Source organism: Schistocerca cancellata, chromosome 8 (genome assembly GCF_023864275.1).
Source record: "Schistocerca cancellata isolate TAMUIC-IGC-003103 chromosome 8, iqSchCanc2.1, whole genome shotgun sequence".
In the NCBI taxonomy this organism is placed as follows: domain Eukaryota; kingdom Metazoa; phylum Arthropoda; class Insecta; order Orthoptera; family Acrididae; genus Schistocerca; species Schistocerca cancellata.
The window spans coordinates 488374692-488446780 of NC_064633.1; positions in this window are offsets into that span (position 1 = coordinate 488374692).

The window sequence follows — 72089 nt, forward strand, 5'->3', positions numbered from 1 at the left end:
CATGAAGTGTCCAGTAACAAAGATGATGATTCAGATTTTGGATGTCCTTACGTTAAGGTTAAGATTGATCAGTGGGAAGGGAACTGTTTGATTGATACAGGTAGTCCAATTTGTGGTATATCTGAACAATGTAGAGACAAGATTAAATAAAGTAAGAATTTTGTGGAAATGCCCATAGTATGTGTAAAGGTAAGAGGAGCTACAGATAAGCAAAACAAATTGGTAAAATCTCAGGTATGTTTAACATTAAGCATAGAGGACAAGATATACGAACTTGGATGCATAATGATACCTTACCTAGAAGAAAATATTCACTATGTCTGTAGATTTTTAAGACTATCTAATTGTGTTTTGTTCGCCATGAATGTAATATATAAGAGCATGTTGGGTAAGAAAGGAGGAAAGAGGACAGAACAGTATTATAAGGTACTCAAAGGTATTTTATTCAGGAAACATAAGACTGACTCAGAGGAATGGATATTATGTTGGGCGGAACAGTGTGTTGATACTTTAATTACTTATAAACATGAGAGTTTTGGTCATTGTGGATCAACCAAATGCATACAAATAATTCAGGAAAACATCTATTTTTATAACATAGGTAGGAGAATCAAGAAGAAGATTGCCAGCTGTGACAGATGTCAAAGGGTGAAGGTAAGTAACCAAACAAGTAGAGGACAAATACAAAACATACTGGCTAATAGTAAGCTTGATCTTGTGTCTGTGGATATTTATGGATTTTTACCTAACTCTAAGAATTGATTTTGTTATGTTCTTGTGGTGGTCGATGTATTTTCGAAGTTCATAAAGCTGTTTCCTCTTAAGAAAGCTACAAGTAAGCAAATCATCTCTAAGTTGAAAAACACATATTTTCATTAGGTTGGTATTCGTAAAACAATTTTTCTGATAGTGGTTCTCAGTTTATATCACAAGCTTGGAAAGATTTTGTTGATCACACAAAAGTAGGACATATTCTAACTTCGGTGTAACATCCTTCGAGTAGCTCTGCAGAAAGATATACTAGAGAGATTGGAAGACTGCTTAGAACATATTGTAGAAAGAATCATACCAGTGCCCGGGCACACAGTTTTAATCTGCCAGGAAGTTTCATATCAGCGCACACTCCGCTGCAGAGTGAAAATCTCATTCTGGAAACATCCCCCAGGCTGTGGCTAAGCCATGTCTCCACTATATCCTTTCTTTCAGGAGTGCTAGTTCTGCAAGGTTCGCAGGAGAGCTTCTGTAAAGTTTGGAAGGTAGGAGACGAGATACTGGCAGAAGTAAAGCTGTGAGTACCAGGCGTGAGTCATGCTTCGGTAGCTCAGTTGGTAGAGCACTTGCCCGCGAAAGGCAAAGGACCCGAGTTCGAGTCTCTGTCGGGCACACAGTTTTAATCTGCCAGGAAGTTTCAATGTAATGATTGTTTTTTTTAATGTGGAAAATGTAAAGATGGTGTGTTATTTAATAATGTGACAAACAAAGAAATTCAAGAAACGTACAGGACATCTTTATCAATTACTCAGTTCAACAGGAACCCACAACATTACAAAAATTACAGCCTCAATAATGTAGCCCTAGACACAGTAACTAGAGCCAACAACAAGAAGAGAAAATGAACATAAGTAAAAAGTTCTTCTTTCGTTATAGCTTACACCTCTTGAAGATTTCGAAACTTTTATAGACAGAGAATTTTAATAGTGATGCATGGGAGAGTAATATTACAAGCATGAGCCACAGTTTAAAATAAGTGAGCAAATCATATATTACAATCAGACTTTATTGAACATAATCACAGGGCTAATAAACCAAACATCCAAAGAAACACAAATAAGAGTAATTTTTCTGATTAACAAATTAGGCCTAGATATTCATGTTAATAAACATCTAAAAGCAAGAAATTACTTTCATTGTTTTAATCCTATGTAGCATTTCTATATTTTTAATCTCTGTTGCTATACTGAAATGCCTATTACAGAGTACCCTGGGCTATGACCATGATGCATTATCATCAACTGGTTCAAGGTACAGCTTTCCTCCCACTTCAATAAATGGTTAACATAACCTAAAATAATAAAATGGCAGGAAAATTCACAGCATGATTATTAAGATAATTGTCTATCATAACGTAAATGGTTAATAATTATGACAGACAATTATATTAGTATATACACTCCTGGAAATGGAAAAAAGAACACATTGACACCGGTGTGTCAGACCCACCATATTTGCTCCGGACACTGCGAGAGAGCTGTACAAGCAATGATCACACGCACGGCACAGCGGACACACCAGGAACCATGGTGTTGGCCGTCGAATGGTGCTAGCTGCGCAGCATTTGTGCACCGCCGCCGTCAGTGTCAGCCAGTTTGCCGTGGCATACGGAGCTCCATCGCAGTCTTTAACACTGGTAGCATGCCGCGACAGTGTGGACGTGAACCGTATGTGCAGTTGACGGACTTTGAGTGAGGGCGTATAGTGGGCATGCGGGAGGCCGGGTGGACGTACCGCCGAATTGCTCAACACGTGGGGTGTGAGGTCTCCACAGTACATCGATGTTGTCGCCAGTGGTCGGCGGAAGGTGCACGTGCCCGTCGACCTGGGACCGGACCGCAGCGACGCACGGATGCACGCCAAGACCGTAGGATCCTACGCAGTGCCGTAGGGGACCGCACCGCCACTTCCCAGCAAATTAGGGACACTGTTGCTCCTGGGGTATCGGCGAGGACCATTCGCAACCATCTCCATGAAGCTGGGCTACGGTCCCGCACACCTTTAGGCCGTCTTCCGCTCACGCCCCAACATCGTGCAGCCCGCCTCCAGTGGTGTCGCGACAGGCGTGAATGGAGGGACGAATGGAGACGTGTCGTCTTCAGCGATGAGAGTCGCTTCTGCCTTGGTGTCAATGGTGGTCGTATGCGTGTTTGGCGCCATGCAGGTGAGCGCCACAATCAGGACTGCATACGACCGAGGCACACAGGGCCAACACCCGGCATCATGGTGTGGGGAGCGATCTCCTACACTGGCCGTACACCACTGGTGATCGTCGAGGGGACACTGAATAGTGCACGGTACATCCAAACCGTCATCGAACCCATCGTTCTACCATTCCTAGACCGGCAAGGGAACTTGCTGTTCCAACAGGACAATGCACGTCCGCATGTATCCCGTGCCACCCAACGTGCTCTAGAAGGTGTAAGTCAACTACCCTGGCCAGCAAGATCTCCGGATCTGTCCCCCATTGAGCATGTTTGGGACTGGATGAAGCGTCGTCTCACGCGGTCTGCACGTCCAGCACGAACGCTGGTCCAACTGAGGCGACAGGTGGAAATGGCATGGCAAGCCGTTCCACAGGACTACATCCAGCATCTCTACGATCGTCTCCATGGGAGAATAGCAGCCTGCATTGCTGCGAAAGGTGGATATACACTGTACTAGTGCCGACATTGTGCATGCTCTGTTGCCTGTGTCTATTTGTCTGTGGTTCTGTCAGTGTGATCATGTGATGTATCTGACCCCAGGAATGTGTCAATAAAGTTTCCCCTTCCTGGGACAATGAATTCATGTTGTTCTTATTTCAATTTCCAGGAGTGTATTTATAAATGGTTAATGGTTAATAACGCATGGTGCATGCATTATCACTAAGCGTGTTGTCCATGTGTAGAATGGGGAAGGTGCGCGATCTATCTGAGTTTGACCAAAAGCAGATTGTGATGGCCTGGAGTCTTGGCATGAGAATTTTAGGAACTGCATGACTTGTTGGGTGTTTAAGGAGTGCTGTGGTGATTGTCTTTAGGATGTGGTGAAATCAAATCCAAATGTCATGGAGTTGGGTGGCCACCATCATTACACATTCCAGACATCATAGGCTGGGCAGACTGGTAAAACAGGACAGGCAGTGAACTGTGGCAGAACTAATATCAGACTTTAATGCTGGGTAGAGTACAAATGTGTCCAAATCCACAGTGCACCAAACACCTCTAATGATGGGCTTCTGCACCCGACCACCCATGCATGTGCCAATGTTGACACCATGATATTGGCAACTATGACTGAAATTGGCAACCATCAGTACTGGACACTGGCACAGTGACAGAACATTGCATGGTCTAATGAATCCCTATACCTTCGTCACCATGCCGATGAGAGGACGTGAATCTGTCATCTTCCATGGGAACAGCTTCTTGACAACTGTACTGTGGGATGGAGACAAGCTGGTGGTGGCTCCATTATGCTCTGGGAATTATTCACATAGGCATCCATGGGCTTAATGGAGCTTGTGCAAGGGGCAAGATGGCCAAGGAGTATTGTACATTGATCGCAGACCATGTACACCCCTTCATGATGATAATGTTTCTCAGTGGCTGTGGTATTTTTCAACAAGACAATGCGCCATGTGACAGTTCCAGATTTGTTATGGAGTGGTTCAAGGAACAGTAGCAAGTTCCAATTGAGTGGTGGCCCCCCTACTCGCCAGATCTGAACTCAATTGAACACATGTCAGATATGACTGAATGTGGCATCAGAGCTCATTAACCCCTTCAGGGGATTTACAGGAATTAGTAGATGTGGTGCCAACTCCCTGAAGTAACCTACCCAGGCCTCACTGCTGCCATGGCATGATGCACTGCTGCCAAAGGTGAACATAATGGCTATTAGGTAGGTGGTTATAACTTTCTGACTGATCAGTGTACATAGAGCTGGAATCCTATTGCGTAAAGAAACAAAGAACTTACTTTTGGATGACACAAATGATGATATACAGGGTGAACATTAATAAAACCAACAAACTGCAGGAACACATTCCTGACTGGAAATGGGGGAAAAAATCCTATCAACACATGTCTGGAAACGCATCGTCACCATGGTAGGTAGCACTGACAAATGAAAGTTCCTGTGATAATGTGTCCCGTGTTCCTTGTGTGTTACAGCCTCTGTGTTTGATGTATCATACTGTAATTAGCAGAATGGGCTGATCCTCGTATCAGGAAAAACTGAGATGGTGTTTATGTACAGCCAAACAGATGGAACTCGAAAGGCAGTACAGCTTTCAGACACATGAATGTGCAGGAAGATGCCACACTGTGCATACACCAGATTTGGAGGACTGGGTTCCTCAGGATACTGACATGGACCCTATCACAAGCTCCAGGCAAATGGACTGCTGACCTGCATAAATCAAAGTATGATTATGTGTACCCTGCATGACAACTGCTACTGTCCGTCACCTGCAATGAATACAAGGATTATCAGCAGTGGATTTTCCTCTATGAGAAGGATTTTGTTGATGGATTTTTCACCAGACCATCACAATGCTCAGGGTTCTATCATCAGTTCTCTTTACTGATGAAGCAACGGTCCATGTGGCTGCCCCCGTTGGAGGTTTGAGTCCTCCCTTGGGCATGGGTGTGTGTGTGTTGTCCATAGCATAAGTTAGTTTACGTTAGATTAAGTAGTTTGGTCCCATAAGACCTTACCACAAATTTTTGATGAAGCAACTTTACCAGAACTGACATTTGTTGTTTTTGCATAATCATTCTGTGGACTACAGACAATCATTGGGGAATTGTTCAGGCATCTCGTCAGCATTGGTTCAGCATCAATGTGAGGGCATTATTGGCAACCACATACTTGCACCGATTATTATACCACAGCACTCCGATGGAGGAATGTTCCTGGACTTCCGGTGGAATAGTCTACCTGGGCTGCTTGAAAATGTGCCTTTGGCAATAAGACAGGTTATGCGGTTTCTGCATGATAGAGCACCACCCAACTTCCACATTAAAATTTGCTGACACCTCAACAACATACACTCCTGGAAATGGAAAAAAGAACACATTGACACCGGTGTGTCAGACCCACCATACTTGCTCCGGACACTGCGAGAGGGCTGTACAAGCAATGATCACATGCATGGCACAGCGGACACACCAGGAACCGCGGTGTTGGCCGTCGAATGGCGCTAGCTGCGCAGCATTTGTGCACCGCCGCCGTCAGTGTCAGCCAGTTTGCCGTGGCATACGGAGCTCCATCGCAGTCTTTAACACTGGTAGCATGCCGCGACAGCGTGGACGTGAACCGTATGTGCAGTTGATGGACTTTGAGTGAGGGCGTATAGTGGGCATGCGGGAGGCCGGGTGAACGTACCGCCGAATTGCTCAACACGTGGGGCGTGAGGTCTCCACAGTACATCGATGTTGTCGCCAGTGGTCGGCGGAAGGTGCACGTGCCCGTCGACCTGGGACCGGACCGCAGCGATGCACGGATGCACGCCAAGACCGTAGGATCCTACGCAGTGCCGTAGGGGACCGCACCGCCACTTCCCAGCAAATTAGGGACACTGTTGCTCCTGGGGTATCGGCGAGGACCATTCGCAACCGTCTCCATGAAGCTGGGCTACGGCCCCGCACACCGTTAGGCCGTCTTCCGCTCACGCCCCAACATCGTGCAGCCCGCCTCCAGTGGTGTCGCGACAGGCGTGAATGGAGGGACGAATGGAGACGTGTCGTCTTCAGCGATGAGAGTCGCTTCTGCCTTGGTGCCAATGATGGTCGTATGCGTGTTTGGCGCCGTGCAGGTGAGCGCCTCAATCAGGACTGCATACGACTGAGGCACACAGGGTCAACACCCGGCATCATGGTGTGGGGAGCGATCTCCTACACTGGCCCTACACCACTGGTGATCGTCGAGGGGACACTGAATAGTGCACGGTACATCCAAACTGTCATCGAACCCATCGTTCTACCATTCCTAGACCGGCAAGGGAACTTGCTGTTCCAACAGGACAATGCACGTCCGCATGTATCCCGTGCCACCCAACGTGCTCTAGAAGGTGTAAGTCAACTACCCTGGCCAGCAAGATCTCTGGATCTGTCCCCCATTGAGCATGTTTGGGACTGGATGAAGCATCGTCTCACGCGGTCTGCACGTCCAGCACGAATGCTGGTCCAACTGAGGCGCCAGGTGGAAATGGCATGGCAAGCCGTTCCACAGGACTACATCCAGCATCTCTACGATCGTCTCCATGGGAGAATAGCAGCCTGCATTGCTGCGAAAGGTGGATATACACTGTACTAGTGCCGACATTGTGCCTGCTCTGTTGCCTGTGTCTATGTGCCTGTGGTTCTGTCAGTGTGATCATGTGATGTATCTGACCCCAGGAATGTGTCAATAAAGTTTCCCCTTCCTGGGACAATGAATTCATGGTGTTCTTATTTCAATTTCCAGGAGTGTATTAAGACATGGAGGGCTTGTAGCATGGCCTGCTAGATCACCTGATTTAAACCCCCTGGATTTTTACCTCTTGGGGGCATGTGAAAAGCACTGTGTACGCTGAACCAGCTCCTGATGTGCATCCCTTCAGCAGTATGTGCATGAAATCTGTGGCACTCTACATCTACATGTACACCTATATTCTGCAAACCACCATGATGTGCATGGCAGAGGGTACATCCCAATGTGAGAGTTATTATGGTTTCTTTGTGTTCCATTCATGTATAGAGAATGTGAAGAATGATTATTTGAATGCCTCTGTGTGTGCAGTAATTATTCTAATCTTACACAATCCCTGTGTGAATGATACATAGGGGGTTATAGTATATTCCTTGAGTAATCATATAAAGCTGGTTTTTGAGCTTTGTTAACAGACTTTCTCAAGTCTGCTATATTAGTTCCTTCAGTATTTCTGTGACACTCTCCCATGAATTAAACAAACCTGTGAACATTCATACTGCTCTTCTCCATATACATTCAATATACCCTGTTAGTCCTATGTCATATGAGTCCCACACACTTGAGCAATATTCCAGGATTGGCCACACAAGTGATTTTTAAGCAATCTCTTTTGTAGACAGATTGCAGTTCCCCAATATTCTACCAATAAACCAAAGTCTATGGTATTTCCACACATTTACTGATTTCAACAGCGACTCATTGATGTTATATTCATAGGATACCACGTCTTTTTGTTTCGTGAAGTGCAAAATTTCACATCTCAGAAAATTTAGAGCAAGTTGCCAATATCTGCAGCATGTTGAAGTCTTACGAAGATCTTACTGAATATTTATGTATCTTCTCTCAGGTAGTACTTCATTGTAGATAACTGCACCATCTGCAAAAAGCTTGATTTTACTATTAATATTGTCTCAAAGGTCTTTAATATACAATATGAACAGCAAGAGTCCCAACACACTTCCGTGAGGCACACCTGAAGTTACTTCTACACCTGATGAAGATTCTCCATCCGAGATTACATGCTGTGTCTTCTCTACGAAAAAGTCCTCAATCCAGCCACAAATTTCAGTTGATGCCCTGTATGATTGTACTTTTGACAATAAGCGTAGGTGCGGTACTGAGTCAAATGCTTTTCAGGAATCAAGAAACACTGCACCTACCTGGTTGCCTTAATCCAAAGCTTTCAGTAGGTCATGCGAGAAAAGTGGTAGTTGGGTTTCACATGATCAATGTTTTTTGAGCTCAGAATACCTTCTAAGATTCTACAACAAGTTGATGTCAAGGATATTGGATGGTAGTTTTATGGGTCCCTTCTACTACCCTTCATGTAGATGGGTGTGACCTGTGTCTGTCTCCAAGAACTGGGCATGGTTTTTTGTTTGAGGGATCTATGGTAGATTATATTGAGAAGAGCAACTAACTCAGTCACAAATTCTGTATAGAATCTGTCAGGGACTCCTTTGGGGGCTGGAGCTTCGTTCAATTTTAATGGTTTCAGCTGTTTCTCAACACCATTGACACTCATACTTATTTCATTCATCTTTTCAGTTGTACAAGGATTAAATTGGGGCAGTTCTCGTGGGTTTTCCTTTGTAAATGAACATTTGAAAGTGGAGTTAAGAAATTGGGCTTTTGCTTTGCTGCTTGCAATTTCAGTTCCTGTCTCATTTGCCAGGGACTGGAAACTAACTTTGGTTCCAGTCACAGCCTGTACATATGACCAGAATTTCTTTGCTTTTTGTGAAATGTCATTTGACAATATTCTGCTACAGTAGTCATTGAAGGCATCATAAATTGCTCTCAAGACAGCCAAACATGTTCTATTCAGCATCTTTCTATCTATAGCTCTATGCTTTGTTTTACACCTTTTATGCAGTAATTTCTGTTTCTTTAGAAGTTTCTTTACAGTTACTGTATACCATGGAGCCTCCCTCCTATTATGAACAGTTCCACTGCATGCATGTCTATCCAGCATGTGGTCAACTATTCCTTTAAACTTGATTCAGTGTTCCTCTATATGCTCCTGACCTGTGCTGAAAATTTCAAGTTCCTCGTTGAGATACAACATTACTGATTTTTTTTATCTAGTTTACTGAACATATATATCTTTTTGCTTGTTTTAGTTGCCATTTGTACTTTGATAATTATTGTTGCCACAACCGCATCATGGTCACTGATACCAGTTTCGATGTGAACATCCTCAAAGAGGTCAGGTCTATTTGTTGCCATTAGATCCTATATATTTCCACTATTCTTATATATCTATATATTTCTTAACTTTCCGTTCTAGGTGTTGCATTGAGTAAAGTTTCACAAGATGACTTACCATGTCCACTACTAACAAAAATATAATTTCCCCAATAAACTGTCGGATGGTCATACTCTCCACCAATGATAACAGTACGGCTGAGGAACTTATGTACCAGTGAACTGAGGTTTCTCTGAAGTTTTGATTACATCACAAGATGAATCTGGTGTGTGGTAGAAGAAACCAATTATCATTTTATGCCCAACCCTGATACCGAGTCTTGCCCAAACAATTTCACATGCAGCTTCAATTTTTATCTCAGTGGATTTGAGTTTTTTGTCACAGTAGCAACAAATACACCATCTCTATTTCCCATTTGCCTATCCTTTTCTTATACACTTAAATTTTCCTAAAAAATTTCACTGCTATCAATTTCAGTTCCCAGCCAGCTTTCTGTACCTAGTATTATGTAAGCTTCACTGCTTTTCATGAACACTTCAAACTCTGGCACTTTGTTGTGAATGCTTCAGCAGTTTACCACTATAATTTTAATACTCTCACCTGTGGGAGGCATTTGTTTTGATATTACACTGACACTTCTGGATTTCCTACAGCTATCACCATCTGGATCGGATGGAAAGTCATCTAATTTAAAAAAAACCTTGTATACATGTCAGATAGTCAGCTACCTGAATGGCAGCATCTGATGTGTAGTGCACACCTGACCCATTTAGGGGGACCCTACAGTTCTCAACTGTACAGCGCAAGTCCAGGAAGTCACAGCCTAACTTGTCACCTAACGTTCAAAATCTCTGGTTTGGTCCTTCCACTTGACTCAGGACCAAAAGGCCATGATCAGTTCTGGGGACAATGCTGCAAATTGTGAACTTTGTTGAAACTCCAGGCACAATGCTGGTCTTCTGAACTTTCTCTACCAATTGCAGGACTGACCGAAGTATGATCTCATAACCCAAATGTCAGGCATAATTTGTTCCAATATGTGCTACAATCTGCAGTTGGTTGGACCTTGTTCCCTCACCAGCTGCTGGAGTAGCCTCTTCAACGTGTTGAACAAGGCCTCCAAGCCTACGCATTGAGTACACATGGGGTCCTCTGCTGTCCCTTGTTGTGATTTTTCCAAAGGGGTACCATTATTCCTCATACATTTGAACTGCCAACAGTTAATATGGCCCTACACTTTTGCACTTGCTTCCTGTTGACAACAGACAAAACAGGTTTCTTCAGAACAGGTGAAGTGAGCCACACACAGATGAAGTGGGCCTCACAGTGTCATTTTCAGTTTCTGTAAAAGACAGCACCTCAAACTTGTTGGTTAGGGGATTGGTACAACACCCTGAAAATTGACACAAAGAAAGCAAAAGTATTGGCACTAGGAGGAAATAAAGAAATAAAAATTATGCTGAATGGAGAAATGTTAGAACAGGTGCAAAATTTTAAGTATCTTGGAAGCAGGATAGACACTGACTGGAAGTGCAACACAGAAATTAAAACAAGGATAGCAATGGAAAAAAGAGGCATTTTATAAGAAAAGGAGACCATAGACATAAATTAAAGGCAACTTTTCTGGTGTAGTCTGGACAGAGAACTCAGGAAACGACTCATAAATGTCTTGTATGGAGTGTTCTTCTGTATGGCACTGAAACATGGACTTTGAGGAAGAAAGACAGAAAGGCTGGTGGCTTTTGAGATGTGGACATGGCGGAGTATGGAAAGAATAAGTTGGATGGACAGAGTAAAAAATGAAGAGGTACTGAGCAGAGTGGGAGAGAAAAGACAGTTACTAGATGTAATAAAAAGAAGAAAAAGAAATTGGATTGGGCATATATTAAGAAAGAATGACAGTCTGATAAAAACAGTTTTAGAAAGTTATGTAGAAGGGAAAAGGAAGCAAGGAAGGAAGAGATTTCAGACACTGGATGACATGATGGATGGTACAACATACAATAACATTAAGAAGGAACCAATGGATTGCAGAAAATGGAGAGGCAAAGGACCTGCTAATATAGCAGGAAACTGATGGTGATGACAACACCCTGAGTCCTTCCTGGTCCCTGTCCATCCAGTACAGGATGCCTAGCTGTACCATAACATGCCACTCACAGTCAAGTGGATGGGTAATGACAGATCCTGAACTTTCTGCAGAGGAGACAGGAGAGGACATTACTTGAGGTACAGGTATCACAGGCTCACGACTATTGGGAGTTCTTCCAACTCACACTATTTGAAGAGAGGCCAGAACATGCATCCTGTTACAAGTGTTATATAATGTAACTCATTCAGTGTATATAGTATTCTCTATAATGATGGGAATTACAAAAAATGCTGAATGAATCGAACAGGGTACCAGTTCTGATAAATCTGTGATGCAATGTGTGAACATGTTACACTGCATCATATAGAGGCCACTTCGAACATCTGTTGTGACATGGATGTGATGCAGCTCTTTATTGTGTTCTGGGACAATTTTTTTTTGTTGCACACAAACCATCCATTTCTGGATACATGTTCATAGGACGTTTTTTCCTCCAGATCCAGTCAGGGGTCCATCCCTGCAGTTTGTCAGTTTTACTGATATTCACCCTGTATGTAGGAAATTGAAATAACTGCTTCTTGCTCCTGTAACAACAGCTGGCTGCACTCAAATCTTTGTAGGAAACCTTTGGTGTGAAAAAGACTGTTGTTAGAGAGTAAAGGCAGAGCTACAAGATTGTATCGAGATACGTGCCAGCTCGAGGTACAGGACTCTCTCCTACTCCCGTGAGCAACAAACATTAAAATTCTTGAAAACTATTACACTCACTGTTATGTCACTACTATAGGTCAAAAGCAAAAGCAGATAGAACACTGTTTTGTGATATCACATACATTGCTGGTTTTAATGAAACTGTTATCAATCATCCTGTTACAAGTGTTATATAATGTAACTCATTCAGTGTATATAGTATTCTCTATAATGATGGGAATTACAAAAAAATGCCGAATGAATCGAACAGGGTACCAGTTCTGATAAAAGTGTGTCATTCCATCAATAGAGAAGGAAGCTGACAAAGAAAATCTAGTGAAAGAAGTAATTGGGCAAGATTCCTATCCACCAGATAACATCTCCATTATACAGTGGGTGGCTATTTATATTTACATTAATTATATTGGGAGTACTGGTGAAAATCCTTCCTTAATGTTTCAAAAAATGAAATAGGAATGGGAAAAATTATTTTGTCACACTGATTGTGCACTTTCACATGCCATACTAGGTCTTGTAGAGTACACTCATAAAAAGTTCACAGTTTTTTAACTGGCAATTTTAAAAACTATTTTAAATCATCACATTATTGTAAGAGACTCTTTAGAACACATGTAGATACAGCATTTTCTTCTCCTTAAGAAGAATTAAAAAATGGTTCAAATGGCTCTGAGCACTATGGGACCCAACTGCTGTGGTCATAAGTCCCCTAGAACTTAGAACTACTTAAACCTAACTAACCTAAGGACATCACACACATCCATGCCCGAGGCAGGATTTGAACCTGCGACCGTAGCGGTCGTGTGGTTCCAGACTGTAGCGCCTTTAACCGCTCGGCCACTCCGGCCGGCTAAGGAGAATTAAAAGAAGAGGAAAACAAAACTGTGAATAAAGCCATAAAGTACATACTCTAACTGAAACATGGAAATTACTTTATCTTCATGTGCATGCACATCACATAATATCTTACTGAAATCGTGTAATATCTTACGGAAGATTTTGGCAGTAAGTTACAACACAGTAGCCATCCTTAAAAATGTCTTTCTTGATGTTCATGACATTAGGTAATTCAGTAAACACAGAAAATGGAACATCTGTTGGCACATTAGCTTTACTGATAGGCTGCACGTAGAGGTATGGTTTTTTGTTGAAGGTCTTTTGGTGTGCCATGCACACCCAATAGAAAAACCCCTGCAATAGATAACCAATTTTTGCAGTGTACCAAAAGTACATAAAATGATGACATAAATTAAATTTATATTTTTAATTAAAAGTAATGCTTCTAAATGAAATCCATTCTGTGAAATCCTTAATTCTATTGTTTGACTGGTGCTTTGCACTCTGATTTAAAAAAAAGAAGACTTGGAGATGTAATGAAGCCCAGTATGACAATGTTACAAAGTTAATTATGATAAAAATAACTTCTTACAATATGAAGGCAAATAAGCTATTAACTGCATATCTGATAGCATCTGTCAACACTGTGTTATAACATCCCTAAAGGAAATTTAGCATGTTGTGTTGTTAAACAGAAATCTAATGTTCTACAGTTGCACCAAAAAAGAAACACACATAATTTTAATTTACAGTTGTTGAAATTGTTGAGTTAACTTATCCCTTATTGTCAAAAGAAAAATCCTGGACTTATAGAAGGTTGTTACACAGGCATTCAAGCCTTCCTTCTTGAAGAGAGCAAGAAAGATTGGACTTCTCATTCATTGATTAACTTCTGCATTCTTGAACAATGATGGTTTATGCCAAGGCAACACTTCTGTTTGTCACTAAATATAAACCACATGCAGTTGTCAGCCATGTTGTGGCTCAGTCTGGCTAAATGGAAAAGAAAGAAAAGAGGAAGTACATGTTTCTATCTATGGAAATCAGATATACCTCCTAACCTCCTTCTCCTCTCCATCTCTGCCCATCTCCTCCTCTCCCTCTCTGTCCATCACCTCTTCCCTCACTCTCCATCCATCGTCTCCTCCCTCTCTCACCATCTCCTCCTGCCTCCTCTCTCTGTGTTCATTACCTCCTCCATCCTTTCCCTGTCCATCTTCTCCTCCCCCTTCTCTCCCAATCTTCTCTTCTGTCCTCTCTCTGACCTTGGGCATTGTTTATTGCTATTGAAAATTCAGATTCTGCAGTAGTATTCCAGTCATAACCTGATAAACCCTAAATACAACTTTCCTGTTTGCTAACATTATTTCACCATCATATGTTTGACATGTATATTAAAAACATATAGGCTTTAAAAATATACAGCCTATATCTGACTGAATGTTCATAAGAGTTTTTGAAGTAAACCAGTCAAGAATGTTTAGAGAGTTGTGGTAGTAATGTTTCCTCCTTAGATATTACATATTTATTTATATATTATATGTATTTAAAAATATGTATGTAAAAAACATGCATGTATTCAAATGCAATCTTGTGTTAAAAATTTGAAGCAATCAGTGAAGAACTTTTGGAGATTTAAGATTTAAAACACATGAACATTTATATTTTTGTACAGGTTTCCACATACAAGGGTAGGAACTTAAATAGTAGCAACTATTTATTCACAACTGATACAAAAGAGTTAGATGTTTGCACCTGTTACTGTCCTTCAAAGTAGTCACCAGCATTGTGTAGAACCTGTTGCCAGTGATGTGGAAGTCATAGGATACTGTTAGCAGAGCCTATTCTGTTGATGGTGCGAATGGAGTGGTCTACTGCCTGTCAAATCTCTGGAACAGTTCTGAAGCGAATTCCACGAAGTGATTCCTTCATCTTCAGAATCAAATCAAAGTCACAAAGAATTAAGTTCGGGGAGTATGGTGGATGGTACAGTACTTCCCAGTCCCATTGACCGAACAGAGCAACCATAGCTTGCACTGTATGCGCCCGCGCATTGTCGTACAAAATGATGGGTAGGTTGCGCAGGAAGTGTCGCCACTTCTTTCTCAAAGCTGGTCGCAGATGATGCTCCAAAAATGAGCAATAATATGACTTAAGTCTTGTGACTTTGATTTGATTCTGAAGATGAAGGAACCACTACGTGGCATTCGCTTCAGAACTGTTCCAGATATTCGACAGACTGCTCCATTCGCACCATCAACAGAACAGGCTCTGCTAATGGTATACTACGACTTCCACATCACTGGCAACGGGTTCTACACAATGCTGTGACTACTTTGAAGGACAGTAACAGGTGCAAACATGTAGCTCTTTTATATCAGTTGTGAATAAATTGATGACACTATTTAAGTTCCAGCCCTCGTAATTATTACATATATATTTATATATTTGTATACTTACAAGGTGGTGCACAAAATATCCAAGAACTTCATGATAAAAATCAGAAAACTCTATTTACATTTTAGTGATCACCGTCACCTTCAAAGCAGACAGCTCAGGCATGTACACAACAATCCCAGTGTTGTTCCCACTTTTGGGAGCATTCCTGGAAGTCTGCAGGGTGAAGGGTGTTCAGGATCTGTTGTAATTCCACTTGGTTGTCTTCAATCAAATCAAAAAATTGACATTAAATGAAATTTTTGTCATTGGGAACAGGGAAATGTTGGATGGGACTAGGTTTGGTGAGTAGTCAGGGTGGGGACTGTTGGCATGTTGTTTTTGGTCAGGAATTCTTTGACAATGAGCAATATGTGCATGGGTGCACTGTCATGGTGCACCAAACCGTCTTACTTTTTACACAACTCTGGCCATTTGTGCTGAACACTTTCCCTCAGTCACCTGAAAGCCTCTCAGTAAAACTGCCCATTGAACAGTCTGACCAGGTGGAACAAACTCCTTATGCACTATTCCGCAAACGTCAGTTGTTGGGAACTTGTCGATCTTTTATTGGCCTTGGAGAAAATGGCATTTCATTGTGATGATGGCTGCTTCATTTCAAGGTCATGACCACAGAACCAAGATTCACCACCTGTTATGACTATGGATAAGAATTCTAGACATTCTGGAACTCATTGTTGCAGCTCAGTGAATGTCTGAATCTTGAGGTTTTATTGGTCAATGCTGAGAAGACAAAGGACAAAGCTTGTTGCAATTCATCTCATATTGAGTTCATTGGCTGGAATTCATTGACATGTACCGTAAGACAGCCCATGTATATTACAAATATCGTAAATTGTCTGCCTTTTGTTTTTGTGGATCAGATCCACACTTTCATGATCATTTCCAGTGTTACACATGTTGATGGATGGCCAGAATATTTGACATCTTAAACAGATTTGCGGCCTTCCTTGAAGCACTTGAACCCCCAAATGTTCTTGTCTTACTCAGAGCACTCTCACCAAATGCCTCTGACAGGACACGATGGGTTTCAGCTGCAGTTTTCTTCAACTTGAAACAGAATTTGATGCAAATTCGTTGCTCATTCATGTTATTCATTTCACAGTTTGCAGAAACACTGACACTTGTCCTGATGCACACCATTCCACCTCACAACTGCATGTGCCAAAGATGACACAACTTGTGCCGCATTAGCTAAGACATTTACCTCAATACATCTGTCATACTGCTATTCGTTTGACCAGTACAATGAAATTCTCAGATATTTTGGGTAACACCTTGTATATGGCACTCCTGTAGATGCACATATTTGAAGGAAACATCATGTAAAAATTTCAAAGCAGTTGGTGAAGAACTTTAGGAGAAACACAATTTTGAACAACCATTTACACTTTCAGTGAATGTCTGAATCTCGAGGTTTTATTGGTCAATGCTGAGAAGACAAAGGACAAAGCTGGTTGCAATTCATCTCATATTTATATAGGTGTAAATATATGTTAAAAAACAAAGTAGCTGTGACTTACCAAATGAGAAAGCGCTGGTAGATAGACACAATAAAAAACACACAAACACACACTCAAATTTCAAGCTTTCGCAACCCACTGTTGCTTCATCAGGAAAGAGGGAAGGAGAGGGAAAGACGAAAGGATGTGGGTTTTAAGGAGGAGGGTAAGGAGTCATTCCAATCCCGGGAGTGGAAAGACTTACCTTAGGGGGAAAAGGTATACACTCACACACACACACACACACACATATTGCAACGGAACATATTAAAGGCTGTACTGTACCGAAGTATGCGATACCCTCCAAATTCAACCAGCTTAATGAGTATTTATGATTATAGAAAAGTTATTGTGTGTGTTAACAATGATTGCATAACATGTCTGCATGAACAGTCAACCCATTAAATTATACTGAATAACTGACCCACACAAAAGTTTATATCACTTGATCACTGATACAGCAAATGTCATCATGTAAAAACACTAAGTTCATCTTAAATAATTAATATGAAGTATGAAAAATAGTGGCCAACTTAGGTATTTTGGATCTCCTTAAATAAAAATCACCCAGTGAAACCTATTTGTTCACTAGGAGCGTTTTCACTCAGTATTCACGAAATCAATCCTATTTTAGACGAAAACCAATGTAATTCTTAATAATTTATGTTATTTACTTATTTATGCAAATTAGAGAAGTCAATTGACAAGCTTCTAAAAAACGGCCTTTTTGTAACAAAGAATTATTCTGTCAAGTCAACAAATCTGTCTGTCATTTTAATAACATGTTAAATTATGTCACTCGATGCAAATTAATAACTTTTCTGCACAAATTATGATAACAGATGTACATGTGACTTGTAAACTATATCTCTTTTTAGTAGTTCTTTGACAATGTTATAAATACAAGCAGCAAGAACGGTCGGGAGGCAGTCGGAATGTCACTTTGGTACATGTGTTTGTGTGTTATTGTTTGAGGTGGATAAACAATGCAAAGAACATGTAACAGAAATACTACTTTGTGTTGTGTCATGGTCTTTGGTGGACAGTGGAATTAAGATGGCCACCAGAGTAATAAATATTTGAAGTTTACATATTTGTTGGTTTTGCTCGTTCTTTATCATCAAAAGCACATAAAAAACACGGGACCTCATGTTTTTAACCCTAGACAACCAGATTTAGAGCCAGCATCAGCACCGAGAGAGAATGCAGCGATCCAGCAAGTAGCAGCGATTACCACAACACAATGCATTTTAATGGCGCCAACCTAACATCAAGTGCTAACAAGCTTCGTAAATGGGAGTGAAATAGTGCGATTATAGCAATTAGCAATATCTACGAGTAGGCGACCATTACAAAAGTGGGGGCTCGTCCGGGATCTTTAAGTGCATCGATGATAATAGTGCAGCGATAAATTTCGTAAGTGCTTATCATTCCAAAAAAGTTTATTTGTGCAGTGTGGCAACAGTGAAAATATGTCAAAATTAAATAAATTGTGTTTGTGCGACTACCAAAAACCATCATCACACCGCTCGGAAGATTAACGTCTGGATTATGTCAATGGAATCCATCAATCAAGACTTCAGCTTCGATAAAACCGAATAGAAGTGAAGAAAGCCAACAGGAACACCGATCACGATATCATAGTATAGCTACATAAAGCAAGGTATTTTGTTGTTGTTGTCATTTAAAATAATTAATAGTTAACATGTCTCTACCTGAGAGTGATGAGATCGTAGGAAATGTAAAAATTGAACCAGGGGATGGTGAACAATTAAACTTAACAGAGTGGCTAGCAGGGTTTGCAACTCAAATAAGCTCGCAACTTAAACAATCCAGTGAACAAGTAAGTTTGGATTTTAAACAATCTAGTGAACAAGTACGTTTGGATTTTAAACAATCGAGTGAACAAGTAAGTTTGAAACTTAAAGAAAACACAGATAGACTGGATAAGTTAAGTTTGGATTTTGATCTATTAAGTACTCATCTCAATGAGAAGTGTGAGGAAATTAAAACTACCCTCAGTAAGGACACTAGAGAACAGTTGATACACTTCAGAAAAGAATTTCAAGTTAAAGTTGAAAGTTTAAATGAAAACATACAAGCTAACACAGACAGCATTGCTGTCGTCTACAACAGAGTAGATACTGAAGTTGAAAGATTAGATCAGAGAATAGACAAAACTTCAGAAAACCTTAAACAAGAATACAACCTGTATACCGCTAATGTAGATACAAAAGTAGAAAATATACACACTAAATATAAACAATTGGAGGACGCATTGATGTCCAAACAAACGATTTACAATCAAAATACAATGTATGGGCACATCCAAGTGAAATGCTTTCCTGGTGAAAATCTGCACCCTATTGACTTTATTCACCAATGTAAGGATATGTTTGTTGTAGGAATGTCAGATAACATAAAAATTAAGTTAGTAAAACGGTTTCTAGAAGGGGAGGCCCTATCCTGGGCAAATAAGAATAATGATTCTTGGAATACTTTTGAAGAGTTTGAAGCTAAGTTTATTTGCAAATTTTGGTCACAATCCATACAAGCCAGATTAAAGTCAGAATTTCTAAATAGACCAGTGTATAGAGGGAAAGTAGGGGGAATGCAAAAATTTTGCAGAGATCAATTGAAAAAGCTTGCTCACTTGAATAACTCTTTTGATATTATGACACAAATTGATGTTTTAAAAAGAAGGTTACCAGAGAGACTGCAGTGGGAATTGGTCCATGGATCAGACGATTCAATGGAAGAGTTCCTGAAATTTGTAGATAGATTAGATAGGGCCTTGGAAAGAGAAAATAACCAAAGTTTTGGCTCTGGCAACAACCAGTATGGGGGGTGGAACAGGAATGTAAATAGAGATTATTATGGGAGGGGAGACTTTGAAAATTCTGGAAATAATGCTCCAAATAGGGGAGATAGGAGATATGAAAATGATTTCAGAAACAATACACAGGAGGGAGGATGGAGGAGAGGTAACAGGAATGATAGAAATAGGTATTGGGGAAGAGAACAAGATAGAAGGGGGTTTGTTGAAATTAGTGAACAAAACGACAACTACAAACGGACAGACCGAGGGAACCAGCCGGGAAACGGTGGACAGTCCCACTAGATGTCCGTAGTTTTGGGGCTAGACAATATTATGACAGGACAACACATAACCGAAACTGGAAAAGGAGAAGATACAATGTAAAGAGTAAATACCATGAAAATACTGATGTTGTTAGAATGAATAAATTAGAATTTAATAAAAGGTTTTGGGATACTATGAGTAAAAGTGATACAGTTAATAAAAACAGTGTTCAAGTACAGGTAGTTAGTGAAAGTGCGGAAGTTGAAGGTATTGCAGAGTTCCATAGTTGGGCTGAAAAAGATACTGGTGTTAATAACAAGTCAGACACACCACAAATAGAATCTATTTTGGGGGGTTTATTTGATAAGCAGGGGGATGACGAAGTGTTTAATGGAGCCAAAGACTCAATTGCTGAGATTCAGATACATAAGGGGGAAACTGAAGATGGGGTTGTTGTGGAGGAGGAGGAAGAAGTAATAGAGGGACATTTAAGTAATGATCCTAAATCAAGTGATGTTATTGATGAGAGTGTGGAGGAACAAATAAAAGTATTTGTAGAATTGAAAAGTGATTATGTGGGAAAGGTAAGTGATGTGACAAACATGGGTAATAATGAGGTTAATTTAAGTGAAATGCAGAGTAGGGAATGTGTATCTGAGGACAAGCTATTGCCTATTGGGAACTATGAAACACTAATCTATGAGAATGGTAATAATAATAATATTAAAGAAAATATAAAGGGATGGAATGTAAATGTGTGTTTTCAAGAAAAAGGGGAAAAGTTTTTAGAAGTTTTGTGGAACAACTATGGAAACTGTATAAACAAAGATGCCTTTTGGAAAGAATTAGCAAAGGTAAGTGCAACCTTGTATCCTACATGGTGGACAAGAATCCATAGTGGACTTTATAAAAAAGGGGGTGAAAACAGTAGTTTGTTAAGTGACAACACAGTGTTAAAAGGGACAGGTGAAAACAAAGGTTTATGTTTAAATCTCAATGCTTTGCAAACAGAGAGGGATGTGTAGGAAAGAGACATTGGACTTAGGAACTAAAGAAATTGAAAATGATCTATTGTTTGAAAATACTGAAATAGACAAAGATGTTGAGCTAGGTTGTCCATATGTTAAAGTAAACATTGACATTTGTCCATTTGAAATAAAAGAAAGCCCACATCCTAATGCGTATAGACTTATCTTTCCCAGATCAAGAAGGTTATTTGGATTAAGGAACATCACTGAATTGAAACCATATAAACATGGATTAAGCACATTTCCCTGTTTGAATACAGTTACTTACCCATTTTCCATAAAGCATGTTATTACTAAAGATTTTTACTGGGTGTGTCAAATAGCAACTACCACTCATCCTACAGATCCTGGAAAAGTTCCAGATCTCTGAGAGAATGTTGTTATGTTTTATTGTAACTATTGAATATTGAATTTTGAGACATCATCTTTACTTGCAACGGGCAAGAAGGTGACAAACATTTATTACTTTCTTTTTGTATTGTTGAATATGGGACATACTTGCACCAAATAAAAGACAATGTAAAAATTGTTGTGCAAGACCCATCATTTTGTTACTATTGTGTTCTTAGGCATAAGATTTGTGTACAATTTTCTACAGCTAATCAGATGTTCACCAAGTTTGATGTTTGTGTTATGTTGTGACCAGTTTAAGTGTCCAATGTTGGTATTCATATGTTCTTGTACTATCTTGACTGTGTCTCAATGGGAGACAATATTTGAAAAACTCTTCCTTTTTTGCAAATGCATATTATATTCATACATGTGACTTCCCTAGTGTTTGTGTTTATATATCATGTCCATACTTATAATTCTGTTCTTTGTTTTCATTTCTTTTATGTGGCTCAAAACGAACAGACAGTTGCAATATTTTCCTATGGACATATGACCTGTCCATCTATGTAATATATTTATGTTCCTTCTATTATCTTGATTAATCTGTGACTCAATGAGAACTGACTTTGAAATAATTTACATATATTTTTTATATATCTTAAAATCGCATGTGATATATTTGTCTCTGTTTTTGATCACTTCCCATGTGGCTCACTGGGAGCAAAGATTAACAGTTTTTTACTTTCATATATTACTAAATATTTTTATTATGCTGTCATACTGAGAGCCATAACACAAAGTGCATTTGAAACAACAAAGTCATTTTGAAACGGTGTAACGGTCATTGCATACATACACATTATGCATAGTAAAACAAAAAAATTATTGAAGTAGTACTTTTCCAAATTTTAACAATTTGACACATTTGTCCTAGTCGGCTAATATCATTAACATTCTTATATGATATTACCCGAGGGGGGTATTGTAACGGAACATATTAAAGGCTTTACTTTACCGAAGTATGCGATACCCTCCAAATTCAACCAGTTTAATGAGTATTTATGATTATAGAAAAGTTATTGTGTATGTTAACAATGATTGCATAATATGTCTGCATAAACAGTCAACCCATTAAATTATACTGAATAACTGACCCACACAAAAGTTTATATCACTTGATCACTGATACAGCAAATGTCATCATGTAAAAACACTAAGTTCATCTTAAATAATTAATATGAAGTATGAAAAATAGTGGCCAACTTAGGTATTTTGGATCTCCTTAAATAAAAATCACCCAGTGAAACCTATTTGTTCACTAGGAGCGTTTTCACTCAGTATTCACGAAATCAATCCTATTTTAGACGAAAACCAATGTAATTCTTAATAATTTATGTTATTTACTTATTTATGCAAATTAGAGAAGTCAATTGGCAAGCTTCTAAAAAACCGCCTTTTTGTAACAAAGAATTATTCTGTCAAGTCAACAAATCTGTCTGTCATTTTAATAACATGTTAAACTATGTCACTCGATGCAAATTAATAACTTTTCTGCACAAATTATGATAACAGATGTACATGTGACTTGTAAACTATATCTCTTTTTAGTAGTTCTTTGACAATGTTATAAATACAAGCAGCAAGAACGGTCGGGAGGCAGTCGGAATGTCACTTTGGTAAATGTGTTTGTGTGTTATTGTTTGAGGTGGATAAACAATGCAAAGAACATGTAACGGAAATACTACTTTGTGTTGTGTCATGGTCTTTGGTGGACAGTGGAATTAAGATGGCCACCAGAGTAATAAATATTTGAAGTTTACATATTTGTTGGTTTCGCTCTTTCTTTATCATCAAAAGCACATAAAAAACACGGGACCTCATGTTTTTAACCCTAGACAACCAGATTTAGAGCCAGCATCAGCACCGAGAGAGAATGCAGCGATCCAGCAAGTAGCAGCAATTACCACAACACAATGCATTTTAATGGCGCCAACCTAACATCAAGTGCTAACAAGCTCCGTAAATGGGAGTGAAATAGTGTGATTATAGCAATTAGCAATATCTACGACTAGGTGACCATTACAATATCCATCCGCACACATACAGACACAGGCAGACATGGTGTAAATATATGTTTGTTCAAAATATAAAATCTTCAAATTTTTTGCACTGATTGCTTTGAAATTGTGATGCAACATGGCATTCAAGCATGCACATGTTTTTGTATACCTACTGGAGGGCAATACAGTGTAAATGTGCATGACATGTTGTTAGCAAAAAATCATGTCAATTTGTTCAAAATCGTAATTCTCTGAAAGCTCTTCACTAATTCCTTTGAAATTTTGACACATTGGTGCATTCAAATATGCACTTGACTATAGGGTGAATATTAATAAAACCACTAAACTGCAGGGGCAGAATCCTGAATGAAAATGGAGGAAGAAAGGTCTTATGAACATGTGTCAGGAAATGCATTATTGCCGTGGTAGATGGTACTGACAAATGACAGTTCCTCTGACCATGTGCCATGTGATCTTTGTGTGTTTCAGGCTATGTGATTTACGCAGCATACTGTAAGCAGCAGAACGGTCTTGTTGGGAACAAGCTGAGATAGTGGCTGTATACAGCCAACCAGATGGAAACGGTTGAGAGGCAGCATGAATATACCGAAACAAGTACCACATCACACAACATTTGAAGATCCTTTTGGGTGTTTGTGTGACAATGGGCCCTTTTCTACAGGATATTAAGATGAACCCTAATACAAGCTCCAGGGAAGTGGCCTGCCAACATGATGTAAACCCAAGTACAATTATGTGTATCCTTCATAACAATCACTGCTATCCCTACCACTTTGAACATATTTTGTGACCAAGCAAGGTGGCACAGGGGTTAGCTCAATGGACTCGCATTCTGGAGGATGATGCTTAAAACCCCTGTCGGTCATCCTGATTTAGGTTTTCTGTGATTTCCCTAATTTGCTTCAGGCAAATGCTGGGATGGTTTCTTTAAAAGGGCACAGCTGACTTTCTTCCCCATCCTTCCCTAATCCAATGGGATGGATGACCTTGCTGTTTGGTCCCCTCCCGCAAATCAGCCAACCAACAATCTGTTGTGATGTGGATGCGATGCAGCCCTGTACTGTGTTACAGGAAGATTTGTTGTCATTACACACACACTGTCCATTTCTGGACACATTTTCATGGGACCTATTTTCCTCTATTTCCAGTCAGGATTCCATTCCTGAAGTTTGTCAGTTTTATTAATGTTCACCCTACATACATGGTGTTTCCATAAGAGTATGCAAAAATTTAACAGGACATAGAGGATGCTCCACTGAACAGTGTGAAGTGGGGAACCTGGGGTTGGAAAAGCCAGCTTAAGGAGATGACAGGAATAGAATCACATTACCGTGTACTTTTTTATTTACATTACCATCACTGACACAATGAACATATCACTTGCATTGTACCTTACAAAATATTCTGAAACTGATGGCAATCAACCTCAATGCAAGCATGAGATTGGCAAAACAAGATTTTGATGCCTCCTGACAAATATCCCTGGTGTGTTTCAAATCACATCACAGGCAGCTACAATTCAAGCAACTAATTCCATCTCTGTAACCACTTATGTCTCTATATAAATGACTTCAGATATCCCCATAGGATATCATCAAGGGGATTCAGGTCAGATGACCTTGCAGGCCATGGAATAGGACCTTCCCATCCAATCCAGTGACCAGGAAATACTGTACCAGTACTGCTCCATCATATTGTACGTTATGTCTCTGAATAGCATTGAGTAATGAATGGGTCTTTCATTGATTCATAGCACATTCTGTTGTGGGACAATATAAATACGATACAACAGAGTCACCTTATGGACAAACAAAGTAAAAAAGAACTTTCATCATGACATCCTGGTAATCAGTCTCTTCCTGTGCTTGTTTCTCTGCAGAAAATAAAAAAATTACATGTAAATAAACAGCACAGTACACATAAACTTTTACCCATGTTAGTTGTAAACAAGATGGAAATCAGTAATGTTAGACAAAGCAGTAGACAAGTTTACTTTCATATCCCCTTAAGCTGGCTCCTCCAACCCAGTTACCCTACCTACACCATTTCATTCAAAATATGCATGGGTTTACATTACATTTTTATTTATATAGATTAATAATTTAGTGTGGTTCAATGACATAATGCAAGTCTTTCAATTGGGTGCCACTTGAGTGACTTGCATGACCCTAACCTAGCCTAGTAACTCTCCGGAGGGTTGGGAGCTAAATGTGTTGTTCCTGGTGAACCTCCACACCATAGAGAGGTGAAAGCAGACTAAAAAACTTCCATAATTTTTCTGAGATTCGACACATGCAAGTATTTTACCACTAGACCACCAGGCTTGATGTAGTTGGAATGTTAAGGGCATCCATCATAAGGGATGCCCTAACATGTTCAGCCATGTTAGACAATAATATCTTTGCTTACATTTGCAACTTTTTATGGTGATTCTCTCATCTGGTGATTGTCCTGAGTCACCCAGAATCTTTCAAATGCATAATTTCTTTTTTTTTTCATTGCTGTGAACAGCTTCATATAGTTTATTTTCAATGGCCCATGTTGCAACATTTTTATCTATTTATTCACTTTTTTGTTAGGTTCTGCAGGATTATGTGAGCTGGGGCAACTTGATCATGTAATGAATTCAAGATAATGCAATGTTGATTGTAAAATATATTAATAACAGTATTTTAAAAAATTAATAAAATATGAAAAAAATTGTGGGGTTATATGCAAATAAATGGTACATTACAGAGAAAAGTTCTCAGCTACTGTAAAAAACTCATGTAGAAAATAGAAGGAGTGTGCCCCAAGGAAACTTTTCAGCTTGGGTTTGAGTACTTGGAGTTTATCTCTCAATGTTTTTCAGTTTTGCTGGAAGCCTATTGAAAATGAAACCTGCTGAATAGTGCACAGGTTTCTGTGCAATGCTTAAGGAAGTGTTATCCATGTGCATAGTGTTTTTCCATATGGTTCTCACTGAATGATATTTTCATTTTCTTCTGAATAACTACTGTGAACAGCAAATTCCATGATGGGATATGTATATATAAATGGATGACACAGCTAGAATTCCAATATACCTGAACAACGACCTGCATAAAGTATGCAAACCAACACAACTGATCAGTGTGACCATCCTCTCATGAGCTAAGAATGTTTTTGATGAGTGCACAGAGCTGGCCCATAACATAATACCATATGAAATAAAAGAATGAAAGCAAGTGTGTTTTAGCATCAGAGAATGTGAAGATCATTCTTACAGTGAAGCTAGCATCTTCAGTTTCTACACATCTTTAATATGATACTTCTTCCAAGAAAGAATTTCATTTACTCTCAGTCCTAAGAATTTGAAATGATTGACTTCACTGACTGTCTGACCAAGACAGAACAGTAATATTTCACTTTTACAAGAGTTCCATGTTAGAAACTGTGTTCATTCCATCACAGTTAAGACTGAACCATGGACCTATGACCTCACTGTTGGTGGGGAGGCTTGAATGCCTCAGCGATACAGATAGCTGTGCAGTAAGTGCAACCAAAACAGAGGGGTATCTATTGTGAGGACAGAAAAATGTGTGGCTCCTGAAAAGGGGCAGCAGCCTATTCAGTAGTTTCAGGGGCAACAGTCTGGATGATTGATGAATCTGGCCTCGCAACATCAACCAAAATGTCCTTGCTGTGCTGGTATTGCAAATGACTGAAAGCAAGGGGAAATTACAGCTGTAATTTTTCCCGAGCACATGCAGCTTTATTGCATGGTTACATGATGATGACATCCTCTTGGGTAAAATATTCCAGATGTAAAATAGTCCTCCATTTGGACCTCCAGACGGGGACTACTCAGGAAGACGTTATTATCAGCAGAAACAAAACTGGCTTCTACAGACTGGAGTGTGGAATGTTAGATCCCTTAATCAGGCAGGTACATTAGAAAATTTAAAAATGGAAATGGATAGGTTAAAGTTAGATATAGTGGGAATTAGTGAAGTTCGGCAGCAGGAGGAACAAGAGTTCTAGTCAGGTGAATACAGGGTTATAAATACAAAATGAAGTAATGGTAATGCAGGAGTAAATTTAATATCGAATTAAAAAAATTGGAACCTAGATAAGCTACTAATAACAGTGTAGTGAATGCATTATTGCAGCCAAGATAGACATAAAGCCCAAGCCTGCCACAGTATTACATGTTTATTTGCCAACTAGCTCTGCAGATGATGAAGAGATTGAAGAAATGTATGATGTGATAAAAGAAATTCTTCAAAATAGTTAAGGGAGGTGAAAATTTAATAGTCGTGGGGGACAGGAATTTGATAGCAGGAAAAGGAAAAGAAGGAAAAGGAGTAGGTGAATATGGACTGGGGGTAAGGAATGAAGGAGTAAGCCGCCTGGTAAAATTTTGCACAGAGCATAACTTAATCATAGCTAACACTTGGTTCAAGAATCATGAAAGAAGGTTGTATATGTGGAAGAGGTCTGGACACACTGGAAGATTTCAGATCATTTATATAATGATAAGACAGAGATTTAGGTACCAGGTTTTAAATTGTAAGACATTTCCAGGGGCAGATGTGGACTCTGGCCACAATTTACTGGTTATAAACTGTAGACTAAAACTGAAGAAACTGCAGAAAGATAGGAATTTAAGAAGGTGGGATCTGGATAAATTGAAAGAACCAGAGGCTGTAGACAGTTTCAGAGATAACATTAGGGAATGACAGACAAGAATGGGGGAAAGAGATAAGTAGCAGAAGAATGAGTAGCTTTGAGAAATGAAATAGTGAAGCAAACAGAGGATCAAGTAGGTAAAAAAACAACGACTAGTAGAAATCCATGGATAACAGAAGTGATACTGAATTTAATTGATGAAAGGAGAAAATGTAAAAATGCAGTAAATGAAGTGGCCAAAAGAAATACAAATGTCTCAAAAATGAGACTGACAGGAAGTGCAAAGTGGCTAAGCAGGAATGGCTAGAGGAAAAATGTAAGGATGTAGAAACATTATCACTAGTGGTAAGATAGATACAGAATACAGAAAAATTAAAGAGACATCTGGAGGAAAGAGAACCACTTGTATGAATATCAAGGGCTCAGATGGAAAACCAGTCTTAAGCAAAGAAGGGAAAGAAGAAAGGTGGAAGGAGTATACAGAGGGTCTATACAGAGGTGATGTACTTGAGGGCAGTATTATGGAAATGGAAGAGGACATAGATGAAGATGAAATGAGAGATATGATACTGCATGAAGAGTTTGACAGATCACTGAAAGACTCAAGTTGAAACAAGGACCCGGGAATAGACAACATTCCATTAGAACTACTGACAGCCTTTGGAGAGCCAGTCCTGGCGAAACTCTACCATCTAGTGAGCAAGATGTATGAGACAGGCAAAATACCCTCAGACTTCAAGAATGATGTAATAATTCCAACCCCAAAGAAAGAGTTGTTGACAGGTGTGAAAATTACTGAACTATCAGTTTAATAAGTCACAGCTGCAAAATATTAAAACAAAATTCTTTACAGGCGAATGGAAAAACTGGTAAAGGCCAACATCAGGGAAGATCAGTTTGGATTACATAGAAATGTTGGAACATGCAAGGCAATGCTGACCCTCCAACTTATCTTAGAAGATAGATTAAGGAAAGACAAATCTTTGTTTCTAGTATTTGTATACTTAGAGAAAACTCTCTTTCAAATTCTGAAAGTGTCAGGGGTACAATACAGGATGTGAAAGGCTATTTACAATTTGTACAGAAACCAAATGGCACTTATAAGAGTTGAGAGGCACAAAAGAGGGCAGTGTTGTAGGCCATCTCCAATGTTATCCAATCTGTATATTGAGCAAGCAGTAAAGGAAACAAAAGAAACATTTCGAGTAGGAATTAAAATCCATGGAGAAGAAATAAAACATTGAGGTTTAGCTGATGGCACTGTAATTCTGTCAGAGACAGCAAAGGACCCAGAAGAGCAGCTGAATGGAATGGACAGTGTCTTGAAAGGAGGATATAAGATTAACATCAACAAAAGCAAAATGAGGATTATGGAATGCAGTCGAATTATATCAGGTGTTGCTGAGGGAATTAGATTAGGAAATGAGACACTTAAGTAGTAGATGAGTTTTGCTATTTGGGAAGCAAAATAACTAATGGTTGTCAAAGTAGAGAGAATATAAAATGTAGATGGGCAATGGCAAGTAAAAAGTGTTTCTGAAGAAGAGAAATTTGTTAACATTGAGTATAGATTTAAGTGTCCGGAAGTCTTTTCTGAATGTATTTGTATGGAGTGTAGCCATGTATGGAAGTGAAACATGGGCAATAAATAGTTTAGACAAGAAGAGAATAGAAGCTTTCAAAATGTGGTGTTACAGAAGAATGCTGAAGATTAGATGGGTAGACCATGTAACTAATGACGTGGTACTGAACAGAATTGGGGAGAAGAGGAATCTGTGGCACAACTTGACTAGAAGAAGGGATCGGTTGGTAGGACATGTTCTGAGGTATGAAGGGATCACCATTTAGTATTGGGGGGCAGTGTGGAGGTTGGAAACCATAGAGAGAGACCAAGAGATCAATACACTAAGCAGATTCAGAAGGATGTAGGTTGCAGTAGTTAGTTGGGGATGAAGAAGCTTGTGCAGGATAGAGTAGCATGGAGGGCTGCATCAAACAAGTCTCTGGACTGAAGACCACAACAACAATGACATTTTACTCCACCATGTGACTGTAGCCTCATACCACTGAAATGATGAGTGAAATAAGTATTTGTATCAGTCATGTTGAGAAACAGTTGAAATCATTATAACTGAACAGAGCTCCAGGGACCAATGGAATCCATGTCAGATTCTGAATTTGTGGATGAGTCCCTCTTCCAACTATAGTCTGTCATAGATCCTTCAAACATAAAACTGTGCCCACATATTGAAAGAAAGCACAGATCACACCAATTTACAAGGAGATTAATAGAAGTGGTCCACAAAACTACTGTCCAATATCCTTGACATAAATTTGTTGTAGAAACTTAGAACATATTTTGAACTCAAACATAGTAAGGTATCTTTAACAGAATGACTTCCTCCCTGCCGACCAGTATGGATTCCAAATACATTGATCATGTGAACAGGTCCAGATAAGGAGAGAGGCAAACTGAGGTACTTGCCTTAGGTGGCAATTTCAGGGGGGTGCCAAAGTCATATTCTTGAAGAAAAAACTATTTCACAAAGCACCTAGAATCCAGATGTTGATCTATTGATTATTCATATGATTTTGAAACACATTCCTGTTGGTTTTTGAATATTTTTGAGCACATTCTAAGTTGATATCTGAACTAATCATAAGTTAATCTTTGAATGCATGCATAGTGTACATAATGTCTCACATCTAGAAATAAAAAACTTTCATGCAGACAAAAGGGGACAGGGCTATGCGATCTGAGCCAAATAAGCGTGAATGAGTGAATGCCAATCTCTGTTTGTTTCTGTAGTTGTTTGGGTGTTATATAATTATTAGCAAAATCCACAAATTCAGACTACCGTAGTGGAAATAAATGACTAAAAGGAATTACAGATAAGGAAGGTTACATGTTAATCATTTGAGTGTAGCCAAGAAAATGAAATTTTGACAGAAAATTTTCACCAGGGCGCTATACTACTAAGGGCCAGTTGTACAGTTCTGCTTATCAGCCACTTAAGTTCTATCTCAGAATAGTGGGGAAAACGCATTGTATGAAAACATAATAATGTCTAACACGACAACAAACATGAGAAAACGAAACTAGTGATTCTGGCAGGGTTAGTTAAGTTAGCAAGAGAATAAGTTTTGAAAATGGCAGGAGTAGTTATAGAATTAGTGATGACAAGATTGTTTGTTAGAATGAGGAAGGAGAAGAAATGGGGATATCACACAATTTATATGGAAGGATATGACAATTTCAAATTTATATATAAATTTTGTACTGTATACTACTTTTTGGTCTCATGCTTGAGAAACTGGAGCATATGAATGAAATGTGAAAACTATTTCCTAACATAAAACTCTTTGCTTGTAACAGGCTCAATAGGCGTTTGATATTGGTACTTCATGAAATTCATTCTGTCGTTTTATTTATATAAATGAGATAGATAAAAATGACAATTTGTGCCAAAACAGTCTCACTTATTTGGCTTGTGTTAAAATTGCTGCAATATTGGAAAGGCCTATTTCATTTTATCTAGCAGACAGTGACAAAATAGACGTAAGCAAATTGAGACACCACGTCAGTCTTGGATACTATTTGTATTAACAGCTTTTTCAGTATTAGACAGTGACATTTTGATTTTTCATGTAGCAAAATGTTTGACGAACTTTGATGAGGCAACAGATTCTTTTGCAGAAAGGAAAGCATGCCATGTTAAGCTGTAACGAGATTAGAGGGAAAAAAATGCTGGGACCTGATGATCAAAGAAATGTGTACTGTCTTGCCTGTCTCTTATCTTAACTGGTTTTATGTTTCCTATATTTAATTTTATGTCACGCAAAAGAGAAAGTTATTAGTTAATAGGCAATAGAGAGTGCAAATATCCTGAAGAGTTCTTGTTCTGCTGGACACAAATAATGCTGCCCAGTATCAATTGCAAGTTTTTCTTAAGGGGGATGTCAGACTGGCCAACTGGGAGCAGGAGTGCTACCACAGAACATTTTACTTTCCACAGTCCTGAATATAGGTTTGATGGCTTCCATTACAAAATTTATGCGTTTGAATACCACAGTTATGTGTGATTGAAGAATGCCATGTGAAGAGGCATGGCACTTCACATTGGCACACACAAGACCAAATAAGTCATACATTTCCTTGAACATGTGTATTTTGTACATCAAACTCTTCAGAATGATGAACATATTTTTGAATTTTTGAAAATGATGAACATATTTTTGTAAAATCAAATTTTTTTTCTAATTTTTGACATCCTATCTTAAATGCTTCAGTGGGGGGGGGGGGGGGGTAGAGGGGTGAGGGTGGGCCTTGTGTGGTGCCACTATCAAGTCTTTGCCCTGGTTTGGAAGTATCCTAGATCCGGGGCTGCATGTGAAGCTCAACCCACGCTTATCTCATTTGACACACTGAAAGCTGTGGATCGAGGCATTGAGGTAGATGCAGTAATTCTTGATTTCCTAAATCTATTTGACTCAGTACCACATCTGCACTTATTGTCAAAAGTATAATCACATGCGTTATCAAGCAAAATTTGTGATTTTATTGAGGATTTTTTGGTCAGAAGGACACTATGTTATCTTGAATGGAGAATCATTGTCAGATGTGGAAGTAACTTCAGGTGAGCCCCAAGGAAGTATGTTGGAACCCTTGCTGTTCATCTTGTATATTAATGACCTTGCAGACAATATTAATAGTAATGTCAGACTTTTGGCAGATGATGCGGTTATCTACAACAAAGTAATATCTGAAAGAAGAGATACTGATAAGATTTCAAAGTTGTGCAAAGACTGGCAATACTTAGAAATGTAAAATTGTACACTTCACAAAATGGATTATGGGTAAATCAGCTGACAGGACTTCAGCTTGCTGGTAGAATACTGGGAAATGTAATCAGTCTACAAAGGAGATTGCTTACAAATCACTCATGTGACCCAATCTAGAATATTACACAGGTATGTGGGACCTGTATCAAACAGAACTAACAGGAGATATTGAACATATACAGAGAAGAGCAGGACAAATAGTCACAGACTTGTTTGCTCTAACCAAGTATCTAGAACCAGCTTTAAATGATGACTTCAGGAATATACTACACACATCGCAAATGAAAGACATTTATTTTAACATACATGCAAGAATGTCTTTCACAGTACATTATAACAAGAAGTTAACAATGGGTGCTTTAGAGCTTACAAACATGACAGTCTGCATCACTGACATTTACTCCTCGTATTTAAATCTCTCCCCCCTCCCCCCTCCCTCCATGAGCCATGGATCTAGTTGTTGGTGGGGAGGCTTGCGTGGCTCAGCGATACAGATAGCCTTACCGTAGGTGCAACTGCAATGGAGGTGTATCTGTTGAGAGGCTAGACAAACATGTGATACCTGAAGAGGGACATCAACCTTTTAAGTAGTTGCAGCAGCAACAATCTGGATGATTGACTGACCTGGGCTTGTAACATTAAACAAAACGGCATTGCAGTGCTCGAACTGTGAACAGCCATAATTTTTCCTGTGGGCATGTAGCTTTACTATATGGTTAAATGATTTTCTGGCATCCTCTTGGGTAAAATATTCTGGAGGTAAAATTGTCACCCATTCAGATCTCCAGACTGGGACTACTCAGGAGGATGTTGTTACCAGGAGAAACAAAACAGTGTGTGGAATGTCAGATCCCTTAATCGGGCAGGCAAGTTAGAAAATTTAAAAAGGGAAATGGGTAGGTTAAAGTTAGATATAGTGGGAATTAGTGAAGTTTGGTGGCAGGAGGAACAAGATTTCTGGTCAGGTGAATACAGGGTTATAAACACAAAATCAAATTGGGGTAATGCAGGAGTAGGTTTAATAATGAATATAAAAATAGGAGCATGGGTAAGCTACTATGAACAGCATGGTGAACACATTATTGTAGCCAAGATAAACATCAAGCCCATGTTTACCACAGCATTACAAGTTCATATGCCAACTAGCTCCACAGATGATGAAGAGATTGAAGAAGTCTGTGATGAGATTTAGTATTGGAAAGAAGTGAGGTGGGTAAAAATCAAGGAGGCTAAAAGTTGGGAGACCAAGAGATGAATACACTAAGCAGATTCAGAAGGATGTAGATTGTTATAGGTACTTGGAGATGAAAAGGATTACACAGGATAGAGTAGCATGGAGAGCTGCATCAAACCAATCTCTGGACTGAAGACCACAACAACAACTTTTAAATGTAAAAGAGGTGTGGTAGTACTTGGAGATTTCAATATTGGTTTCCTAACTCATAGAAGTGGGATGATGGACTTGAAAATTTTGATAGACATGTACAGACTTGTTCCAGTGCTCAATTTACCCACCAGAGTAACTCCTAGTTCAACCACCTTAATTTGTAACATTTTTGTAGACCAAAGGACAATGGAGCTCTTTAAACAGCAAAGGATCATCAGGTGTTGATAATACTTCCAATAAACTTCAAAAAGTCTGCTCAGACCAGTTATACAGTATTTTGAGACACACTTCGGAGATGAATCTGAATGTAGCGTGGGCCACAACTTTGAGCTAAAAAGACCATGCCAGAGTACTGGTTGGGCTGTGATTTCAATACGTAAGCCAACAGTTGTTGAAAACTGGACTCATTTCATATCAGAACAATATACGGAGATCTCGCTACCTCTCCCTTTACTGGTGCTGCCTTCTGTTGTCAATTTCTAGAATTATTTCAAAAGAAACATTATTGAATGTAAGAGCTACTGTATTGAATGGCTGATCCCATATGGTTGCATTGACATAATTTCATACATGCTTTTATAAGGTTTCACAGTTTGCTGTAATTATGGTACAAGAAATTCTGGAAGCTCAAGAGGAAGAAATTACTCAGTAACTCACCACACACTGCTTTCTTGGGAGGAAACTATACTTTCAGTCAACATTATTTTAAAATTTGTTATCTATCAAAGAATTAAAGTAAATACAAAAACTAAATTTTGAAGCTTGGTCCTTTTTTAGTATTTATAATGCTTGAAGATACATCAATTACATATTTGCCAGTAGTGCTTTAAATAATGGCATAAATGGCCGGTTCCCTAGGCCCAATGTTCTTTTAGGTGTCCAGCCTCCAAATTGTTAATATTTCTATGTATAAGGGCCTCTTCCCAGAAGCAATGAAGCTTGCTATAGTGAAGCCTCCACACAAAAGGGGAGACACAACACAACTCACAAACTATTGTCCCATCTCTCTCCTGATCACATTCACAGAAGACCTTGTGAAACAACTGCATTTGAGAATAATGAGGCATCTCAACATTTCTGACACCATCTGTGAAAGACAATTTTGCAACTATTTTCTTTCTTGAATGAAGTACTATGTGGATCACAAAATACTTCTCAATAGAGCATGCCACTAAGGCATCTCAGGGGCAGTGGCAAGAATGGCTAAAATTCTATGTCTAAGACAGGAAGCAGAAGATAGTTTTTGATGAGAGCAGCAAAGCAACTGAGGGGTAGAGTCCAACTGGGACATTGTACTCCATAGACTCCCACAGGAATCTGTCCTGGGCCTTTACTGTTTCTCATATGTGGTATATACACCGAAGCACCAAAGAAACTGGTACAGGCATGCGTATGTAAATACAGAGATACGTAAAAAGCAGAATATGGTGCTGAGGTCGGCAATGCCTTATTAGACAACAATTGTCTGGTTCAGTTGTTAGATTGGTTAATGCTGCTAGAAAGGCTGGTTATCAAGATTTAAGTGAGTTTGAATATGGTGGTATAGTTGGCGCTTGTGCAATGGGACACAGCATCTCCGAGGTAGCGATGAAGTGGGGATTTTCCTATATGATCATTTCACAAGTGTACCATGAATATCAGGAATCTGATAAAACATCAGATCTCTGATAACTGCTGTGGCTGAAAAAGATCCTCCAAGAACAGGACCAATGACAACTGAAGAGAATCATGCAACAAGACAGAAATGCAACCCTTCAGCAAATAGCTGGAGATTTCAATGCTGCGCCATCAGTAAGTGTCAGCATGAGAACCATTCAATGAAACATCATCGGCATGGGCTTTCAGAGCTGAAGGCCGACTCGTGTACCCTTGATGCCTGAGCAACGCAAATCTTTATGGCTCGCCTAGGCCTGTCAACACCAACATTGGACTGTTGATGACTGGAAATATGTTGCCTGGTTGGACAAGTCTCATTTCAAATTGCATCAAGCGGATTTTTGTGTATGGGTATGGAGGCAACCTCATGAATCCATGGACCCAGTATGTCAGCAGGGGACTGTTCAAGCTGGTGGAGGCTCTGTAATGGCGTGAGGCTCATGCAGTTGGAGTGATATGGGACACCTGGTACATCTAGATATGACTCTGACAAGTGGCATGTACGAAGGCATCCTGCCTGATCACTTGCATCCATTCATGTCCATTGTGCATTCTGATGGACTTGGGCAATTGCAGCAGGACAGTGAGACACCCCACACATTCATAATTGCTACAGAGTGGCTCTCCACAGACATGAATGTTATTGAACATATTTGGGATGACTTGCAATTATGTGCAATACAAAACATGTATGGTCACCATGCCTGCTGATGATACTATCATTGTCATAAGAGGCTGACGCCAAAAAATTAACAGGAGCACTCAAAGTAAACTCACTAACAGTAAACATGAGCATAACTAATTGTATCCAATCCAGCTCCAATCATAAATTCCCAGAGGAGTTACCTGTTGTACACGGCAGTCAGCGAATACAAAGGGTACACTGTACCTGATTCTGAGGCCTCCACATTTAATTATAACAAATTGTGCGTAGGCTGTGCTCACAGTGGTTCTGATATTGGTGGATTCACCTGATGGCTGACATCAGCTGGAGATGGCCAATTTTGTCAAATCAATACACTACTATACTTGCGCTCACACTATTGCTGATCTTATCACCTGAACATACAGACGTTGGATGACAATTGGTGAAATTCAAATCACTTTGTTTTCTCTGGACAAACTGACTGACGTTCTTACACATGAAATATGGAGCATGAGAAACTGATAAGTTTAATCCAAGAAAGAGTGAGTTCATGGTGGGATTAGCTGGGATGTCATGTCTTTCAGACTATAAAAAGGATGTCATCAGCTTGAAGAGATGAGAGTATTGGGAGGTTACAAGGGATATTGTAATAATATAACTAATTTGCTGGATGTGGTAATGTTTACTGTGGAAGAACAGTTGGGGTGTAGCAAGCACAAGTTAAAATATTTATGGAGTCACCTTCTTGATAAAGAAAGAAGGCAGCATATAACAGTTTCACATTGAATTACTTAGTTACATAATTGCCTATGTCTCAGTGCATAACTTGGTACATATGTTAATAATGTAAGGTGTGCTTGTCTTGCTAATCATTGGATTTGCTGGGTATCTGATCACTGAAATAGGAGTACTCCATAAACATAAGAGCTCTTCAAAATAGTTCAAAAGTCAAATTTAAAGCATAGTAGCAGGGATAATATTTTGGATATTAAAGAACATGTTTTATATAAAAATTAAGTTGTAAGGATGTTTGAGAACCTCTGCATAATAAGTTATTGTCTTTTATTGTGAACGTACTGTTCAGTTTTCGATCTACATAGAGCAAAATGAGTATTTTGTATGCCACACCTTTTAGGCAAAGACGTGATTAAACAAAAGAAGAGGGGTGAAACTGCCAAAAAGTGGAGTGCCCTTAAATATGTAAATAATCTGACGATTGTCTACAAAATAATATAAGGTATTTAGTTTTACGTATTTTAATATTGTAACATTGTAAATGCATGATGGCCATGTTTAGAAATAATATATTTGACTAATGTAGTGTCACATGACCGGACACAGGACAGAGGATAGGGGACAAGGGTCGAGGTCTTTTTGATCGTGGTCCGTTGGTGCGGTAAGGTTGGTGCGGCTAAGAGCCACCGACATAGTATCAGTGAATAGTGTTTTATTCGTCTCATAACATACAATTTCTAATCATATGATTAGTGTACAGGAGACACGTCAAAAAATGGATAACACAACTTAGGCCTAATTGGTACAAAGAATTTTAACATTAATATAAACTTTTATTTTTCTTTCCTCCCTTTTGTGAAGGACAGCTACATTTACACACAAGACTATATGTAAATTTATCCTGCTCAAATGTTCAGTTCATCCTTCATGAACTCCTCAACAGTGTAGTAGCAGCGTTTGACAAGTATATCATATAGCTTTGTTTTCAGTGTCTCTAGGTTCATACTCAGAACATTCTTTCCTTTTAGCTTGTTATGAATTTTCATTGCCATATACTGAGGAGACTGCGCATATAGGTTTAACCGATGAGTGGGAAGCATGAAATTGTCTTTGTTTCTTGTGGTATATGAGTGATTGAAACAGTTTTTCTCGAATAACTCTAAATTGCTATGTAGAACGATGATAATATCATAGATGTATAAGGAGGGAACTGTTAATAACTGTTGTTTTTCAAATAGTGGGCGACATGATGTCCTTGGATGGGTGGTACACATGTTCCTTATTATTCTTTTCTGTAGCTTTAGTATGCGCAATATATTGCTTGAATTTCCCCAAAAAATAATACCATACCTTACAACTGATTGAAAGTAGCTGTGGTATGCAATTTTCCTTGTATTCATGTCTGTTGCACCAGCTAATATTTGCATAGCAAATGCAAAGCTACATAATTTGTTTAACAGGTAGTCAACATGTTTATTCCAATTTAAATTTTTATCTAGGTTTAACCCTAAAAACTTTACAGAATCTACTTCCTCTATATCCTGATTTTTATGAGTTATTTTAATTTCTTGGGGCTTTGACTGCTTTGTTCTGAACTGGACCATGTGGGTTTTGGGGATGTTCAATCTCAATCCATTCAGTTGGAACCATGTTTCTAGTTTTTCATTGTGTTTATTATGTAGAGAGGGATGTTTTCTGGCTCCTGGTTTTCAATTAATACAGATGTGTCATCTGCAAATAAAATCGATGGAGCATTTATATTGTTCGGTAAATCATTAACATAGAACAAGAACAAAATAGGTCCTAGAATCGAGCCTTGAGGGACACCTTGGGCTACTGTTTTCCATTTTGAATAGTAATTTGCTAAATTTGATGAGACAATCACTCTTTGTTTCCTATTTGATAAGTATGAAGTAAGCCAATTTAGAACATTACCCTTGATCCCATACTTGTCAAGCTTATAGATAAGCAGTGCATGATTTACAGAGTCGAAAGCTTTTGTGAGATCACAAAAGATTCCTGAAACTTTATTATGGTTGTCTAATGATGTGCTGATCTTGTCGATAAACTTGTTAATTGCATCAGTAGTACTTTTGCCACGCTGGAAACCAAATTGGTTTTCCGTAATAATATCATATTTCTCGATAAAATTTCGAATCTGCATAGCAGCAGCATTTTCAAAGATTTTTGAAAGGACTGGAAGGAGGGAGATGGGACGATAATTCCCCATATCCTCTGTTGACCCTTTTTTGAGCAACGGCTTTACTTCCGCATACTTCAGTACCTCTGGGAAGCTTCCTTGTTCAAAGGATTGGTTTATTATTTTAGATAGTGGGTATCCTATTATTTTACACACAGATTTAAGGACTTTTGCTGGTATTCCATCCCAACCTGCAGAATTTTTGTTTTTTAGTTGTAATATAATTTTTTCTACATCTATTGTTGAAACTGTTTTGAATTTTGTGAGGCATTCAGAATTATGATTTAGTCCAAAGGGACATACATTGTTCCCATAATCTGCAACATTAACCTCTGGTTTCACTACATTAATGAAGAACTCATTGAAGCATTCTGAAATTTGAGCCGGATTTACAATGATCTCATCTTCAAGCTTAATTGTACTAATTCCATGTCTAGAGGCTTTGATACCTAATTCGTGTTTTACAACTGACCACACTGCCTTTGATTTATTCTCATGTTTTAAGATTAATTTATTATTTGTCATTTGCTTCGCTGCTTTGACAACTTTCTTAAATGTACTTTTGTATCGTTTAACATATTCAATAAATTCAATTTTTTTTATTATGTCTTAGTTCCTTATGTAGCTGCCTTTTCTTAGCACTGGAGGTTTTTATACCTTTAGTGATCCATTTTAATTTTGTCATTTTATTGAAATAAGTTTTTTGTGGAAACATTTCATTGAAAACACTTAGAAAATCCCTTAAAATGCATCAAAATTTGCCGTGCATGAAATATTTTTATCAAAGTGCCATTCTGTCTCCTTGAGCTTATCATGGAATAGAGTCAAAGTTTCTTGGTTGAAGATCCTTTTTAATAAGCTTTTTTACATGGGACTTCTCTACCTGCTCTGGGTAGCTCAATGAATAATGCTGAATGATCAGTAATTCCTAGATCTAGACAAAATTTATATCCATCTTCAAATACGTAATTCGTTAAAATATTGTCAATGCATGTGGCTGACTGTGCATTTTCTCTTGTAGATTCAGAAAAATTTAATTTGAAGCCATATTTTTTTATTAAGTCTGTAAATTTTGATACCTCACATGTTTCATTCAACACATTGATATTGAAATCAGCAGCAACTACAATTTTTTTCCTCTTTTCTTTACTGAGGTATTCTAACAAACTCTGAAATTTACGTAGGAAATGCTCAGTTGTCACCTTCCCTGGGATTCTATAAATTGATATTATAACAACATTTAAGTCCTTTAACTCAACACAGCAACTTTCAAAAATACACTCTTCATTAAAACAATTTAAGTCACATCTTACATGGTAATCTAAATCAGAATGAATGAGTATGCATGAACCTCCTCGTGACTTATTTATCCTACAAAAGCTGGTAGCTACCTTGAAGTTTTCAATTTTATTTAAGATTTTTATAGTATCATTACTAAGCCAGTGTTCATTTAAACAAATGACTTTAACACTTAGAAATTCAGATAAAAAAACTTGTAGCTCATCTAACTTAGAGCTTCTGTCACATGAGTATTCAGCACTTAAACCATTTATATTACAATGCATTATATAGTTACTACTAAGATCATCAATTTTATTTTTTAAAGACCTAATATTTAATAATGAGCCATCCTCACAAAAGGGTAGGTCTGGATTCTTCTGTAGCAGCTCATCACCTTGCTCACTTGGCTTGTATATTTCTTTGTCACTTTGATGTTGTGTACTTACATCCATAGTTAGATTATTGATGGCACTGGATCTGGATGGTGCTGGAGTGATTTCCCTGGTGCCAGCCATAAAAAATCACTGTTCCTCTCTGGAGCTTTCCTTGTTCTGGAAGACACACGTACAGCAGCTTGTTTGTCTTCCAGTATTTTTGGAGCTTGCAAAATTTGTGCTTCATTTCTTTTTGGCTTGAACCATTTCGTAATTTGAGTTTGAGTTTGTTTCCCAGCTTGAATGTTACTTTCTGGCCTATTGGTTTTAAACCATTTCGTGATTTGACACTGATTGATGGCTGTATTGTTCGCTGCATGAAAAGAACGCTTTGTTACTTGCGATCGATTTCCACTTGTCCTGGGTACTTCATTGCACCGCGAAATACGAGTAACAATTTTTTCCGTAAGTACCTCCTTTCCTAATGCATTCAGATGAAGACCATGAACTGTATGGAGCCTTCGCTCCAAACTGTTTATGTCAATAACGTCTGTATTTACAAAGTGAGAACATATTTCACTGAAACTCTTGTTAGCGGCATGAATTTCACTGTTTACACACGACCACCTCGGTAAATCGTGACGATGCGGGATATTTACAACGAGTACATTCGTGTGAGATAAAGTATTGAGGCATTTTCTCAATTCTGTTCTAGCCTTGAACGACTCATTTCTATATACGTCATTTGATCCTCCCAGCAATACAACAAAGTCATCCTTACACAAACTAGTTACTTCACGTAATTTTGTAAGGTTTTTCAGTTCACTTAATGGCGCCCCAGGCTTCACGAAACCGTTTGCCCTGTAATTGTATTTTTCCGTTAGCACTGCGGCAATTCCACGGCCGTGGCTATCGCCTAACACGCATATTTTTCCGTATTTTACAATGTTAGCAGTCGGAAGTTCACCGTGCAACGGTTTGTTTACTTTTTGTGGTTCATTTCGTAACTTTTCGACTTCGGCTGGCGTGTTCATTGAATCTTCAGTAGTGAATACTCCCACAAGGTCGTTATACGTTCTAGTTTGACAGTTTTTATGCATTAAAGTTTCACTGTTTATACACATTGAAGTTTCACTGCTGCTTTGAGATTGTACTTTATGAGTGCAGTTTTTATGCATTAAAGTTTCACTGTTTATACACATTGAAGTTTCACTGCTGCTTTGAGGTTTTACTTTCTGAGTGCAGTTTTTATGCATTGAAGTTTCACTGTTTATACATACTGAAGTTTCACTGCTATTTTGGGATTGTACTTTCCGAGTGCAGTTTTCTCCCGACATTGTTTGCCACTTGTGTGCAGAGGTCGAGTCTTCTTGCTTCTTCGGCGACTCACGTTTTTCGGCATGAAGTTTCTGTATGTCCAGCTTTAAAGAACCGATTATCATTTGTAAACTGGATATTCGTTCGTTTAGCTTCGAGATCTCGCCCTTACAATTTACACACGTATTCTTTTTACTACCGAAATTTACTTTTTTTCGCGGGGATACACGCACTGCATCTCACACACAACACTAACAGCCAAGTTAAGATGCTATGGTGTAGGAGGTGTTGTTCTATCAACACTCCAATCTTATTTGGAAAACCGAAAGCAGGTAGTATCAGTGCATGGAGCAACTTCTCTTGAACAAAAACTGGAACATGGAGTGCCCCAAGGATCAGTCTTAGGACCTCTCCTATTCCTCATATATGTCAATGATATGAGCTGTAATAGTCAAATGTTGCAGTTTGCAGATGACACTACCCTTTTTGCCAAAGGACATACAGCCGCAGAAGCTCTTGGTGCATCAAATTTGATGTTTGAAGAAATAAAAGAATGGTTCGTAATAAACAAAATGAAGATCAATGAAGAAAAAACCCAACATTTGATATGCAGTCTAACCAACATTGAAGACCAAGAAAACATGGAGACTGTTAGACTACTGGGCTTCAAGATTGACAGCAAACTCTCCATGAATGATCACACTGCATATGTATGCACCAAACTGTCTCGTGTGATATACCTCCTGAGGAAGCTGAAGAGGGTAATAACTGACCAGTTTCTCACAATGGTCTACCATGCACTCTTCCACAGCCACATTAGCTATGGACTGTTGTTGTGGGGACACTCCTCAGGCAGCAAAGATGTGTTGCTATTACAAAAAAAAGCCATCAGGATCATATCCTCTAGCAAAAGACTGGACCACTGTAAGCCTATTTTCACCAGGCTAGGCATAATGACTGTCTTTAGCCAGTATGTGTATTTCTGCCTCATGTATATAAAAGAAAATCAAGGGAATTTTAGCATAAGACAAGAAATACATAATCATGACACTCGCTGTAAGAGGAACATTGAAATGCCAAGGTGTCGCCTATCAAGTACACAAGACAGCTTTCCAACAGTCGCCCTAAAAATGTACAATCAACTGCCTCCAGAAGTGAAATCCCTGCCACCTGAATTATTTCGGAAAAAAATTGCTCAGGACTTGAAACAACATCCACTATATTCATTGGAAGAGTTTTTCAACAGCGGTTCTACTGAATGGACAAAATAATAAATATTGTTATGTTTTATATATAATTTTGCCTAAATATAATCTTCTTCTTATGTTAATCACACATTTAATTTTGTGTTTTACTTAAAGTACATATTTTGCCAAAATGAAACTTTGTGTGTGTGTGTGACATTTTACTTTATGGTATTTTCATTTGCTGCTATGAAGTTTACTTTCCTGTTTAGTTATATTTCATTTCTGCTATGTTCTATGTGTTTTTGTGCACTGCATAAATATTTTCTTTTATTTGTAATATAAATTTTGTATATGGTGTTGTATAAATGTTAGTTGATAAGCATTGTATTTGTGACGCAGTCTGTCCAGCCATGGCTGGTAAATGACGAAGATATAGTAAAGTAAAGTAAAGTAAAGTAAAGTAAAGAATTACTTTTACACTCGCCGCCATCTTGAACCAATCACAGTATACATAGAGAGGCTGTGACACACTGTTCTGTGCACCCGGTGGTGGCACATTATACTATTATCTGTCATACTTTTGGAAGTCATAGTGACTAAAATGAGGAAGGATTGCTGCATGCAACTGGCATTCAGAAATGGGTCTTGTAGCATCAATTGCTTGCTGTGTGGAATGATATTTGTCTTGACCTCCATAGTAATGAAAGTGTTGTTAAGGATTTGATGGCAGTTAAATATTTGTGACAAACAAGACTATAAATGTGACTGCTACTCGTTTCATTCACAGCAATTCAAGTTATGCACTTAGATTCCTTCCTATTCACACCCTTAGAAATCACAACAGTTTCAGAAATAAACAGCCAAGTATTTGTGACATGCAAAATACAAACATCATAGCTGCTCATTTCACTCACAGCAATTAGATTAGCTTTCTGCCTAACCACTCCCTTTGAAATCATGAAATATTCTGAAAAATATTTGTGACAAGAATGAATATAAATGTCATCATTTGTTGTTTCACTTGCAGCAGTCCCGAAATCACAGAAACTCATTGCTGATAGAGCAGTCTCTTATATGCACATAACATCAAACATTGCAGATTATAATTCTGATACTTGAACAAGAAAGCACCAGAGTGTGTTATAAAAGCAAAGATGACAAAAAAGAAGAAAAATAGTATTTACCAGGACACGAACATACTTCCTTCGACTCCCTACTGTACATCTCTAACAGCACAATCATAGTGATCAGTTATAGTTTAGAAAATTATTGTTGTTCATCTTAGAATATCCTAAGGACCTTCACAGATGAAGTATCCATGTATCCTTATCTGACATTTCATTATGACAAATTGTACTTAGGCTGTGCTCACATCAGCTGGAGATGGCCAATTTTTTCAAATCAGTACACCACTACATTTGCTGTCACACTATAGCTGATCTTATCATCTGAACATACAGACTTTGGATGACAATTGGTGAAATTCAAATCAGTTTATTTTCTCTGGTCAAACTGACCAATGTTCTTACACACAAAATATAAAGCATGAGAAACTGATAAATTTATTCCAAGAAAGAGTGAGTTTGTGGCATCCTGAGAATGAAAATATTACAATCAGGATATCATTCAGGATCTATGGGCTGAAATTGCAGGTTTATTTGAACTCTGAAATTGGCAAAATCTTTATTGGAAATTTTAGACACAGATTGTAACCTCAAAAATAATTTGTTCAAGTGAAAAGGGTGGCATATCCTACTTGTTTATAGCTACTGTACCTGATCTTTTTTTGTGGTAGGTTGTCATTAACCGTCTACAAATTATTATTACTGCTCAATGACATTTTGTGCCAGTAGGGTAGTGATTCTGTCAATATGAAGTGGTCTGCAAATGTGCTGTATGATATATATTTCACTTTTAAGTGCTTTAGGTTTTCAGAGTATCTTATGCTAAACTTTGTGCTTGTCTTTCACTCAAGTGCTAAATGTCACTCATTGAATGTTAAATTACGTACATCTGCACAACTTTACATAAATAAAATGAAACAGAGTATTTATTACTTGCTTTTCAAGATCACCACAAATTATCTCAAGTATGTAACTGAAAATTTCTCCCATCATCTAATGTTATTGTAAAATAGTCTGGTTATTCCAATAACTGAGGAAAAAGTGTATGGTACTTGCCACATTCTTTATGAGACAAGCAAGTTCACTCATGTGAATGCAGCATCTTTTTAATTGGCAGAAGCCACTATGCAGCACTTGTATCCAAGCACAGATGTGTAGTGGTATCCATACCACCCTAAGAGGTTAAGATCTAACCTACTTCATACATACAATAGATTCTAACCTAACCTAACCTTCTTGACCCTGCCAAAAACTGATGAAGGAGATTGGATGTACTACAACCACACTGTCAGCCGATGTTATCTGGCAACCTCTGGTGACGTTGTCTGCTGGCCATTGTCAGTGCCACTGTGAACGCAGCCTTAGAGTGACATGTTTGTGATAAATCTTCAATGCGCCATTGCTCTGAAACAGTGTGTTCTCATAACACCCATGCTATACTGGGGTTATTACAAAAGATTGAAGCGATTTCACAGCTCTACAATAACTTTATTATTTGAGATATTTTCACAATGCTTTGCACACCCATACAAAAACTCAAAAAGTTTTTTTAGACATTCACAAATGTTCGATATGTGCCCCTTTAGTGATTCGGCAGACATCAAGCTGATAATCAAGTTCCTCCCACACTCGGCGCAGCATGTCCCCATCAATGAGTTCGAAAGCATCGTTGATGCGAGCTTGCAGTTCTGGCACGTTTCTTGGTAGAGGAGATTTAAACACTGAATCTTTCACATAACCCTACAGAAAGAAATCGCATGGGGTTAAGTCGGGAGAGCGTGGAGGCCATGACATGAATTGCTGATCATGATCTGCACCACGACCGATCCATCGGATTTCCAATCTCCTGTTTAAGAAATGCCGAACATCATGATGGAAGTGCGGTGGAGCACCATCCTGTTGAAAGATGAATTCAGCGCTGTCGGTCTCCAGTTGTGGCATGAGCCAATTTTCCAGCATGTCCAGATACATGTGTCCTGTAACGTTTTTTTCGCAGAACAAAAAGGGGCCGTAAACTTTAAACTGTGAGATTGCACAAAACACGTTAACTTTTGGTGAATTGCGAATTTGCTGCATGAATGCGTGAGGATTCTCTACCGCCCAGATTCACACATTGTGTCTGTTCACTTCACCATTAAGAAAAAATGTTGCTTCATCACTGAAAACAAGTTTCCCACTGAACGCATCCTCTTCCATGAGCTGTTGCAACCGCGCCAAAAATTCAAAGCGTTTGACTTTGTCATTGGGTGTCAGGCCTTGTAGCAATTGTAAACGGTAAGGCTTCTGCTTTAGCCTTTTCCGTAAGATTTTCCAAACCGTCAGCTGTGGTGCGTTTAGCTCCCTGCTTGCTTTATTCGTCAACTTCCACGGGCTATGCGTGAAACTTGCCCGCACGCGTTCAACCATTTCTTCGCTCACTGCAGGCTGACCCGTTGATTTCCCCTTACAGAGGCATCCAGAAGCTTTAAACTGCGCATACCATCGCCGAATGGAGTTAGCAGTTGGTGGATCTTTGTTGAACTTCATCCTGAAGTGTTGTTGCACTGTTATGACTGATTGATGTGAGTACATTTCAAGCACGACATACACTTTCTCGGCTCCTGTCACCATTTTGTCTCACTGCGCTCTCGAGCACTCTGGCGGCAGAAACCTGAAGTGCGGCTTCAGCCGAACAAAACTTTATGAGTTTTTCTATGTATCTGTAGTGTGTCATGACCATATGTCAATGAATGGAGCTACAGTGAATTTATGAAATCGCTTCAATCATTTGTAATAGCCCTGTATTATGGAAACAATAAAACATGATGAATCCTCTTAAAATTATCGAGCATGGAACATCAGGTCACCAATTTCCAATTTCAAATAAATGCCAGTCGAAAGCAGTTGTGGCTTCCTCATTTTAGTCATCATCATTCTGTGGCTATTTTAAAAATGAGACAGTACATGCGTGAACTTGCAAGATATGCAACTGATGAATTTCTTTTTGAAATCATGCCTAAAGTTTGTGTAGTGGGTAAATGCATTTGCAAAAGCAGTAAAACTATGAATATATCTCATTTCATGTGCATAATGCTTAAAAATATAATATGTTGGTTGTTTTGTTCATTTGTCCTATATGCCAGGACAAAACGAACTTTCATGTGTTTAACTTTTATGTGAATTTATTATTTTAGGCTAGGTTTTGTAATTTCATTATGTACTATCATGTACCATGCTCCTTTGTTTTAACTTCCAAAACCATGGTGAAGAGTTGTTCAGTTTGCTTCACCCTGATTGCGATATTACCTCTCTACGGTATTTGTATCAGCTGCTTGTGCAATTAGGAATGTGTGTTTTTGGAGACATCAGGCACAAAGTCCACTAATTTTGGGTACATCCAGTCTGTTATGTGCTATGGAGTCATCTTCTAGGGTAATCCACCCACACCAAACAAAATGTTCTTTCTGCAGAAACAGGTTGCCCAGACTACATGCAGAGTAGCCCCAAGAACCTTACGCTATAATCTCTTTAACAAACTTGGGACATTTACTACAACTTCCTAATATATTTATTTCATTATGAGCTTCATGATTGAAATCCTGTATACTGTGAAAGCAATGAAATGTGCTATGATCTTAATTCAACAAAGAAGACTGACACCACTGTGATCTAACTTGGGTACAGAAAGGTGTACAGTGTTCAAATATTAAAGCATTTTATTCATTTCCAAATAACACAACAAAATGTCCATGTTGACACTTCGCAAAAAGTGAAGTGCACCAACTCCAAAGGCCCTGGAATGTTGACAGAAAGCATCATTCTGTTGCAGGATAATGGCTGCCCACAGGATACTGAGGTTGTTCTGACTATGCTGCAGAAGTTTGAATGGGAAGACCTTACACATCTTCCATACAGTCCTGATCTCTCCCTAAGCAGTTTTAATATTTTTGGAGCACTGAGGAAATGGCTTTGGATGATAAGGTGCACACCTGAGTGCAATCACGGTTCTGTAGGCAACTGCAAACAGTTTTCCATGAAGACACTGACCATCTTGTCTGACAGTGGGACAAATGTGTTAATGGCTCTGGTGATTATTTTTGAAATAATGAACAGTATATTTAATTCTTTCCATCTATCTCATTTTCATTTCACAGCCTGTAATACACAACATGCAGTTTGCAGAAATACATGACTATTTGCCAATTATACTGTGGTAGACAAGAAAGTATCAGTGTTGAGTGGCTCTGAAAGGATACAGTATGACTTACGAAGAATTTCTATTTGGTCTGATGAATGGCAACTTTCTCTGAATGTAGAAAAATGCAAGTTAATGCAGATGGGGAGAAAAACAATATTTCAATGTTTTAATAAGATATTAGTGATGTGCTGCTTGAAACGGTCATATCTAGGCATAATGCTCAAAGTAATATGAACAGGAATGAGCACGTAAGCTTGGTAGTACAGGAAGTGAATGGTTGACTACAGTTTATTGGGAGAATTTTAGGAAAGTGTAACTCATCTATAAAGGAGACTGCACATAGAACAGTGCTGTGACCCATTCTTAAATACTGCTAAAGTGTTGGGATCTTCACCAGGTTGAATTAAAGAAGGACAATGAAGCAATTCAGAGGTGCACTGCTAGATTTGTTAGCAGCAGATTTCATCAACATGCAAGTATTATGGAGATACTTTGTGAACTCAAATGGGAATATCTGGAAAGAAGATGATGTTTTTACAAAATAAAACTGAGAAAATTTAGAAAACCAACATTTTCAGCTGATTGCAGAAAAAATTTACTGTCCCCAACATACATTTTGCATAAGGACTGCAAACACAAAGTAAGAGGAATCAGGACTCGTACAAAGTCATAATATAGATGGTCATGTTTCCCTTTCTCCATTTGTGAATGCAGCAAAAGAGAAAATAAATAGTAGTGGTACAAAGTACCCTCTGCCATATACCATATGGTGAGCTGCAGAGTATGCATTAAGATCATGGGACCATCTGCCACACATGATATGGTGATTTGCAGACTATATAAGAAGATTTAGGTGTAGAATGAATGATGTTGGTCATTGTGCTAGAAATGATGATATTCCACATGCACTGAACATTGGCCACAGTCCAGAATTTGCACTGTCCATGAATCTCTAAACCATCACCTACATAGTATGTGATTGTTGGGTGCCATGTTACTGACAGAAAAAAAAAGAAAAACAGGAGTATTCTGAATTGCTCAAATCACATTTGAGGTTATTTTGAAGGGGAAGCCTAAGACTTCCACAGTTAAATAGTAACTGTTGATGAGCCATGGGATCATCACTAATAACTATACTGCAACTGGTAGTCCATGGTGCGGAAACATCTGTCTTCACCTACAGAAGAAAAAGTTCAAAAGCAAAGTTTCTGCAGGAAAGTATATAATGAATATAATAGAGGGAAACATTCCACATGGGAAAAATATATCTAAAAACTGTCTGCTTGTGTCTGTGTATATGCGGATGGATATGTGTGTGTGTGCGAGTGTATACCTGTCCTTTTTCCCCCCTAAGGTAAGTCTTTCCACTCCCGGGATTGGAATGACTCCTTACCCTCTCTCTTAAAACCCACATCCTTTCGTCTTTCCCTCTCCTTCCCTCTTTCCTGATGAAGAAACCGTTTGTTGTGTAAGCTTGAATTTTGTGTGTATGTTTGTGTTTGTTTCTGTGTCTATCGACCTGCCAGCGCTTTTGTTTGAAAAGTATGTAATGAGAGTGATCTAGTATATAGAAATTCCATGGCTGATGACTTTCACTCCTAAAGGTCAAACAGTGAGTAGCAAAAACTACTGTGAGTTACTGAGATTCAAAATCCAAAATCAAAACAAAAAGGAGAGTGAAGCTTCCAATGCTTCAAGATGATTCCCAAGTGTTTACAGTTGGAAAAGCAATCTGGTACATTCAAATCTTGGTTTTGAGTGTCTAGAGCATACACTATAGAGTCATGAACTAGTTCCACATGATTTTTCCAGTGAAGAAGCGACTGTGTGAAAATAAGTTTTCATTAGGTGACAATGTTGTGGAGGAAGTGCAAGGGTGTGTATGATTCCACAAAGCTTCTTCTAGGAAAGTATTAGGAAGATTGTAAAGAGATGGACCAAGTGCACAGAGGTTGAGCAATGTTATGTGGGAGTTACATGGCTATACTCCTGTAAGTTATCTGAACAGAAATGATGTCGCTTTTAATGTTGTTTTCCACAAAGAAGTATTTTTTTAAAATAAATTGTCTTTACTGTTTTACTTGCCCTCATATTCACTTCTTGCCCTCGGTAGAAACAAAAGCTGTTAATCTAAACTCACCTGCACTAATTCCCCTTTACATAAGTCCATAACTCAACTCACTTTTGATCTTACCGGATTTAATGTTCCTGCTTTGTTACTCTAAACACTCCACTTCCTTGAGAGTCTAATGTATCCTTCTGGTAAATTTAACATTTTATTGAATGTATACCTACTTCTTACCTTGATTTCCAATCAAATCTTTGCTTCTCCATATTATTTTATTACAACTTTGTTCTTGCAGAGGTGTGAGATCTGGGCTTTGGCGTGAAGAATTTATCATTACCTACCAATACTTAGATGATAATATTTTAGCTCTCTATATTTCCCCTCTCATCCATGTTACTACTACGTTTATCACACATTAGGTTTTCATCTGAGACTCTTAGTATTTTGCTCACTTTATAGAAGAAAAGAAAAAAGAGAACTGAGAGGAAATATTACATTACACATCTGCTATGTCAACCAAGTGACTGCTTCTGGAAGTTAGTGCATACTTCTACAAGTCTCTGTCTCTGTTTTAAGTCAAGAAATCTTCAGTTGAATTTGTCGTGTACTAAGTGAAGTTTTTGACATAGGCTCCCCACATGAATGCAACTCTTAGAACTTCTAAAATGTCTTGGAACAATGTTACAAATAAACATCTGAATTGGAATTCCTGCAACGAAAGGCTAGATAAGAATAGTCTTGGACTCCAAGTGAGAACATAAATGGAGCTGACTTAAACTGTTCTTGCAATTGGCTTCACACTGTACTTTTAATTGTGCTTAGCATGGCCTCTGGCCTGTTCCTTATGATGGGTGATTGCTTTGGGTTACACAACAAGCTCATAGTTACTTTCTTACCCTCTTGTGATGCTATATCCCTAGGTGAAACCATGATGCATCTAATTTTGGAACTGTCAACGAGTAGCTACCTCTTCCTCCAATTTTGTAGGTAATGTGGCCAAAAAAGGCTCAGTTTCACGCTTACGTAGCAGAGGCATGTCCTGCTAACTCTGTAGCATCAATAATACATTTACTAAGGTAACCTCACTTGGCCCATACTTGACTGCTGTGTAGTCATAGATTGTTGAGAACATGTGTAAATGCACCTCCTTTTTCTATGTTTGGAAATAAAATGTAAAATAAACGGTGTCACTAGCCTGCAGACAAGCACTGCACATAAAATTGTATGAATGTGCTTTAAGGAAAATCAAACAGTAAATTTATGATAATAATTGAAATTATTATCTTAAGACATGTGGTTTTGTAGCACCATAACTAAGCATACTGAGATTATACTGAGTTTTAGTTATTTTAAAATGATGTGACATAGTGACTTACAAGTTCAACATGCATTTAGATATCATAGGTTATTTAAGTTTTAGCTCACTATGAGTCCAACAAACAAGCATTTAATCAAATGAGTTAGAAAAAGCTATAGCTCCATCATTGTTATATTCAAATAATTGCCTATGCAACTGAAGAATAATATTAATTCAGTTCATCTTATATTAAATGATCCAACTACTGTTTCCTGCCTGAAAATTCTCACCCCTCCCGATTTCCTTTCAGTCCTTTTGCTGATATCTTATTCAGTTCATCTATATCACTTGGAGGAGGAAAATTTAGTTATATTCAAGGCATCAAAGTCATGAACCTATTTCCAATACTGCTATTAGTACTCAAACAATTAATGCTTTAGATCTATCATTAGCAAGAAACTGCCAAATTAATACTATATCACCAATCACAAACACAACATTTTTGTTACTGAAATTACATTATATTCAAAAAGTCCTCCTCTGTCATTTTGAATGCTGCCCATTACTAGAGCTTCATCAGACTGCAAGCAAACTGGACAGTAGTTCTTAAAATGACTATTTCGCCGCACTCCAAATTCATAAGTTGATATACAGCTTTGTTCCAGAGATAAGGCTGAACCTGAAAAGTATGGACAACTAAAGTAAAATTCAGGTTTAGACATGCAGCAGCTTGAAAACTCATACACAATTTATTTCTTTATTCACAATTTTAGTCGAAGTGGTTATTACATTATTAAATTGTGGATATTTTGCTTGTGTAATTATGTTGTCTAACTCTAACAAGAGCATAAACAACTTACAAATGACATAACTAATAAGAGGCTTTACCAGAATGAGCAAAATTCATGAACACTTCCAAGGTGGCAGATTTTGTCAGGGAACATGGTTTTTTTCTAGTTTTGTTTAATACAATTTCATGTTTTGCAAGGCACCTGTAAAGTGACCAATAGTATTTTCCACTTACTGATATTGTTGCAAATGAGAATTCTGTGTTACATGTTTCTCAGACATGATAATGTTTGATGGTAGAGGGCTGCTTGCTGTTTATTGTTCCTTTTGTTTTTTGTATTTGTTAATATCTATTTTTAATCCATTACTCTGAAAGTAGCAGTAGCTATTTTTCTGTGCACATAAACATAAGACAACTTATTTAACATTTTACTTATCTCTACAGTTAAAAGTCAATTTGTCACAGGTTATGGGCACGGACAAGGAAAATTTAAAATGTCTTCATTGTATGGGTGTATATTTTTGGTTAATCATATTGGAAAAACAAGATGTTGAATGAAACACAGCAGTGGGTTCCATCTGGATCCTTCCCACCAACACAAGTTTTTCTGAACAGTGCAGGTGGAAACTCTCCCTGCAATATGTCTTACGTTGTCATAAATCTCCTGGCCTCAACCTCGTTACCCATTATCCACTTCCCTGTTCCCATTCCAGCACTTCACAGCCCCCTATTCCACCAACACACCCTCAGACTTTTTACTTCTCTCCTTGCGCCCCCCCTCCCCCCCTCCTCCTGCCCTCTATCTAACCTCCTGACTGCAGCAAGCTGCGCAACCCTTCTCCACCTCATTCCTGTATGCTCCCACAAGCAGCACTTTACACCACCCAGATGCCTCTCTCATTATGCCACTGCTGGTCGCAGCCTTGCTTCAGCAGCCAGAAATTTTGGTCATGTGTGTGTGTGTGTGTGTGTGTGTGTGTGTGTGTGTGTGTGTGTGTGAGTTGTGTTTGCGCACATGTGTTGTCTGTTTTCAACGAAGACCTTACTGGCAAAAGTTCACCTTCTGACAGTTTTTTGTTGTGCCTGTCTGTGACTCAGCATTTCTGTTATATGGTGATTAGCAACTATCCTTTTCATAATATTGTGACTGGACATATATATCTTCATACTTGTTTCAGTGGCCCTTTGTACTTCGTTAACCATTGTCACTATAACTGCCTCAAAGAGCTCAGGTGTATTTGTTGCCATTAGATCCAATATGTTTCCACCATACTATCTGTTCTAGATAATTTTCAGAGAAGGCATTGAGTAATGTTTTACAGGATGTCTTGTCATGCCCACCACTAACAAAACTGTAATATTTCCAGTTCACTGTTGAATGATTACAGTCTCCACTGGTGATTAGAATAAGACTGGGGAATTTGAATACAAGCAAACTGAAGTTTTTGCTAACTTTTTCAGTTACATCAAGAGGTGAGTCTGGTGGGTGATAGAAGGATCCATTTACAATTTTATGCCCAAACAATCTTGCATGCAGCTTCAGTATCTATTTTGGTGGATTTGAATTCCTTGTCTACTGTGACAAATATACCACCTCCATTTCCTATTAGCCTGTCCTTTCTATATATACTTAAATTTTCCCCCAAAATTTCATTGCTATCAACTTCACATTTAACCATACATTTAACCATTTTTATGTTCCTAGTATTATGTGAGTTTAATCACTTTTCAGGAGCATTTCAAATTCTCAAATTCTGTCAATTTGCTGCAAATACTTTGAGAGTTAACTACCAGGATTTTACTACTCTTATTAGTGGCGGGGGGGGGGGGGGGGGGGGGGGGGGAAAGAGGAGGCATTCATTTAGAACTTACACTAACACTTCCGGGCCTCCTACAGCTGTCATTGTCAGTACTGGATGGATTCTTTCCCCCTGTTATGGCCCCCATTCCCTAAAAAAAATCCAATACCTTCAATAGCATTATTTAGATGCCATGTGCATAGTATCCAAAATCATGAACTTTAACTTAGGGCTTAGTAAATTTAACTTTATTATTCATTGCATTCATATGGTTGCTTAGAATTACATTTATTTGGTTGGTTAGATTTCATCTATGTGACTAGTTTATCTAAAAACTGTGCTAATTACAAAATACCAGTACTATAAAACTTTGTTATCATTATTCATATGTAAACATATATAGAATAACATCCTGATAAAGTAAATAAAAAATAAATATAAATAATTGAAGCAATTACAGATAATTTTGAAAACATCTTAGTAACTTTTGCACTCAGTTTCAGAGCAATTAGCATTCATAGTTAAAACATTTTACTGAAATAGAATAATACATTTTTGCAATCTATACAGTGCAAATTAATCTTATTTCACTAGTCAGTTGTTCAGAAATGGAAATCTTTAACTGTAACTAATGCAGGTACAGCAAGCAACAAAAGCTGAATGTAGCTTTAATTACGGTAATGTTATAAAAGAGAGGCTGTTGGAAGCCACTTTAGTCAGCCTGCAGAGGGTTATTAATGTGCCAGATCTATGTCTAATGACAACTGGAAATCTACTGCAGATCCTTTGATGTCAGCTGTAAATTGGAAAATATGTCGCCTTTTATCTAAATTTGAAAGTTTATACAGTGGCTGATTTTCAGTGATCGACTGTGAACTTGTAAGTAATTTCATAAACTGTGTTGATCTTCAATAATGCTTATGGTGACAATAGGATCAGACTGTCAACTTTTTGTTATTTCCAAATTATACATACTGTGAACACCTTTTTTGAGACAATATGACTGTTATATTTCAAGGAAAATGTAATTAGAGAACATGATAATGCTTTACATGTCACACATAAACTTTTAGATGACTGCAGTGTTAAATTACTGCACTTGAACAATCACATTTAGGGCATCAACAGAGTGTAGTATGTGACTAAACATTTTTCTGTTTATAAATTACAATTGATGAAACTTGATCCAGCCATAAATAGTAGATTATTTAATATCAAAGTGTAGTTAAAGCATTTTGGATTGCAAACCTGATGTAGACCACATCATTTGAAATAACCTGCTTTTGACAATCACTTTTTGGCAATATTCTATGGAGGTGCAGCTACAAGAGGAGTATTAGTGCAGGTAAATAGGGTAAAGTTACAACCAGTCCCATTTAGGGGGACCTACAGCTCTCAACCCTATGGAGCAGATCCAGGTAGTCACAGCCTAGCTTGTCACAGAAACCTCGCAGTCTCTGGGTCAATCCTTCCACAATAAATGCACCTAGTGTTCCTCCCTGACCCTTGTTGCCATTACCCTAAGGTGTATGATTATTCATTGTACCTTTGTACTTCGAATGATTAATGGACCCCATCCCCTTGTGTTTGCCTTCTCTTGACATAGTACAAAGCAGGTTTAATGGGCCAGTTTTTCTCCCTTTTCAATTAATTTTAATGATTTCAATGTTCTTCAGTGAAACTGGCAAAGGACTCCATCAGCAAATTGTAGTAAATAAGGTAAAGTCTGAACCTCCTCACCAATGTGTAAAAATTAAACAAAAAAATTCTTGATCTAAAAGTATACATCCATAATGTACAAGGGCTCAAAAGCAAACTTAATGAATTAGAAATTTTGTTATCAAGTGCAAGTGAACTGTCAGATACTCAGATATTATGTATTAATGAACATTTCTTGAGGTCTTTTGAAATAGAAAGTGTTGTGATACCAAATTTTAAACTCGTGGGTCACTTCTCAAGAACATCTTACAAAGGTGGAGGCAGTTGCATATTTGTAAAAGACAACATTACTGCTACACCTCTTGATATTTGCAATTCATATAGTATTGAAAAAGATATAGAAATGTCAGGTGTAGAGCTTACAGATCTAAATGTTTATATAATAGCACTTTACAGATCACCCTCTGGTAACATAGGGACTTTCTACAAAAATCTAGCACCAGTAATAGAAAATCTAAGTAAAAGAAAATCATATAGTGTTCTAATATGTGGTGACTATAATATAGATTTTCTCTCAGAAAACCCCAGCCATCTAAGCATTAAAAATTTTATGAACAGCTACAACCTAGACCTAATGGTTAACACTCCAACCAGGATAACAAATCACAGTACCACTTGTCTGGATCAAGTAGCAAGCAATATAAATTGTACTGTATCCTCCGTCAAACCAGGATTTTCAGACCACAATGCATTAATTATGCAGGTCTGGTTGCAAAATAACAGTCACGAACACAATAAAATCACTGTACAGAGGAGAAACTTCAATAAAACCCACATGCATACTTTCCTCTTTGATATACAAAATGAAAACTGGCAAAATGTATACAAGGCTCAAACAGTAGACAGCAAATATGAAGCATTCTTGGATATTTTCTGTTATTATTTTAATTGCCACTTTCCCTTACAAACAAAATGTATCACCAAAGATAGAAAACTCTCCAGCTGGATCACCCCAGGAATCATTAGATCATCACAAAGAAAAAGAGAACTTTTTTACATGAGCAAATCCAAACTAGGCAGTAGTGAAGCATTTAAGTCATACTTTACTCTATATAAAAAGATATTAAAGAACGTAGTAAATGCAGCCAAAAAGCTACAGAATGATAACTACCTCAAATTGTCATAAAATAAGAGCAAAAGCATGTGGCAACTCATTAATATGAATACTAATAGAGGAAAACAGTTACAAAGTGATATTAGCCTAAAAATAAATGGAAAATTAGTCTCCTGTGGGAAAGAAACAGCAGAGGAATTCAATAACTACTTTACAGAAACAGTAGAAAACCTGGCTAACCATCTTAAAAATAGCTGTCCCTTACAACTAGAACCAAACTTATGCTCTGAGACTCTATTTCTAAGGCCTACATCTGAAATTGAAATAGAAAAGACACTGCATAGCAAAATTAAAAAAAAATCATCTGCTGGACAAGATCAAATCCCATGCTTCCTCCTTCATAATTGCAGTAACTCTATCAGTAAACCCCTCGCTCACATAATAAACTTCTCATTCCTGAATGGTACATTTCCTGGCATGCTCAAAATTGCAAAAATTATACCTGTCCACAAAAAAGGAAGCAAAGAGGATCCCAGTAATTATCGACCCATTGCACTGCTTTCAACTTTTAGTAAAGTATTTGAATATATAATGGCCACCAGAATCATGTCCTTTCTAGACAAAGAAAATATCCTGTCACCTGCTCAGTTCAGCTTCCAAAGTAAGAAAGCTACAACAGATGGAATACAAGAATTTCTAGATCATGCACTGGAGCTTGTGGACAAAAAACTCCCAGCCATAGGTATATTCCTAGATCTAACAAAGGCATTCGACATGGTTAACCATAGTATACTTCTGCAAAAGATGCATTCCTATGGAATAAGAGGAAATGCCTATGACTGGTTTAAAAGCTATCTGGAAGATCGACAGCAGTATGTCGAATTAAATGAAACTAAGCTCTCAGGTACAGCTAGCACAGTACATTCTTCCATACATACCATAAAACAAGGCGTTCCCCAAGGCTCCGTCCTGGGCCCTTTGCTGTTCTTACTTTACATAAATGACCTTCCTCACAGCCTACCAAACACAAAAACCCTTTTATTTGCTGACGACACCTCTATACTCATATCTGCGCCCGAACAAATTCTCCAATCCAATATAGATAGAACCACAGATCAAATAAGTCGATGGCTCCAAAGTAATAGGCTGCTGATTAATGCAAAAAAGATAATTGGAATAACCTTTCACACTGCCCAAAACAGAAATCCATTACAACCAACTATATCACTGGAAAAAAATAATGTTAAACTTGAAAATGAAATAAAATTTTTGGGGGTCACTATTACTGATACGCTCACATGGAAAAGGCACATTGACGTTACCAGCACAAAACTTAGTAAAGTATGCTTCATGATTAGATCAATAAGGAACGTCACTAACACAAGTACCCTAACCACAAGTACCCTAACCACAATGTACCATGCACTCTTTCACTCCGTACTTAACTACGGAATCATATTCTGGGGCCAAAATTCTGAATCAATTAAGATATTCAAACTGCAAAAGAAGGTAGTCAGAACAATTATGTTCAAAAAACAAAGAGACACTAGTAAACCATTATTTAAGAAACTAAATATTTTGCCCCTCCCATGCCAATACATACTAGAATTATTATTCTTTACCAAAAAACGTATCAACAAAATTAGCAAAAATATGGACTACCACGATTATGACACAAGATCAAAAACCTCTCTAAGAATACTTCCCCACTCAACAAAACTGTACAGTGATGGTGTCAAGTGCATGGGAATAAAATTATATAATCATCTTCCAACTTTTATACAAGAAATCCAAGAAATAAATAAATTCAAACAGACAGTGAAATCTCTTTTATTAAAAGAATGCTTTTATACCATCCAGGAATATTTGGAATCAAAATTGTCTTAGTGCATGATAAAGTATCAAAGCTGAATGTTGTTAAGTCAGTTTTGTCACATCATGTAACAATTCTCTGTAAAGCTGTAACTTTAAGTAACATAATTTTGTAGGTAATGTAAAATAATCTTTCCTCTGTATTCATGTTTACTATTTTAGACTCCTGTAAACTGTATATTTGTATTGACTTATCCCATATCAGTTGTACAAGCCATTGTACTGATTTGATCCACGGGACAAATAATAAATAAATAAATAAATAAATAGAAATTTTTGTCATGAGAAAACTCTTAAATGTGAGCTTACAATCGTATCCTGGTAATGACTCCTTAACATTTAGAATATATATTGGAGGGTGCTGCATACTTGTTTGCATAATACTGGAGGATGCAACTGTAACATGAAAACCTTCACTCCATCTTGCATTCAATGCCTGGGAACTACTTGTTCTTTTAAAAAAGTTCATCTTGTCTACCATAAATCTCAGTAGAGATACTCAAATAACACAGTAGGTATACCCTTCTTGTTAAATGGAGATCCACAGAAATTTGTGTTCCAATCCATTAGTGCCCAGAGTTACAGTTTGGTTTTTCTGCTTAAAAATGTTGTGTTATAACTTCAGTTTAATTTTGTTATAATTTCAGTTTAATTTTCACTTGTACAGTCATGAACCCAGAAGGTAACTAAAGTTACCAATGGGCACTTAAGGTACCATAGCAGATGAAATACATTTCCAAATTTATTACAATGTTTGTTTTTTTGAAATGTTTTATTACACATTCTTGCTCTATTTATTTTTTAAAAAGATACTTAAACAGAAAAAACAGTTTTGAATTATTAGAAAAATTATCATCTGAATCTTAGCTTTGAGCTACTTCAAAATTTGTGAAACCCCTCAAAACAAACTGGATGAAGTAGTACCTGGCATTTCACACATATATACAAGTCCAACAATGGAAAACCCAGGATGGAATGTAATAATATTATGAGGAGGAAAGTTGCTACTCACCATATAGAGGAGATGCTGAGTCACAGATAGGCACAACAAAAAGACTCTGCCTGAGACTGCAGTCATGTGTGTGAGTTGCATTTGCATGAATGTGTGTGTGGGCATTTGTGTGCCTATTGTTGACAAAGGCCAATGTCCAAAAGTTTAATTGTGAGAGTCTTTTTATTGTGCCTCTCTGTGACTCAGCATCTCCACTATAGGTGAGTTGTGACTTTCCTTCTCATAATATTATTATATATGAAAGTCCAATTCTTGTATACCTGGCATCTGCAATACTTAGATTGTCATTTGAAGATGAGATGATCTTTGCTGTCTTGCATTATATCATCTAATGAAAGGAATCATTATGATGGACCAGATTTTGATCTTGAGGTTCATGGGTTTTCAAAATTTGAAGAACAACTTGCCTTTGAAACTGAAGATACAGCAGAGCTTTTCACAGCCTCTAATATAACAACCATCCCTGTACACAGCATATGTCAAAACTCCACATAAACAGAGATCACCACAATTTTTTTTATCCTCATTTTTGTCCTGTACATAGCTGTGAACTGAACATTCAGATCAACCCTTCCCATATGCAGATCATATTGTTTCACAGCATCAGGTATATTTATTGTTACTCTCTTTCTTTCCATTCTGCTAAATCTTTCCACACTTTGTAAAGGTTCTATCTAATCACAGTTTGAAAGAACTGCATTGTCGTTACATCTCATTGCTGTCATCTGGCTGTTTGATACTAAAATACATTTTCCTCTCTTTCATTTTCAGACTCATTCTTCAATGGCAAATTCAGTTGCTTTTCAACCTTGTTCACTCGCATTGTCCCTGTGCCATCCATGTTTCTTCTACACAGTTCTTCCAGCAATGAAACTGACAAACAAATTGCCAAAGTGGATTTTTGTTCTACCTGGAATATTTCCGTACTGAATCAAGCCAATCACTACATCCCCACCCTCACCAAGATCAGTTTTAGGTATTTTCATATGTGTGCCCAGCAAGGTTCTGCATGTATAATGTAGCCATCATTTGCCAATACCCACAGCTGAAACCAAATATAACTGGCCTGCCCTTGATAAACTGTCTAGCCCCATGCCTCCCATAATATGATACAATATTCTCATCATTACACACTGCACTGTCAGAGGGAATGTGCTTGAAAGCATCATTGAGAAAGTTGAACAATGGCCTTACTTTATAAAATCCATCTTCATTTATGTTTGTGTGGTCATTCAAGTGTATACATCATAAGATTTCTACAAATCTGTTTTGCCTCATAGATTCGAAAACTAAAGCTACTTTGCAATCAGGTTCCTCCTGCCAATAAATTCTTCTATTTTGCAATTTATGAAAACCTGAGAGAATCAGTATTCCAAGGACAGTGTATAACTCATCACAGGAAACATTCAGATTATGACTACCTTTTTGGCGCAGCATATAAATTTGTCTCAGAAATGATAACATTTGTTAATTCCTCAGATAAACGCCTTTTACAAGAATCCAGCAAAGATTTTATTGTATTTTTGAAAGAAAATCTAATAAATGCAGACCATAAGACTCATTCACTTCTTTTAATTTGATCCCAAGTTGAGGTGATGGGTTTTATATGTGATTTGGTCCTCGAGTGTTTGAATGGGATTGGAGCCTCTGTAGAATTGTCAATATCTTCTACTGCTTCTTGTTCTTGGCTTACTCACCTCACTGTTAAGTTTTTACTTAGCTTTCCACTCTTCTTTCCCTTTGTATTTATAACAGTTGATGGGACTGGAGTCTCTGCGTAAACCTCATTTTCTACCTTCCTTAGCCCTAGAATTTCTCCACTCACTGCAAAATTATGACTGGACGTGCACTTCCTATTTTATTCAGTATTTGCAGCAGGAACTATAGTCTGGATGTCTGCAGGGTTCTCAATTTCTTCTTCTAGTTTACTTCCATCACTCACTACAAAAATTTACCTTGACATGTCCCTTTTTCCCTTTGTATTTGCAACATATTCATTTTCCTCAAACTGAACTTGTGCCTTTGCCCTTAGTATATGCACAGGGAGATGATATGGTTTTCCTTGAACTTCATCATCTGATAAATCAGGATCTTCATCAGTATCTCCACATTGTACTTCATAAGGAGGAATGATACCAACTGGCCATATTATTCTGTTTTGATCTGCTTCAAAAAAATTTATTATTTTGTCCACAATCAATAAATTATCATCACACCTGATAGACAACACATGTGCCCAGTGGCAATTAAAGATGCTAGACGTGTTTTCCATGACATAAATCATGCTAAAAACAAATTCACAAATTCCAAAGAAATCCTGTGTATAATTTACACTATTTATTACAAAACAGCAAAGAAAATTCACTTCAAATTCTCATGTATTATCCCGTACTCACATTTTCTGTTGAAGCAGTTTTTAGCACTCATACACACCAACACATTTTCCATTGATAAGCAATGGACTGAATACTGATACATCAAATCTTAAACAACAAAGAAAAATGTCCATAACTGCTCCCAACAGTGAAACTGTGTAGAGCATTATCATTGTTGCCAACATTAATTTTTAAATTCACTGGAAGCTTTAGCTGCCATTGGACATTAATGGGTTAAGGCCACACACACACCAGATGAGTTGCTTTTGGTGTAAAAATTTGTCACGGAAACAATTTTCAAGTATACACTTTTTACAATAACACAGGAAGTTTCAGGAGCAGATACACTGAAATAATACAAGCGGTATATCCATCTTGTTAAATGGAGGTCCACAGGTGGTTTGTAAATTAAGATCACACATGCTCCTGACGGCTTGCTTTTGGCATAAAGATTTTCCATGCAAACAGATTCCAGATTATCTGTTGTACAGAAACAAGTTTTGACTATTGTAAGTATTGTCTGTGGACTATATTCTAATCACAAAGGTAGTGGCACAAAGTATCTGTGAGTGACTGTGAAACATGCCTTTCATGAGAGAGCTTTCCATTTAACTTCACTGCAGAATTGTGCTATTTGCTGCTTCACTAATTCAGCCACCATCCTAGGTGAGCTGAAACAGAATTGTACCTAATGACTCAGAGTTACATTGATTTATATCAACCATATTCTTTTGATAATGGAATCCACAGAGAGAACCTACTGCATTCTAGTCACATCCAAAGTTTACAAATCTATTCTAAATGTAAATCGATACAAAGATTTAAAATAACAAGTTACCAAATATGAGTATGTTATATTGACTGTCATTATTGTTGACAATCTTGTTTTAATATTCAGTCATAATGGGAACACACAAGAGGGCTGTATGTATGATCATCCTCATACATTATAAAATAATACCTTTGGTTTCTTTATTATTGTTGTTCATATTTGGTTTGCAGGATGGCCCAAAAATGTGACTGATCCTTAATGTCCTGGATACTGGCATTTTGACCATATGTGGGGATCTTGCTAGCAATATATCTCAATGCCAAACAGACAGTTCATAGAGACACATGCCATGACTGGATAAGCATTCTCCTTTTGATAGATGGCAACATGATATGGTTGCGTGAGAGGTAACACACGAGGTTGCAGGATGGCTGTGACATACTGTTGTGTCATCAATCTTCTCTCAATCATTCCCAGACATAACCAGAAATCATTTCCCAGGCTCCCGGTATAGCGATATCAACAGTAACCATAATGCTTCTCCCAAACATTGGAAGAACAGGACATCTCCCCGGGTCACCACCATACTTACTGGAAATGGCCATCAGGGCTGTGCAGAACCATTATTCATGGCTGAACACAATGTGGTGCCATTCATTAGCATCCATGCTTCCTGGTCGCGACACTACTCTAGACGCAGCCATTTGTACTGTAGTGTTAATAGCAGCCTACAAATGGGGTGGTAATTCACTGAGGACACAGGAAGCACCTGACATACTGCTGTGCCACCAGAGTTCCCTCAGTCACTACCAGCCGTGACCTGAAATCTACTCAATGGATCTCCACATCATGATGCTAGGAGTACCATTGCTATGACTCTCCGAACCACCGGAAGAATGGCACCTCTCCACAGATCAGCATCACGCTCACCAATGATGGTCATGTGGGGTAAAGCAGAACTATGATTTATAGCTAAACACTATGTGACAGCATTCATCACAGTCCATGCTTCCGAATCATTGCAACACTCCAGCCACAGTTGTCTGTCTAGTGGTGTTACAGGTAGCTTGTGCATGGGGCAGTGATTCCCTTGTCTGGCTACTGCTAGTCTCCAAGCAGTGGTTGGTGATGGCACAGAATGTTACAGGTACTTGTTCTAAGATAGGAGGTGCATATGTAAAAGGGCTAGGTGTGCTCTGTGCACAACCTGGTGAATCTCCCGTGTGGTGGTCAGACGTGGTCAGCAAGAAGCTTGGCAAGTATGCCTGCATTCACATTCCCATGCAGTCCAACATCAGGCTACTGTCACATCTGAATACCCAACAAATCTGGATACTACATGATTCAATCATATGTCCAAATGGAACCCCACAATTAGGCCCCTTTCAAGCTGTGTCAGGTGCTGATAATGCTATGCCACACAAATACATGGCATCTTTGCTTCCTTCACAGTGATCACTCAACATCTTATGCTGTTCATTCCATTTACGTACCCTACTTGGTCTAATTACGACACTGAATATGAACAACACTAATGCACTCTGGTGACCAGTCTACTTGTCACAGAGAATTACAGATGTAATCACTTACATATCTGCCATGGGTGTGTATATGTACGAAATTACATTGGCATCTGACCATTATTCTGGGTACTTCAGTGTGTTTTGTCAAACTGTGTGATATAAGTCTGACTGACATTCAAACTTACATGAACATGGATAAATTGAAAAGGTACAATATCCAGACATCTGATGGTAAGAACTTTCAGTTATGGAATTATCAGCTGAATATTAATTTTCATGCAGAAAAAGTTCTTGATATGGTGGAGTGCATGAAACCAAGGCCAAATGAGGATGGTGGTAGTCAAAGAGCTTGGGATAACTTAAATACAAAGGTGATGCTTATCTAACTATGGTGATGGTATATGACCAACTGAAATATGTAATGATGTGGGCAAAGGAAGCTGAAATGTGGGCTACACTAAAGGCCATTCATGAACTTCAGTCTAAAGTTAATTAAAAGGCCTTAAAGCAAAAGTATTTTGATTATAGAATGTTGCCAACAGATACAATCAGGCAGCACATAACTAAGACAGAGTCTTTGGTACAAGTGTTAGCTGATATTGGGGAACCTATTACAGAAGTTGACAAAAAGGCTGCAGTTTTGGGAAATCTGTCAACAAAATTTGGAATTTTTTTGACTCTGTCAGACTCATGTTCTGAAGATCAATTAATGTTCGGTAATTTGACTTCAGATGTAATCATAAATGTTAGACTGAAGCAAGATGGAATAAATATGTTCAGAACACCTTTAACTTTTATTACTCATATTAATACCCAGCAGTAAAATTGAATCAAAGTTCCTTCTACAATCACTAGGAATGAGAAATACTTCTAGATAACAGACCCTATAAGATGAAGAAACTGCAATGCACTTCGAGAGGAAAGTTAAGTAAAACTATTTATGTTCAATAAACATTATGCAATTGACATAAACCTTCTAATGTTTCACCTTTATTGTTCAGTGATTTAAGACATTGGAGAAACTCAACCTGAACCACATCATTGTATAAATGAGGTCCAAGGAGGCATTTTTAAGTCTTGATAAAATTCTGAATCTTTAACTGTGGAAATCATTAGAATATAGTATTGTCAAACAGGAAATATATATCATGAGATTTAATATGTTCAAATGTTGCAGGAACAGAAATAATAAAATAACAGTGTGGAGGACAGTAAAAGCATGATTTCAAAGGACATATACTTTGTTAGAGAATAAACAGACTGGCACTGTTGATGGCGGAGGATGTGCACATGAAGCTAAGTACCATAAAAAGTGATTTTTCTTATAAAAAAGGTAATTTTTTATTTTGATTTGCATGTGAAGAGCAACAATTAAAGTAACTATTTCTGAGCCAAAGATAGAATCTGAAGTAGTGGAGGGGAGTGAAGAGGTATTGGGCATGAAAGGATTAGATAAAACAATTAAGCAAGAAGAGGAAAGGTTTGAACAAGCTGGACACGTGGATGACAATGTGAAAAATATGTTGACATGGGTGGTTCAGCTTATAAAAAACATGGAACAAAAATGAGTAACATTAAAAACAATTACTGAGGAATTTGTTCTGGAGTAAGTTTAAAATTTGTGAAACTATTAAACAATGAGGTTCATAAACTTGGGCAGAGAATAGGGAATGTGGATTTGAGAGTTTAAGTTGTGGAAACAAAAGTGGAAGAAGGAGAGTATAGTCTGAATAACAGTATCTAATAAATAATAGAAGTAATTAGAATGGACAGAAATGATGATCAGCTTAACACTGAGATTGATTATGTTGAAATAAATAAAAAAAAACATCAAAATTTGATCATAAATGTTAAAGCTATTGTCAAAATGGAATGCATTCCTGCTGTAAAAGATGAATCCTTACTTGAATTGTTAAAAGCAGACAAACTTTCAACATTAGTTACTAAAAACTTTTTATTTTGGAATGTGTGACTTGCAAATGATCTGTGTGGAAATAAGCATCTGATTTTTTCTATACTGTATCTGTTTTAGAATGAGTATTAATATTTTGAAATCAATTGCAACTTTATTGGTGACTAATGTACCAGAATGAGTTTTGGTTTTGTAACCAGTTCAGGAAATGTTATAGACATGTTGCATCTCTGGACCAGAGTGCCCTATCTTTGTGACTTTTGCTTCTTTCGACTGCTCTGTTCTAGACTTCACTTTCAGCACGTAACTTGTTCTACTGCCATGTTTGTTATGTATCAGTGATTAATAAATGCAGTTTTGATACTTAGTGTGTGTATCTCCAACCAATCCTACGCTACAACCACAGTGGTGACCCCGACACTGTTGTCATCTCATCGTGAGTTATTTTGTGCTTGTTTTCATCCTTTACGAACTTCATGTGCCAGCCCACATTGTTTCCACTGCAATGGATCTACCAGTGTCTTTCGGTGCAAGTGCAATGGGTCCCATTAACTATGCTTGCAACCATGAATCGACAAGTGTATCTACTTCAAATTTGGTTAAAAGTGAACAATTATTTATGCCCAAACACACCAGTGGCCACCTAACCTTAACCTGCACAACATGGCCACCGCCTAGTCTGGCAGGACAACAACAGCCACAACATGGACTGTGCACGCCGCCTAACGACAGGGTGGATGACCTTCCAGTTAAGGACATTGTGGTTTATCCTTTATCTATATCGTTACCTTCAGGATGGTTTGAAATGCCGATGAAGTTCCAGAACTGTGCATTGGACATTTCTATGCACGGGGTAGCACATTCTAATATGCATAGTGTCGCATCACCAGCCCCTTCCCACACGCCGTCTCGGTGACACCAGTCACCTTGACCATGCTGGCTTCCATGACAGTCGCACCGTGGTTGCACCACACTTTTGTAATGGCACCAGCCATTCCTCATTCCACCCATGCTGGTTACTGGGTCAGCCCCCCCACCCCCTGCTGCAACTTCACTGCAACCACCTCCTCCCCGCTTTGCAATGGCACAGGCTGTGCAACGGCACAGGGTGTTACACATGCGCCATGTTCTTCATCGGGCTTGCAGAACGGACACACTGTGCCGACTTATATGCCCGCTCCCTGTGTGATGTGTGCTGCATGCAGCCACTGTCCCACACAGACCTCTGTCAATGCACCATTCACCCTGACTGCACTTCCGGCGTCGCAGGCATCCTGCTCTGCTCGTACCAATCTCCGTCTGCCGATGTTGCCTCAACATGCGATACCCAGCAGGTTTCCTAAGCTACCTGCTTTGCAAAAAGATAACCCAATGACTTGGTTCACCTTAGTGGATCACCTACTGGATATCCACAGCATTTCGGGTAATTATGCCCCTTTTGTCTACCTGGTGATCCACCTCTACACTCATATGGACCTCATCAGTGCCTTGCTTTTCTCACTGCCTGCCCCACACAAATATTCAACAGTGATAGCACTGCTTATTGAGCATCTTTCTCTATTTCCGGTGGAGGCTATCCACCACATTTTTCATGACAAGCACCTCGACGACTGCACCCCTTCGCATATTTGACGGTGCCTACGTGCATTAATCGATCATTACCTGACACCGTGTTCTGGCCATTGTGGATGGTCAAGGTGCCTTCAGATCTGCAACTTCATCTACTGTCTCATGTCACCAACCCACTAGAGGTTTGTTTATGCATAATGGTTCAGGCTTACGCTGTCATTCGTCTCCAGCACCCCCTGTCACAAACGACATCTCCATCACCCTCAATTGGCATGCCTGCACCTCTGGTTCCATGCACTTCCAGCAGAGGCCAGCACGCTTGCCTCAGCACCTCAGCTGCCAGTCAGAAGCTGCCCGCTAGTGGCCTACAGGAGGTACTGCCAGCGGGTTCCCGACAGCCACCGACCTCACCCATGCAGCAACCCGATCGGCTACCAGCCCCGATGCAGTCAACTGCGGCCCTCTCCTCCACCGCACCGCCCTGACAAGCAGCCTACCCACTGTGTTGGTTCCACACTACTTACAGGGATGCTGTCCACAACTGCTGCATGCTTTTCACCTACCCGAATGAGGCTGGTGGGCACGTTTAGGCACTACATCCCACCACGTTCCTTCACGGCACCTATCGTCTGTGAGCCGTGGCTGCCTCGTGTTATGCTTTGCTTTAAATCTTGGTTGCTATTCTGTGATTAGTCTCCCACAGTTATCGAAATTATGCTGTTATCCTCTCTCTCCACAAGTGGCAGCAGCAGCATGTATCGATATTCAGACCCTTGTACTATGTTTGACATCACACTTATAGTTTCCAGTTTCCGGCTGTGCCATGTGCAGGCAGTTGGTTGGGTGGCGTGGAGAAGTGAGGGAGTCTATGTGGTGCATGTCTGGCCAGTGCCGCTGGCGGGGTCCATGCGTGGTTGGAGTGTGAAGGGCTGTTCCCATTGCTATGAGGTCTGTGGCTCACCAATCCTGGACACAACAGTGGAGTCTTCACTTAATCTACCAACCAACCCCAACTGTTCACATTGTGTTGTTTGAATTTTGTTGTGGGCCATTGGGATATTCCAGTGAGCAACAATGTGTGTTTTCAAGTTCGCAAAATTTTAGCCACCCTCCTGTAGAGTTTAACTTAACTTGATTATTTTGGAACTGAAATGCACCAGCGCAGTCTTCTGTCTTGTGGCTGTTAAAGTTCCAGTTACCTGCCCTGGCCATTAATGTAAATTCCAGCAGTGTATGTTCCTCATTGTGTTGTGGTTGTCCAGCATGGCGTGTAGTTTGATAGCTGAATGTGTAATTTGTTGTGGGCACCGCTACCTTCTCCATTGTTCCATTGAACTCCCTGTTGTGTGCTGGGCGGGTGGAGCAGAAGTTATCCTGTCACTTGGTCTGTGGAATGCCTGTCGATTGGGTTGCCGTCAGAGTGAGAATTGTTGGTCCAACTGCCTGTCTCACCTAAGTGAGAGCATTAATGTTTGAATGCCAGGCCAACCCTAGGAAACTTCAGAGCACCGTTTGATGTGCTGCCTTTTCTTATTTATCCTTGTTGTTTGTTTATGTATGGCTTCTAGCCAATTTTAAATTAAAGTTGTTTTGCCCTTACAGTATGAGATTAAATCAGGCTGAAGGCCCAAACCAAGAAATTTTAGGATAAGGCCTTCTGCCTCTTAAAGTTCAAATTCCTGTTTTTGAGTCTTAAGTTATTGGCCTTCAGCTGATTTTAAATTAAAGTTGTTTTGCCCTTAAGGCATGAGATTGTTTGGGCCTTCAGCCTAATTTAGAGATATGTTTTAAGGTAAAGCCTTCTGCCTTTTAAAATTCAAAGTCTTGTTTTTGAGTCTTAAGTGATTGTCCTTCAGCCGGTTTTAAATTAAAGTTGTTTTGCCCTTGAGGCATGAGATTGAATGGCGCATTTAGCTGGGAATTAAGTTCTAAAATTAATGTTTGCCTTGCTCTGTTTTAATGTTTACTTTACTCTTGTAATGTTTGTCAAATGAATAAAGTAGTATGTTTGAGTGCAACTGACAGCCACTCATTTTGGCCCCTTTTCACAAATTAAACTCTCTGTCCTGTCCTGCAGGTATATCAGTGGATCTCACTGGTAGCAGAGCGTGGTTTTGCTTGTGCTTGCCATTTCAGTTGCTGTCAGTTTCACTCTTGTTCTGTTTTTGTGTTCTGTGGCACCTGTGATAAACCTTTTGCATTTCCTTTATGTTTTCGTCTTCTTTAAAGGCAAAGAGAGAAGATGAAGCGGTAGCCCATCATAGAGCCTATGCCTACCGTCATGTATTTTTTGACTTTCAGTTGTTAAAAAACAGAGGATTTTTTCTGGTACCAGTAGGAGGAAGGAAGGATTCGCACTCAGCTAGTGAACGAGTGAGAAGCACGCCATTTTTAGCGAGTAATTGTAGACCGCCATTTTGGGGTTGCTATGAATAAGTGAGGAGTATGTATTTCATATGTGCACCATTTAGAAAAATACAGTATTGTTTTATTAACAGAAAGGTCGTGTGAGTTGTTATTTCAAATAGTACAATAATTACAAGAACTGAAGCCCACCTGTGTACTTTGGAAAATTACGAAGATCCGATAAGCTTAATGGGAACACGGTCAAGACTTCAAAGGTGAACACGGCGACCAAACGTAGCATTATAAAGAATGGTAAGCACAAATCTACAGCGGAGAAAGAAACTACTTCACCCTGCAAAATAATATGAACTAATACGAACTTATTTCCAGGCATAGCTCAGCTTATTGTGCTTGTCATTCATGCCGAAAAATTAATCTCATTAATTCAATACATTTTAAAAAGCCACGCATTTTATTATCATCTATTCCATTATTTTATTATATTATATACCATACTGTTTTGGCTGTTACTTGTTTCAGGTGCTTATCATAATGGCAGTCAGACAGTGACTGGGGATTGGCCTGCTCAGAAAGGACCACCTAGTTTACACGTTGGCATTAAGGGGCCAGCCGATTGAGGGCAGTGTTCTGGAATTAGTAGCCCATTTTCATGCTGCTGTTCTTCATCCTGTTGATGTCACGTCGGCGTTGGTGGGTGAGACAGGAATGGCAATTGAATTTTTGTTTGAGGCTGTTAGAGGCCTTGAGCACACTATTTCCTGTTTTGGAGGGAACCCAACCTAGTGACAGTCAGCTGGAGAGGGTGCGGGCACAATTTATGCATTT